Below are 72,089 nucleotides of genomic sequence, written 5' to 3' on the forward strand. Positions count from 1 at the left end.
ACATAACTGAGGAGCAATTTTCTAAAGAAAATGTGTGTTCTTCCCAGGAAAATATTGCCCAGTGGTCTGGGGGATCTGGAGAAAAGCTGAGCAGATCAGGAGTTAGCTCAGTGGGATTAACATTAAGAATCTCCAGAGAAATACGGATGCCAGGCACAAAGCCACTCCACCCAGGGAAGCTTATCTAGTATGAAATCCAAACCTTCTTTAATTGGCAAGTCTGAGGACAGCCTCCTACCCAGACCCCTACCTGGAGATCTGCTGGTCACCAGCCTCCCTCCCACGGAGTGTGCCTCCAGCTATCCCACACGTGCGGAAGCCTGGTGGGGACATGGAGCTGCTGACTCCAGCAGAACTTCGGCTCTCCACTCATGAGTGTGAATGCTTGACCAAGAGCCACTCTGGCACTTAAGGAAGGAGTAGGACCAAAGAGAGGAGCTCAGGAGAAAAGCAGAGAGCAAACTTCTTTGGAGGAAACAGAAATAACTGAGCAGTAAAAACAGAACTTAAAGTTTCCAGCTACTATCCTTAGAAAGAGAAACAAGTGAATATTATTTCTAGTTAAAAAAGACCAAGTAGTCAGTAAAAGAGAAATCCCTGGACTCTAAAAGTATGTTCAGTGTAGATGAAGAAAAATCAAAGGATTGACTAAATATGAAATAGAAAAGCCAGAGTTAAAGACTATTTTAAAATTTATAAAATTTATAAATTTATAAAATTTATATGAGTGAAATCGTACATCTTTTCATCTGGTTATTATTTGTATCCCTTATCTATTTTCTTACTGGGCTATGTTCTTTTACATTTTTATTTGTGGGGCCGGTGCTGTGGTGCAGCGGGTTAACACCCTGGCCTGAAGCACTGGCATCCCATATGGGCGCCGGTTCTAGTCCCGACTGCTCCTTTTCCTATCCAGCTCTCTGCTACGGCCTGGGAACGCAGTGGAGGATGGCCCAAGTCCTTGGGCACCTGCACCCATGTGGGAGACCCAGAAGAAGCTCCTGGCTCCTGGCTTTGGATTGGTACAGCTCCGGCTGTTGCAGCCATCTGGGGAGTGAACTGGCAGATGGAAGACCTCTCTCTCTCTCTCTCTCTCTCTCTCTCTACCTCTCCTCTCTCTGGGTAACTCTGACTTTCAAATAAATAAATAAATCTTTAAAAACATTTTTTATTTGTTAAACTCTATTTAGTGAGCCATCAAGCTTTGATTATAATGTAAAGTAAAAATGTATTATCTTAAAAAAGTAAGAAAGTATGAAGTTCTTGAACAGGAAGGACTAAAGTTGGAAATTAAGCCAACGAAATCTCTGAGTAGTATAAAACAAAATTCAAAGAGATCATCCTATCAATAGTGGAATGGGCACAATTTGGCATATATGCACATGGGCATAGCACACAGGAAAAAGATTGGACACACAACTGCACAGCGCAACGTGCATGAATCTCACAGACAGAAGGAGCCACGTACAATGAGCACATGCTCTGCCGGTCCATTTTACAACACTCAAAAGCAGGCAGTGGCACTCATGGCATTAAAAGTGTAGAAAGGTAGGACAGGGCCGTGGCTTGAGGTGACCGGAACAGCACATGGGGCCTTGTGGGTGTTGGTCACATGTTGTTTCTCTCTCTCAGAGCACACTATACAGGCTGTTCCGTTGGTGGAAATTCCGTAGTTTGTATGGTTGTATACTTTTTCTACATATATTTTACTACTTTTACCAAAAAATAATACCACAAACACAAAATTTCATGGATTCAGATTTCCCAATTTATCCTTTATTGTATCGGATTCAGAAAACCTCTCCTGATACATTTGCAGTTAATAGTTTTTGTTCTTTAAATTGCAAATGCATCTAGATTTTATTTTATAAATTTTAAAAATGATTTCATGTCTTGCCAACTAATGCATAACAATGTATTTACCTAATCCCTTATTGTTAGAAGTCCAGGTTGTATCTGCTTTTAACTATTATCAGAGTGAAAAAGTAAGACAATTGAGAAAGAATAAGTTTAACCTTCATCCACCAAGAGTTCCAGAAAGAGACAGATAATGGAGTGGAATAAAGCAGTGGAGAACAGAGCAGAGTTCTTCAGAGTATAATGATCTAACCCACAGCAAGTGGGAAGCGATATTAAAGCCCTGTGCTTAGGAACAACCAAGTTAAAACAATAAAAAGGAAAACCTCAGGGATAAAGAGAATATCCTAAGGGTGTCTGAAAACCCTGTGATGCAACAGGAATCAGCTTGGTCTCACAGGCCTCACTGGCGTTTTCATAAAATGACAGACCTCACATAATGAATACAAACCCATTCAAACTTTCCATTAAAGACATTTTTGAGGAGTCAAGGACTTAACGTATTTACTGTCCATGTGGCCAATTGGAACATGATTACGTAAAGAGTTTTCGGACCATCAAGAGGAATGTAAGGAAATGACTTGAGGTCCGTGGAGCATCAATGGCAGAGAGGGAGAGGATGCATGGAGTTAGAACATCGCGGAAGGACTCGCCTGAGTCTCTGGGAAACCTCTTTAAGCAGCGGGGGTTTGGTGGCGTTGGTAGAACTTTTGCATGTGTGTCTGCCCACAGTTCTGCTCAAACATGCAAAGGCAGTGCAGCTCTGGTACTTCTCTGTGGCTGACCCGATGTTAACACTGAGTCCCCGTGCCCTTCTCCCACCCTTCTAGAGATGCAATTGTCAGATGTCCCTCTCAGCCTCTGTTGTAAACTGTATTTTTTTTTTTAGGTAACTCAATGTCTTTCTGAAAACAGACCAGTTGCAGTGGATCTTTTCTTATCTTTGTCCTGCTTGTGTGAATATTTCATTTTCCAGGGAGGGGTCATATGTCTTTCGGTGCTGGGGAGAGAGATTCTCAAATGCATTTGTAGAGACTCGTGTGATTTCTCTGGGATCTTTCTGGACCCTGCCATGAGCCAGATGATTTGAGTGGCCTTAAGCTAGGGGAGGTGCCTGATGGGTTAGGGGTGACCTCTCCTAATATTCCAGAACACGTACTATCATCCGAAGCTGACAGAATCTCAATTCCCAATAACCTTCAGGACACACGAATAACGTCAGGACACACAGAGTCTTTTGTGTCCTCTGCTCACCACCCAGCAAACCTAAGGAGTCACGGTTGTCATCTTGGTCATAGGTTCAGATAACCCTGTCCATCCACCTTGAGCCATCGCTCCACAGCCGTTTGAGACTGACCCACTGAGTGGAGGATCCTCCTGAAACACTGCAGCCTCCCTCAGGCTGGGCTGTGTAGGAAGTGGGCTGCCAGCTCTGATGTCTCTAACAGGAAGGTTGCTTCTGTGCACAGTCTGTCTGGGATTTGGGCCTAGAAGGAAAACAGGACACATTTCTGGCCTTTTCCAACTCTTTCATTTCTTATATTTGGTATGGAAGCAGAAGGGTTAGGCTTCCCCATGTGGTAGGAGTTTATTATAACTCAGTTCTCTTTCCTTATGCCTTGTGTTGAAATTCAAATCCCAGCCCTTGGGAACTCAACAAATATAAAAAATTCTTCTCTGGGGCCAGCGCTGTGGCTCAGTGGGTAAAAGCCCTGGCCTGGAGCACCGGCATCCCATATGGGGCGCCGGTTCGAGACCTGGCTGCTCTACTTCTGATTCAGCTCTCTACTATGGCCTGGGAGAGCCGTAGAAGATGGCCCAAGTCCTGGAGCCCCTGCACCCATGTAGGAGACCTGAAAGAAGTTCCTGGCTGCTGGCTTTGGATCAGCGCAGCTCTGGCCATTGCGGCCATCTGAGGAGTGAACCAGCGGATGGAAGACCTCTTTCTCTCTCTCTCTCTCTCTCTCTCTCTCTCTCTCTGCCACTCCTCTCTCTCTCTCTCTCTCTCTCTCTCTCTCTCTCTCTGTAACTCTGACTTTGACTTTCAGATAAATAAATCTTTAAAAAAAATTTCTCCCCTCAACATGTCTATTTCCTTGATAGGGACTTGAAGTACCTGTTTAAATACTCATTTTCATTTTGCTTGAAAGGTAGAGAAGCAAAGAGACTGACATATAGAGCTCTTCCGTCCATTGGTTCACTCCCCAAATGCTTGCAACAGCCGTGACTCAGTTGTGCCAAACCTTGGGCCAAGAACTCAATCCAGGTCTCTACCTTGGGTAGCACAGACCCAACTATTTGGTTCGTCACCACTGCCTCCCAAGGTGAGCATTAGCAGGAAGCTGGAATCGGGCAGAGGGAGCTGAGACTTGAACCCAGGCACGCTGATATGAGATAGGGGCCTCTCGAGTGGTGTCTTAACCCTTAGGCCAAGTGCCAGCCCTTACATTCATTCTATTCAGTTTTCAAAGAGCAGCCAGAGGTGTGGGCCAGTGCTCCTGTATCTATTCTGGCATTGAAACAAGCAAACAAGCAGTGCTAGGATTAGCGTCGTGTTCTTGTGATTCCTGTTCAGATCTCCTTTCATCTTGAGTGTCAAGTCTGATCTATTTACTCGTTTGTAAAAGTGAATAATTTGGCTTTAGCTGAGTTTTCTCTTCCATGCAATGGGGATAATGGCATTTGCTGAACTGACTTTTGTGAGGATTAGTTTAAGGTATGTGGAACGCTCAACACAGGGCAGATTCCTTCTCTCTTCAGAAATAACAGGAGAAATTTCTATAAATCAATTCCTTCTCCTTCACCAATTTGGTAATGAGGAAATCAGCTCTCTTAGCTTAATATTATGATACTTTTGCAACAGCAGCAAATGTGGATCCCAGGTGTCAGTTTTAAGGAACTATTCATCTACTCTATTGGAAGATCAGTCAGCTTAATTCTACTTTCTGGGCAGAGTATGGTCCTTGTCTAGAGGAGAAAATACCGAGTCAGAGCCACTCTGTTGCAGGTGGCAGAAAGCCCAACTTCAACTGGTGATGGAAAGAGAGGAGACTCTGGGAGTTTTTTTTAACATATATTTTTCAACTTTTAGTTTTAGAGTAGTTTTAAATTTACAGAAGAAAAATTGTGAGTTAGTAGAAAGCGTTCCCATTTATTCCCACAAGTGAACAGTCTTCAGAGGCAGCTTGATTCAGGGCTTGGGGAAACTGGTGTCACCAGGACTATTCTGTGTGCTGCTTCTCCTGGGTTGGTTTGGTTCTTAAGTTCCTCTCAGAGGCACACGCATCATTAGGAGACCAGGCCAGTGGAAGAGTGAAGCAGTTTCCCTCAGCTCTACCAGGAAGTCTTGAGAGTCGATTGGATTGAACCAACGTGGTTCATAGGTTACTACTGAAACCATTAGTGTGCCTAGCATGTGGACTTTGGTTACCTGTTCCCTATGGGAGTTAAGGATGGAGCCCCTGGGTCATGTCAATTGAAACTGGTGAAGATGGATAAATACTACCCCCCCTCCAGTCCCTGCCACTGGTACCCACCAATGAGGTTGTACTTGGAAGACAAGGAAATCAACATTGGGAGGTTGTGCAAAATGACCACCACTGGGAGGGAGACCATACAAAATGCATCACAACAGCCTCTAAAAAAATCTCTTTTCAGTTGGGTTGGCTGAGCAATACTTAAGAATTCTAAGTGGAAGCAACATCCCTCTCAAATGCTTCTGATATTTGCTTTTTGCAAAGTCAGTTGTACTTCTTTCATCAGCGTATCATGAAGTCACAATATTCAGGGTCAGAATTTAGTTCACAATTGACTGACATGTATATGGTATCTGAGAAAGTAGTGTGCGTGAGATAAGATGACATTAGCAGCTGTGTCAGACAAAGCCCTCAAATCTCAGACTTCACAAGGTTGGTTTCCCTTCCTGTGAAGCCCAAGTGGATGCTCCTAATTGGTGGGTTACTCTCCTCTAAGTAACAGTATAGGCACCCAGCCTCCCTCCCTCTTGTGGCTCTGTGATCTTCAGCATGTCTTTCAAGATGGCAGTGAAAGTGACAAAGCTGATGAATTTTGGACCCAGCCTGGATGTGTGGGGAATCTTCAACTCATGTTCCTATTGGCTATAACTGCATCATGTCCATGCCAAACTGCATGGGATGTTGCACTACAGTCTAGCTTTGGATGCAGAGGGAGGAGGACATAGTTTGGGGAGCAGTGAGCCACTTCCTGTCATAGAGTTTGATTCCCTTTGCTATCTGCTCATATTCGGTTGTTGTTTTTGGTGGTGGTGCTGGTGGTGTATGTGTGTGTGCAAAGATACTCACACTTAGCATCAGAGTAAGGTTGGCTGTGAAGTTGCCTTTCTTGGCCAGAGGCAGAGGAAGGTAGACACTTTGGGCAAATTCCTCAGAATCTGTGGTCCGATCCCTGGTGGCAAAGGGATAGAACTTTAGGAGGGCAAAGAGAGTCTAAAGAGCTGTAAGGGAAGAAGCATTTCTAAGGCTAAATGTTGGTGCTGAGAGGAGGGCACTGGATAATGAGTCCTTCCTTGACCTTCACCTGATGATCCATTCTTCATTGTCCAAGTGGTCCTAGGAAACTAGACTTGCATGTCCAAGCAGCTGTATGTCCCACACTATGTCTCATCCACAAACTTCGATTATTTACTGACCCAAGGCTTGAAATTCTATCACTGAAGTATTTACAGTAAGGGATTCTGGTTGATTTAAACTAAAATACAAACTTTAGTTGATTAGCAGTGACTGCTTGCAGTACTGTGCCGGAAAAGAAATTGTATTTAGGCCCACTTAGTATGAGAGGGAATTGTAATTAATCAATGATGTCTGTAATGAGAATTGGACATTGGAATAATGGCAACAATGCACTGTGTTTGAAAGCAAGCTAAACTAAATATTACTTGAAATATGCATTAAGGTTTAGTTGTTGCTTAGACTGAATAACTTAGTCACATCATTTTCCAAATTTTAAATTGGGGTAATTAAACAGGTAATTTTGGAGTCTCAGGAAATTGGAAAGACGAGAGAATGTAAACTTGGAGTCCAGTGCAGCAGGAGTCAGAGCTGTCATCCCTTCTTTGCCTTCCCACATTATCCCCCTGCCTCTGCATTGCTCCATGCTCTGGGATGCTGATCTCTGTGGGCTATCTCACCAGGTTTCCTTGACGACTGACATCCAGTTGGGCTTGGAGTGCACAGAGATCTGTCCTAGGGAAGAGGAGGAGAGAAAGGCCAGAACATTTCTTTTTGTCTCCCTCTTGCTCCCATTCCAATGCCACTGACTGCAGCCGTGTCTCCCATGACTGTGTCTCCCATGGCGTGGCCTTTCCACATCCAGCCCTAGGGGTCAGAGGAGGTATTCTGCTTTGCTAGTCTCTGCCTCCAGCTTTTCCACGACTCTCTGAGTGGTTCCTTCAAGCGGTCTCTGTATGTAAACCATCTGTCTCAGACAAATTCTAAACCCTATGGGGATCCTGGCTCCTTCAGGGTGCTTGAAGATTTTGATGGTAAGAACTGTGAGAAGTCAGAGAGAGCAGTCTTCCTTGTCTTCCCCTTTTCCCAAACTGGATAAGGGACATTTCTCTTAAAAACTGGAACTCAACAGTTAACTGGGGCCTGGGATTATCGCTTTCCTGATATTGGTCCCCAGAACTCTGGATGTCAGGACCAGTGGGATAGATTTGGTCAATATTGTCTGGTTCCAGGCAGGAAGTTCCAAATACTGGGGAACTTGAGTAGCCAGGACTCAATACTGCTCTTCCCATCTCTGCCCCAACCTGCAACCCTCCACTTCAGTGTCAGACAGCCTAGAGTGTGTGACCTCCTTCCACCTATGTCCCATAGAGACCACTCTGGAACTTAATTTTTGGCTCACAGTGGTCTTGAAGTCAGTTTCACATGGGTCATAATGTTAGGACATTCAAGTCCACATGATCCAGCTCTCATGCTTTAGGGTTAGCACAAAGTCCACATGAGAAAGATCACACACAATGCATCTGCCAAAGACCACTGGCCGCTGGCACCAATGCAGGACTTCATGGAGCAGCTGTACTGGGACCAGAAAACCTTCCTCCCTCTCCGTTCTTCCTCCTTCCCTCCCTTCTCTTCTTCCTTCCCTCCTTTCTCCTTCTTTTTAAAATTTAGATTTATTTATTTCTTTATTTGAAATGCACAGTGTTGAGGAGAGAGAGAGAGAGAGAGAGAGAGAGAGAGAGAGAGAGAACCTATTGGTTCACTCCCCAAATGGTTGCAATTGGCAGGGCAGAGCCAAGAACTTCATCCAGGTATCCCACATGTGTGCAAGGGTCCAAGCATCTGAGCCATCATTTGTTGCTTTCCCAGATGCATTGATGCATTAGCAGGGAGTTGGAAAGTGTGGCATCTGGGACCTGAATCAGCACTCCCTTATGGCCACAACATCAACCTGCCCATGCCTGCCTGCTTCCCTCCCTCCCTCCCTCCCTCCCTTCCTTCCTTCTTTCAAGGATGCCCGACTGCTATTTGCATGGATGTCTGACCCTTTTCCAGATGACTTCTGATAACTTAGTGTAATCTTTGCCTGCCCTTTAATACTTATTGAATGTTAGTTTCTCATCTGTCTTATAGTTTTTGAGATACGTTTTCAACATTTTGCTTGAAAGGCAGGAAACCTGATCTTAGGCATTGCTGTGTGACTGTGGGGAACTTCATTCCCCTCCCTGATCTTCTGATTTACTCCTGTGAAGGATGACTGAGCAGGACCAGATGACAGCTAGAACTTCCGTTGCTGGTGGCAACAGAACTCTGTTTTGGCAGGCGGCAGTAGAGGTGTCTGCAAGTCACTGGCGGCTGCCAGTATTCTTCCTGGAGAGGTTTCAAGGGGGCCGTGGACTCACACTGCCCAGAAGGAGTACAGAGAAATGTGCGTTCAGGAGTGACCCTCTGTACTGTGCTCCCTGGCGACACAGCCAGCTGTTGATTAATTAAAGGAAGAGAGAGCACAGAAAGCTGAAATCCACATGATTTTCAAGCCTTCTCGGCAGCCTCAATTTCAACTTCCTCTCTGATTCCATTGCACTTCTATTTCTTTTGCCCTTTCTCTAAAGAGTAGAATTGTTAACAAGGAAAAAATGGACTTATTTAAATTTCATTGTCTTTAATTTCCTCAACCCAGGCTGAGGTAGAAGTGCTAATGAGCGCTGGAAAGACAACAAAGATCCATAGGAGGGGTGCGAGGAAGGGCTAGAGAGACAAATCCCCTGCCAGAGTGGTGAAATGGTGAAGGTCTTCCTTGGGGCGTGCTGGGTGCTGTAACACACAGCCCCAGCGCGCCCTGGCTGAGCATGGTGTAGGTGCATCTTCATTAGAGACCGGGTGATGCTCTGCTCTGGGCAGTCAGTCTCTCAGGAACCACGATTTTGCCATCCTTGGTGCAGCAGATGCTTCCATTGACTCCTCTGCCTCTGGCTTGGAGGTGAAAACAGAGCATGTGGAGGGTAGTGAGGACTTTCCTCTGGATCAGGCCTGAATTGATAGCATAGATACAGCAGACCTCGCATGTGCCGAGAGGCAAACACATGGCTCTGCCCAGTTGCAATGGAAGCCAGGATGTGCAGCCTTGCAGCACTTTCAAAAAGAAAAGAAACAAGGTGGGTGAACCCAGCATTGATTCTGCCCATAGCTCCTTTGTCCATGCTGGGTCATCTCTCCTGGAGAGCTCCAGGCTCAGACGTGGGGCAAGAACTGTTCTCAGCACCACCTGTTCTCATCCGTGCCCTTTCTCCTGGTTCTTGCTCCATCCCTTCCTTCACTGGGGCCCAGACCCAATTGTTGAAATTCAGAAAATGCTCTCTGTGGGTACCTGGCTCTCATGGAAAGAGTGAGAAGACAAATAACCACTCTTTCCCTATAATGTAGTCATTAGGGATAAGGCTTGCTGCTCTTCAGAGGTGTTTTGAATCTTTGCTGTTATGGGCCTGAGTTCTCCCAATTATAGAGCAAGGCTGTTGTGGTGTTGATGGGGTAGTGTTTGTTAGGTTATCAAGGTCTGTAGTATATTCATCTAGAACTCAGTGGACTCAGAAAGGGAAGAAATCTTTCAGGCTTTTGCTTCCAACATCAGTGACTCTTTAAGAGTTGTTACCATAGAGAAGAATGATGTCCTTGGATGTCTTCCCTGTCCTGCTAGTTAACGAGTAGACATTGAATGCATCATGGCCTCTTGTTACCAGGAGTGCAGGAGGAATGGTGAAGAACCCATCTTTCCCTGTATGGAACAAAAACGAGCACAAGGAGAGAGGATGTCTCATTCTTAGGACATCGAAGGGACCATACAGGTGACTGAGAGCTGTGCTGGGAAAGCGTAAACACTGCAGGGACATTAGAGTTAATTTTGAAATGTTGGCACTTAGCAGACATTGTGGAAATCTAATCTTCTGTTTCCCAAGGTAATAAAGTAAAACTAATTCTTAATAGTCCTAACCCAGTGTCTGTTTTAGTTTGGATCACGTTAGGACTTCAGATGCCATGATTATAGCCCTGATTACTGTAATAGTAAGAGCAACTGACTTCTGACACCAAGTACGTACCCAGCTGCATGGTTGCCTTATGCCAAGGCAGCTTTTGACTAATGATCTGGAACCAGTATCAGTTGGCTACAGAGTTCAAGTCTTTCTGCAATATGACTTTGGCTCTTAGAGTTGTGTAGAAATTGATGTCATTTGATCAAGTTCATCTGATGACCCTACTGTGATACATCAGCAATGCCTTCATTACTCTGCATAGAAATTGTATAAACCTTGTTGTACTGCTTGGTAACTAATCAGTGGTGGCAAGGGATTGTCTCCAACAGTTTTATTGGGAAGGTGTGCTACTCAGTTCTAGTCCAATGGGTCAAATGGGCTTCTATGGGCCTCACTTCCACAGGGGCCAGGGCCCTGCTCATGGGTCACAGCACAATTAGATGTCCAGAATTACACACCCAGACCCCAGGTTTCTGAGTCCCCGGGGGCTGTGCAAGTGCTAACAGTGGTCTGTGTGTGGGCAGCGATGACATTACAGGGGAGTAAGGAATAGAATGCATCTGGGCTGTAGGGTGGGTGTCAGTGTTTCCTTTTTTGGGAGTTACTTGATGAGCAGGACATGTAGAGGGATCTCAGAAAGACTCTGGGTTCATTACACCCATGGAGAGACCTCCAGCACTCTTGTGTGTAGTGGGCTGGGTAGCTCTGGTGGACAAGGTGTGTTCACAGCCAGGTCATGGAGGGGAGGTTGGCTGAGGCTAGGCCAACTCTTGCTAAATCCCCTTCCCAAGAGCAATGGCTGGTGAGTGTCTGAGGTCCTTCGGAGACCTTATATCTCAAGATACCCAGGGAGTGGATGAAGGACAAAGGCTAACCCTTGTTTGACAATTTTGCTGCTCTTTCTTCTCCCCTACTAGGAAAATCAGAAGTACTAGAAATTACTTTGTTAATCAAATGGAGAATGTAATGAACCCATTACACTCTTTTTTTTTTAAAGACCTGCAATATCTTTATCTGTGTAATTAATTAGCCTATGTCTGTGAAGTGTTCCAAGCATGTGGAGTGCCACAGATATCTTGTGTTATTAATTATTATTGTGCGTGGGAAACGTAACTGGATTTCTTGACCTCTGTGTATTTAACAGCTCCTGTTTAATGGTGCATTAATTGCTGCTTTATTTTTTGATCAACATAGATTCTCTTTGGTTGGTGACATAATCAGACTTTTTTTATGCCTTTCAAAATTTTTCTTTGGAAAATCAAGTTTTGGAAATGTGTGTGCAAATGTCAGTGGCAGTGATGAGTGACTGATGTTGTCTGGGAGGGGAAGGAGTTTGTGACTGTGTGGGAGTGGGTTTCAAGAAGATGCATCTGCTGGCCTCAAGTTAACAGGGGAAGAAACTGGAAGCAGGGAGGAATCCTGCTTAGGCATGAAGTAATGAGTATTCGAGCTAAGAGAGTGATTGGGAATTGGGGAGTGTGTGGTTGAGAGAAAGATTTATTGCTTTAAGAACTGCTGAGGATCATGTCCTAGTGGGCCCTCTGGTGTGCTAGGGCACAGTTGTAGGAAGCTCAACTGCTCTGTGTTAAAAATGAGAAGAAATAATGCCGTAAAAAGCCTCAGTTATGAAGGATGAATATGTCGTAGCGCTCTGTTGTACAACATAGTGCCTATGGGTAACAACAGGGCATTGTGCACTTCAAATATGTTAAGTACAATAGATCTCACAAGAAATGCTGTCTCTGTCACACACACACACACACACAGAAATTTTGGAAGGGGTAGACATACTTTGATTGTGGTGATGGTATCACAGGTACAAACATATGTTCAAACTCATCAGAATGTGTACATTAAATAAGTGTATTTCTTTGCATATATGATCCATGACTTATTATGGACTTAGGTACAAGTAACCCCATAGTGAATTGAAAATATCATAAATTGAAAGTCATTTAATATATTTAATATTATTTAATATTTTCATTTAATATATTCATTTAATATGCCTAACCTGCTAACCCTCATAGCTTAGTGCACAGTGCATTGGAAGAATGTCTTGTGTTCCCCTGTCATGACTTCATGACTTGGCTGGGAGCAGCAACTCATTACCACTCACCAACATTGTGAGATTATATCATACCATGTATTACTAGCCTGAGAAAAGATCAAAATTCAAAATTCAAAGTACAGTTTTCCCTAAATCCAAGTTGCTTTTCTACTATTGGAAATTTTTAAGTGGAGCCATGCTATATTATGTTGTGGACTAGGGGTATATTATATCTCAATAAAACTGAGGTGGGTAGAGAGGGAGAGAGAGGGAGGGAGAGAGAGACAGAAACAGAGAAATAGAAATTTGGGGAGGTGGAAGTAGACTTGTAGATGTACAGATGCAAAAAGAATTTGGGAAGAGAATGAGCAATTGGAGTCCAGCTGGCTTGAGGAGGAAACCTCCAGCAGCAAATAAGTGGTTGGAGTTAGGCGTGCAGCAGTTACTGTCGAAGTATTAAGCAGAGATCTGGCTCACAATCAGGGTGCCTGCTAGTTTGGACTTTAGTGCATTGTAATACTCACCCGCTGTTACTCTCAGGGGTCAGAGGAATTGTGCAGCATACAAGATTGTGGGAATGGTGCTTGTAGAAGTCAGAGAGCTCTACCTTTGGGTCGGAAGCTGGCAGGAGAAGGTGGAAAGAAGACGGGGCTGTTGAGAATGGGTGTAGACCCCCAAGGCAAAGCTGTTGCATGTAGCTGAGAACAAAAGCTGAAAGTGAATTCAGTAAAGCCCTGAACTGGACATGGATTTCTCTGAGTGTATGAGAAGGAATCCAGCTGATTTTATTTCATTTTCAAAACCAAAGTGACTTCACGTAACATCTAGGTTCCCAAAGGAAGGACAAAACCAGAGACCTGGAGATACTTTCCAAACTGAGGGTTGTGTTGCTGAACTTTGTCCTAAGAAAGGAGCCCGATGCTTTCCTCTCTCCACCTTTGACCCTGTTTGCCCACTCATTATTTTCTTCCTTTCGAGATTATGATGAGAAAATGATCTTTTCAAAGCTTTGTGGAACCCCCCCCCCCACCTTTTTTTTTGACAGGCAGAGTGGACAGTGAAAGACAGAGACAGAGAGAAAGGTCCTCTTTTTCCGTTAGTTAACCCCACAGGTGTGCTGCGGCCGGTGCACCGCGCTGATCCGAAGCCAGGAGCCAGGTGCTTCCTCCTGGTCTCCCATGTGGGTGCAGGGCCCAAGCACTTGGACCATCCTCCACTGCACTCCCTGGCCACAACAGAGAGCTGGACTGGAAGAGGAGCAACCAGGACAGAATCTGGCGCCCGGACCAGGACTAGAACCCGGGCTGCCGGCACCGCAGGCGGAGGATTAGCCTATTGAGCCACGGCGCCGGCGAAAACCCTTTTTTTCCTGAACCACTCTGTTCTGAATTTCTCTGGGGTTTTAATGGAATAGTCTAGGTATCATCACTCTGGATCATTTTTGACCTTTAAGAGATAAGACCCCAGAGAAGCCTGTCCTGTATCACTTTTGGCTCTGGATGCTAACAGAGGATGGACTAAACTCATTTTCCCTAAGCTCTTCAGAGAGGTCTGGATCGGAGATCTGAATTACAGACAAGAAATGCAAACATAGGGATGAAACGTTGTTTCTTTCTTGTTGGGTGCTGCGTGTGTGTAGGACTTAGTAGTGAAGAGCTAGAAATTGGAAATTGGGATAAAAGCTATTTGGGAATTCTAGACCCAGACAACTTTTGTGACTATGTAGCTATGTGATCCCATGCTAGGTTTCCCTGTCTCTCCTCCTCCTCCTGTGCCTAGCTCTGGCATTTGGTCTATCCATTGTTTAGCTTCTCATTATATTGCCTCTATTGTCAAAACTCTGCCTAACCAGTCATATTGTCTGCCAGGAAAAAAAAAAGTGTAATAAGCTTGTCTTATAGGAATGAAACTGATTCAAGATATCAGACTATTGCTAAAGTAGTAAGTCTGTGGAGTGAGAATACCTTACCTACTTGCCCCCTGGTGTTCACCTGTGAGATGGCTTGAGTGTTGGAGTCACCTGTTGTCCCCATGGAAGCTGCCAGGCCCACCCAAGTATGTCAGCCATATCAATAGTCACAGCATGTCTAAGACAGAGCCGTTTCTTCTATTTCTTTCCCTTGTCATTCCCAAATGCAAACAGGTTGAAGATGGGAGCTGTCTTTAATGGAACCTGAACAGTGCCTAACCTCTGCGGATATTCACTGAATGTTAAATACCAACAGTGATCATACAATATGATGCCCAGCTCACTGGGGAGAGAATACTAAACAGCTTGGAATTTTCCTGTTGCCGGCAGAATGGCCCAGGAGCATCCTGAGGTGAATTTAGCAACCTCAGTGATTCAAATTGCATCTCCCATAAGAAATCCATCTTCTAGCTTGAAGTAATTGTTCGGCTTATTGCTGGTTTGCTGTGTGATTTGTTAGTCTTCCCCAGAATCTTCCAGGTCTGGAAGAAAGATATTGTTCTTTAATGATAAATAATCTCACAAAGAGAGAAAAAAACCAACATCTCTTCTAACTAGGGTCTTAGTCTTCTTTTTCTTCCTCTGGTATTTTTCCCCCAACTGCTTCAGTGGCTTGAAGTAAATTATTACCATGTGAGCTTAATTTAAGGAGCTGCTATGGAAAACAAGCTGTCACAAGCGATTAAGAAAATATCCCTATTTCTGTGTTGACTGAAAAGGGAGAAAATTAACTTCATTCAAGACACACGGATGTGGTTTTCATTGAGTCGGCGTCTTTCTCCATAGTGTCGGTGAAAAGGAGCGGCCACCTTCTCACCCTCCCTGCTGTTCTCAATCTGGATGCCAGTCTTCTTCCACAATGCCCTGGGGGAAGCTGTCAGAAACCTTGGTTAAAAGCTCTCTGAGGAGGCTGTAATGATTGGTTTGGGAAGAGCCAGGGTTAGTGGGTGTGAACATCATCTTCCCCCCCAGATCTGCAGTGTGACACACAGCACCGACATCCTGCTCTGGTTGACTGGCTAAGCATCACAGTGGCATCACTGGGCGGGGCATCCATGCTCTTATTTGGCTTTAAGTACAAAGCTACTGAAAAAGTTGTTGGAAAAGTGGAATTAAGAGATGAATTTCTCTCGGTGCAAAAGATGTTAAAATTCATGCATACCGTGGGTCTTCAAGAAGTTCATAGAAAACACCTATTATGAGAAGACCATGGATTTCAACAACTTTTTTGCCACCCGAATACAATAATCTTCTAATTTTATTTTCCATGATCATTTTGAAATCCCACTGTATGGCTTACTAAATGTGAGATGCTCATCAAGGGGACAAGGAGATAATAAATAAGACACATCCTTCTCTCAAATGGCCTCACTGTGTAGATGAACAAGTAATTATGGGCTCTCCCTGGTGAGTAGAATGACAGTGACGGGAGAGGAGTCAGAGGGTGGGCTATTAAACCACAGCTCAGGAGCAGCTCCTTGATTTAGTAGGGACACGTGGGCGTTAAGGAGGAAGTGACACCTGAATTGCTTTCAGGACAAGTGGAAATCTGTCAGTTGAAGAAGGGGCTAGGAAAGGCACCTTCGGTGTACCACCTTATATGTTCCCTGCTCCTTGAAATTGAGGTAGAATTATTTTATGCAACACATCCATACCTTGTCAAGTTCCAAAGAAGGGGCCATCTCATGACCATTTCTACTTCTTGGTGCTCATCATTAATTCTAGTGGCTTTCAAACACTACAACAGAGTTGATCCTGGGTTGGGTGCCTTGTAACATTTAATTTGCCTTCTTTTTATTCCCATGTATACAGAGGGGGAAGCTGATGGCACTCAGATAGCCTGGTCTGTTTCCCCGAATCTAAGCTTTTCTCACTATAGCATGCTCCAAAAGGAAATTCTGTTCAGTCTTAGTGGAAAAAGTGTTCCACCTGACCTCTCCACTTTCTATCATAACAAGCCTACTTCAAGTTGATGGTATTTACCTGAAAAGGTGAGTGATTTCTTGTGCTTCCTTTTTACTTTTAAGTATTGTCAGACTTTGAAATGTATATTTGAATGAAACATTTCCATTTTTGTATAAAGATACATTTTGATGCTTCTATATTTTTGTATGTAGACCATAAGAGAAACTTGAACTCCTGGGTCAGATGTTGATAAACTTCAGGAAGCACTGAGCTAGCAAAGCCAATCTGACAGAGGAAGAGAGAAGATGGTGAGCTTCATACAGGACTATAAATGTATAATTAGGTAGGAGGAATACATTCTGGTGTTTTATTTCCCTGTAGGGCGACTATGTAATGAACAGTATGTTTTGAAATATCTAGAAGAGGGAATGTTGAGTGTTCTTTCACCACAAAGAAATGATAAATGTTTGAAGTGACACATATACCAATTAGCCTCTGAAGTGGTCATTACACAGTGTACATACGCACTGGAACATTACATTGTAGCCCATATGTAATTATTATATGTCGAATGAAAATAAAATAAAAATAATGAATGCTGAACTGGCATAAAGATCTGCACCTTCATGGTCCCCCTCACCTGTGAGGATTCTGCAGTTTCCAGTTAAGGCTTGCTTTCTTTTTATGAGTGCATCAAAATGAGGGGAAGAATATTAGGAACTGTAAGGCTGGCTATTGTTCATGGACCAATCTCTGGTAAAGAGCACTGGCCACGAATTATTCTTTATTAGGCACAATGTTAGACTGGGTTTCCCAGGCTTCCCTGCAGCTTCCTCTGCCCACGTGGCTGAGCGAATGGTAGGCACCACTTCCAAGACGGCTCCTTGCACTCTTCACTGTTTCCGGCTGCATGGTATGTAGATGACTTTCAAGGTGATCTTGGAAGCCATGGGCTGAAGAGCCCTTGTCAGCTGGCTCCCTGCACAGCCATAGGAACAACTGGTTCTCCACCAAGAACTGTTACTGAAAAAGGAATAATCTTCTATGCTTCATTTTTTTTTTTTGCCTTATTTGTTACAGCAGCCTGTGTGACCCCATTAACCCAGGCCACCATCTCTGGGACTTTATTGTTACAAGTGTAGCATCTATGCCCCGAGTCCTGTAGATTCCACTGTAGCAAACTCAGCAGAGGTGGAGTCTCAAGCCTTTATGAGTCTTTCAAAGGAGGTGAGGTACACAGGTACCTGCAGAAGGCCAACTCTGCCTGTGCTGGCTCTGCGTGACTTGTCCCTCAAGGACTTCTCAGGCATGAGGGTACATGTTCTGACCGTGTAGAAGCGAGCTTTTCCCTTGAGTACGTCATCAACCTTGTTCCTGCTGTTAGGTCCTGTTGAGATTTCCCACCACTAGGGCTTGCCATCTCTCTGCCCTTAGTTCCACTCTTCTTTTGAGGAATTGTTCATTGCGGTGATTTGCTTACCTCTGATTATTTTCCAAATTTCATGCACATAAGGGGAGTGAGGAGCTTTTCCGAAGTCAGAGCTGCTGGGTGAAAGCTGTGTTTGGGGAGAGAGCAACAGTGTTCTTCCCTCTGTCGTTTTTATCGGTGGAAGGCACTGGCATGGACCTGGTGCCAGTGAATGCCCTTTTTTAAACACCATGTTAGTATTGAAAAATGTGCACACACTCTGTCGAGGTTTCTAGAGGTCTCCCTGCATCAGAGTTGGAGGAGAGTTCTCCTGGGTAGATTTTAGGACCCTGGGCTTTTGTTGATGTTGTTGAGATTTAACAGCAATGTTTATCAGAGACCTTCAACCAGAGTGGCATAGAGGGGGGCTCCCAAGAGAGGAAAAAAGCAGAAGGGGCCAGTGGTAGTGAGGTCTGTAAGCACAATTTGAGGGAAGAAAAAAACTTATCAGTTTGACATTCAGTCACAAGGCTGGGACAAAACCCATCGAAAGACCTGATTTGCAATCTTTTATTCTATCTGGTTTGCTCATGATAAAACAGACATCAGAAGGGTGGGATAGGTGTTTGTTTAGAGTAAACTGTGTGCTATTCTTATGGCAAGATTGGAAGCTTTCAAGGAGTGAGCAACCAGGCACTTTTGACTTTGCTAAAAAACAACCTTGGAGGAAAGCAGGCCCTCTGTACCCCAATCTCCACTGACTGTTAACCCAGCTGACTCCTCCCCTCCCCTCCTGCAGAAGAATGCACCCTAAGTTCTGTTAGTGAACTGGGCAATGTTTGCTCTGGCTGCTTCATGCTGGAAAGGGGTGGCAATGGGAGTGAAGACGGGGTTCCAGCAGGAGGTGGCTTCTCCAGGGGATGCAGTGCCAGCTTGCACTGCTTCTATCTGAGGTTTCATGTGCACGGCCACCTAGAACGTCACTGTTTCAAGTCTGGAGAAAATGAAGCTAACAAGCAGATGAAACTCACAGGGTCTAAAACAAAGGACAGAGTCATTATTAGAGGACCTAAGAAAGGGGCTGTCTAGACCACGAGCACGTTTTCCCATTGAGAGGCACATAGACAGGCCCAGACCTGTCTGTCTCTTCAGATGGGGGACATCATAAAGGAGTTGTGAACCTCCTTAGGGAAGGCACCCTGTGGACTTCCGTTACCTAGCTGGCCGGGGAGGAGAGCTGGCTTGAAGAGAGGGTAGATGGCATCTCTCAAAGGAAAACATTTTTAGTTAATTTACAGTTCTGCCTGCAGCGTTGCTGACCTTACTTGGCCGTCCCCTCAACAGCAGTGGGTACTTTGGAAGCTGGGCTGAGTGAAGGGCTTTTCAGCTTAGAGCCAAAAAGGTCTGTGGCTCTGACCTGGGAGTCCTTCCACCCTGGGCTTCTTCCACTTCTGCTCCCATTGGCCCATTGGCAGACAATAAACCAGGAAACATTTCTTGCTGAGCAAATCCAATTCTCAGTTTATTCAAATGTTCCAGAGGGTGATCCGACAAGAAGTGGGCAGAACAGTCCCTGACCCTGTTGCTAGGGCCCTCAGAATCTTGAGAACAAGTTCAATGTTTGTCTTCCCTGGAACACTGTGTTCCTCTTTCTTTCTGGTCCTATAGCCAGGTGAAGGCTGGAGCAGCAGGATGCTTGTGAGCTACACAGTAGCCAACAAGTGGAATCTTCAAGATATTTCTGGAGATTGGCAATATGGTAGACGTGGGACAGCTTGGCAGTTGGGAGTTTGAAAGTATGTGTTAGATAGTATGGATTACTACTTTTACAGCCATACTTCTTGGTATTTTTAACTTTGCATGTCACCACCCAGATTGAACTGAATTTTATATATTTCTGTAGGCAGAGGCATCTCCTTCTACTTCTGGTGGATTTCCATAGATGTTTATCACAGAACATTCAAAGTCTCCAGATATTTACCAAGGACAAATTGTTGTTATTTTAGGCACCAGACTTTCTATTCACTCACCTTCTTGATTTCTTTGTACATTCCAAACATTATATAACTATTTTAAGCCAAATTAATTTTTTTTTTACCTGGAGCTAGGAGAGGAAGCATCACATTACAAGGTGATAGCAGAGCTATGCCCGACTTTATGCTTTTTTCTGGCCCTTCTAACTCTCTGATGGTCAGTGTTCTTGTCCTTTCCTGGTCAACTCTTATGGGGGTTAGAATAATCCCTGTAAAATAGAGACTAAAAGTTCTATTCTCTTCTATTTATTTATTTATTTATTTTTATTTGACAGAGTTAGACAATGAGAGAGAGACAGAGAGAAAGGTCTTCCTTCCATTGGTTCACCCCCCAAATGGCCACTATGGCTGGTACTGCGCCGATCCGAAGCCAGGAGCCAGGTGCCTCCTCCTGGTCTCCCATGCGGGTGCAGGGCCCAAGGACCTGGGCCATCCTCCACTGCACTCCCGGGCCACAGCAGAGAGCTGGACTGGAAGAGGAGCAGCCGGGACTAGAACCAGCACCTATATGGAATGCCGGTGCTGCAGGCAGAGGATTAACCAAGTGAGCCACGGCGCCGGCCCCAGAGTTCTATTCTCACCCATTGTTCTGAGGTTTATGAAATGGCCCAGTCCCAGGCCAGGCTGTCAGGAACACTCAGACTTCAGTGGTTCTGTCTTGCCATTCAGTATGGTGCTGTCTTCTGCTATGGGCTGAGCAGACAGTGAACCTGTACAGCAAGCACTAGAGGCCAGGTGAAGGCCCACATGGCAAAGTGCATGGACTTTCTGATCACCACTCCTGAGTGCCAGCCTTGGGAAGCTCTGAGCTTAGGACTCTAAGACCTCTGGGCTCACGGTTCCTTGTAGGTGTCCCTCTGTACCTCCATCGTGACCAAGACTTGAGGAGGACTCTCTCAGTTCTCTGGCCCATACTTGCCATAGTATGAGAAATGCAGTGAGTCAATGACTTAGCGACTGGTGCCAGGGAGCCAATGAGAGACATCACTGCTGAGTCATTCGCAAGGTTGGTGCCACTTATCTTGGGAGGAGAGTTGGAACCTGGGCACTGGAAGGTGCTGTGCAGGTTTGCCTCTCAGCAGCCGTTGTGTTCAGACTTAATGGGGCTGTGTGGGATGTGCACAGGTACTGGGATTGCTTTTCACTCAGCGTGGCCAGCTTCATATTCAGTTTGCCCAGGTGGGCTTCAGCCACTGCCGCATCCCAATTCTTGGGCAGGAGTGGAACCACATCATTGTTGGGGTGGGCCACAGCTCAATCTGTGTCAGCAGCTGTTCTTGAAAGAATTGCTCATTGCCCTGCTGGGGTGTCTCCTGGCACACTCCAGATTGATCAGTTGGTCCTTGGCCAACAGGATGATGTGGTACCCATTCCTCAGCCAGTAGCAGTCTACTGGGACTTGACGTTCATCTTTTCCACTGAGTTCTTTTTTTTTTTTTTTATTGACAGGCAGAGTGGATAGTGAGAGAGAGAGACAGAGAGAAAGGTCTTCCTTTGCCGTTGGTTCACCCTCCAATGGCCGCTGTGGCTGGCGCATTGTGCTGATCCGAAGCCAGGAGCCAGGTGCTTCTCCTGGTCTCCCGTGCGGTGCAGGGCCCAAGCACTTGGGCCATCCTCCACTGCACTCCCTGGCCACAGCAGAGAGCTGGCCTGGAAGAGGGGCAACCGGGATAGAATCTGGCGCCCCAACCGGGACTAGAACCCGGTGTGCCAGTGCTGCAAGGTGGAGGATTAGCCTGTTAAGCCACGGTGCCGGCCTCCACTGAGTTCTTTTTGAGGCACATCAATCTTCATGTCAAAGTGCCTAGCGTCATTCACCATGACATCTTCCTTCATCTGCCCAAAGTGCCACTAAAGGATGATGTCCACACAGCCTGTGGCAGTGACAAAGATGTTGCTCTCCTGTGGTGGTCACCTCATAGCACTCCAAGACAGAAGTGCATTGATGGGGTTAACTTGGTGGTGCTAATGTGGACCTCAAATCCCTCAGGATCTGGACACAGCCCTTGCCCACATTCCCATAGCCCATGACCACCATCACTTTGCATGCAATTATCACATCTGTGGCCTTTGATGCCATCTGTGAGAGACTCCTGACAGTCACAGAAATTGTCAAACTTGTTCCTGATAAGGGAATCATTTGCAGTATCCCATTGGCCATCATCCTGTGGAGGTGGTGGACTCCAGGTTGTGGTCCGTTCAGAGATGCCCTGGACTCCAGATAGGAGCTGAGGGTACTTGATGTGGATGAGGTTGGTGAGGCCACTGCCATCCTCTAAGATCTGCTTGATGCGCCACAGGGACTCCTCATCCGTTCACTCTTGCAGTATGTCCTGGAGGGCTGGCCGTGGCAATGGCAGCTGCTGCATGGCCTCCAGCAGAGATGTTGTAGCTGGAACACTGCCCCTCAGCACCCAGGGCAACAAGAGGGTCCACGGGGGGTGGACAGCAGTCCCCACAGTCAAGGGCAGACAGCCAGAGGTGCGGATGCCCCCCAGTGGCTTACAGGCTGAGTACATCTTCATGCTCAGCAGGCCCAGCATCTTGTCCTCCACAATGTCCAGGGATGTGCAGGCCTGCGTGTCTTGTCCGGTGTCCACGACTTTGAATAGCAATTTGTCAGAAATGCTGGTGGCTCTTCGGCACACAGTGTGTGACACAGTGGAGAGGCCAGGCCACAGGGAGGAGATAGGAACTGTGTGGATGGCGAGACCTGATACAAAGAGTTAAAGACAAAGCAAGCCTTACTTCTTACAGACACCATCTGTCTGGGGCCCGTTTGTGGTGGCCCTGGCTTCCTCAGAATGTCTGGCTCCTGCCTCCCTCAACGCATAGCTTTGTCCTCATGCGGGTGGGCTGGAGAGCTCAGCTGTGCCGTGTCACCTGGCTACCACTGTGCAGGATGAGAGGAGGCACTGTCTGCCCCACGCCTTTCTTGTTACGTGGAGAAGAATTCCCCTTGCATCCCCAAGAGGTTAACATGGGCCAGAACCAGGTGACCTGCCTATTCCTGAACCACTCATGGCAAGGGGGGAAATGACCATGACAGGCATGGACTAGTGACTTGGAATGAAGAGAATATTGGGAAATCATTCACCAGGGCACTCACCAGGGTACTGAAGCCTCCACACCCACGGCGGCATCAGACCATTATTGCACCTCCTATTTTCTCTATTATGAATTAGATAGATTAATTATATGTTGATGTTTAAAATATTTAAAAACCAGTATATAATATGAAAATATATTCTCTTCTACTCCTATAACTAAATTATATATACTACATATTAAATTTACTTTTATTATGTATTTTATATTACATTAGTATAGGTAAATATGTTACATTATTATACATGTATGTACTATAGTATATATTTGCTATGCTATGTTTGTTATTATATATAGTATATATCTATTATATATGAGATAAATTCATATTATCTAGAAATTTCGATCAAAGTTCCGTATGTTGAGACAGAAGTCCTTCGTCCTATCAACCTGATTTCCTATGTGTTTTTGAAGTTGCTGGTGTGCTCTTTTGGTTGGTGCAGCATTCAGTCGCTAATGGTGTCGTCTGAGCATCCAGTGGCTTTCCCATGGAATTGACCATTACTGGGGGTTGTGATCCATGTCAGAACGCGAGTGTGGTTTGTGCCCTTGTCCCTGTCTTAGCACTGAGTCCTCGGATGGTCTCCAGGCCTCCATTCTCCTCCCTCACAGTGTGGCAGACTGGTGGCAGGTACTACTGTGGGACCAGGGATCCAAGGGTGTAACCCCAGACAGATTGGAGGATGCGGGGGAGGTGAGTGGGATGGGAGGCTTCTCCTGGCTGTAGGAGCCAGGACCTGGACTTTTGGTTTGTCTTTCTAATGGGAGGAACTCCAACGACTGTGCACTGCCCCAGGCCAATCACAGAAGAGCAGGTGCTGTTGCCAGGGAGGTGACCAATAGGATTTCTCTCTGTTAACTGATGCAAATGCAGAGTCAGAGAGACCAGAAGGAACATAGACAAGGAAGAAAGACTGCTTATGGTCACTGTTGGAATGGGCTTGTCTTCTCTGGGGAGCACAGGGAACAGGTGGGGAGTGTTGGGAAGCCCAAGGCTCCTCTGCCTGGGGGTCGCTGGAGGAAGCAGAGGGCCATGCAGTACCATGCTGGGTTGTCCTGGATGGCCTTCAAGATGCTCCCAATGTCAGGGTCAGTCACACCCCCTTCAGGGTGGATTGTGCTGACATCTGTGTAGGCCCATGGACCTTGACCAGTGCCCAGAAGGGTTAGGGATTTCTTCCCAGTGTGTACCAACAGATCCTCCTCTGCATGTCCAAGTGGCCTCTTTCTGTCACCCAAGGGCTTCTGCAAACTAGGAGACAAAAATTCCTAACTTGTTAAAAATGAACAGTGGACTGTAGCAGACCCAGCATCCAAAATAGAAGAACATCTTGACATTGCGATGTTCCGTGGGCTAGATTTACATTATTAACTCATCCTGCCACTTAGGGAAGTTTTCTTGCTAATTGGCCAGTGAGGATACAGTGTAGAGCTGAATCATGTTGATTTGGGAAGGGGCATCGTGTAGGTTTCTATGGTTGAAGGAGGGGCTAGGCCATCTCACCTCTTGTCAGAGTAGACTCTCAGCTGACTTCAGTGTGGCAGGAGTGTCTCCCTTCCTCTCCTCCATGTATTCTTCATTCTTACGTTGCATTTTTTTAAAAACTAACATATTCTCCTCTTCAAGGGACCTCAAAGTAGACGTTATATAGAAATGTGAACTGTGAAAGTGTGTCCTGTAATTTATGGTCTATGGACTTTGAAGGTGAGAAATGCCCCCTGGCCATCAGCCTTGCTGGAGCTCCATCTGTCCTTTCATCCGCTCCCCTCTGGTTTGCTGGCTGACTTGAGTAACCTGCGGAGGAGATCTGACGAGAGAAGGAGAAATGAAGAAGCACCCTGGAAAAATTCTTCATTTATTATTAACTGAAAACTCCAATTGACTTACTTCCCCCAGGCCTGGAGACTACAATGGAAGCATGGAATTGGGCCAGTTAGGCTCAGAAATTCAGAGAAAGGGGCTGGTGTAGTGGAAAGATCAGTGAACGGGAGACAGGAGAGTTGAATGCTAACCATCGATGTGATTTTCTGAGTACTTTAACTGTTCAGTGACTCAGTCTGGTTTTGGACACCTTATTCTACCTCTTTGCTTGTTGTCACTTTTTGCCATTAAATAACTTCTTTTTTTGCCTATTTATAAGGCTTAGGTGTATAACACATAGAGAATGCATTAGGCTTATGTGTTAGTTTTTGTTCTATAAAATATCATCTCAATGTTTGGCTGGAAGCAAAAGCCATTTTACTTAGTTCACAAATCTGTAGAATGTCAGTTCTTCTGGCCCAGGCTGACCCTCTCACACTTTTGCCATCAGTTGGTAGATTTGCCAGCTGGTGCTTGTGTGGCCTCCCTTGCATGTCCAGCTGTTGGCAGGTTGGTGGATGGGCTTTGGATGCCTGGTGATTGGGATGCTTCTGATCACATCAAATTTGCTAATGTTTGATTGACCAAAGCAAATCACGCAGCCCACTGAGATTCAAAGTATGAAGAAAGAGACATGATTTCCTTTTTCCTTCATTAAAATTTGATTTTAACTAGGTGAAAGGCAGAGTAATGGGAGAGAGAGAGAGAGAGAGTGAGAGAGAGAGAGATATCTTCCATCTGCTCCCTAAAAGGTTACAACAGCTATCACTGGTCCAGGCTGAAGGCAGGAGCCTGGAACTGTATCCGAGTCTCCAACCTGGCTCAGGGACTAGGGCCATCATCTGTTGCTTTCCCAGGCACACATTAGCAGGGAACTGGATCAGAAGCAAAGTAGCTGAAACGTGAACCAGGTGCTCCGATATGGGATACTGGTGTCACAGGTGGCAGCTTAGCCCCCTGTGCTACAATGCTGGCCCCTAGACTTAATTTCTTGCTGAGAGGAAAAAAACATACGAATATTTTTGTAGTCTATCAGGATCCACATTTGGAAATATCTGAAAAAAGTTACAATGACAGATGGTATTTTTGAGTGTTTTCGATGTGCTAATCACCTTTACCCAAGATACTTGACCTAATAGGCCCTATGTCTGTGGAGAAAGAGTGTGGCTGTGCTGGAACTCTGCTCGGCTTTATACAAAAGATGTAGTGCAAAAATGTTTCTTGTAAATAGAGATTGTGTAGCTTGAATTATGTTTTCAGCACAGTAGGGGAGATGGCTATTTCAAGGAACCCTGTTGGGAGTCCTTTTGGAAAATAGAGAATCCTTTTGTAACACCCTAAACATCACCTCCTGGGTTAGCTGCTTAGCAGGTCACAGCAAAGGGACTTCAGAATATGGACAGTGCCTAAAGGTCTCCGGCTTTGGAGTTATACTGCCCTCAGTGCAAATCCTACTGGCTGTGAGATCATGGGCAAGAGATTTAACTTCCCTAAACCTTAGCTGGCTCTCTTCTTTCTTTTCTTTTCTTTTCTTTTCTTTTCTTTTCTTTTCTTTTCTTTTCTTTTCTTTTCTTTTCTTTTCTTTTCTTTTCTTTTCTTTTCTTTTCTCTTTTCTTTTCTTTCTTTCTTTCTTTCTTTCTTTCTTTCTTTCTTTCTCTCTCTCTCTCTCTTTCTTTCTTTCTCTCTCTCTCTCTTTCTCTTTCATCCTTTCATTCATTGATTCATTTTGGTTTTTATTTTTTGTAAAATAGGATTAAAGATACCTACCTCAATGGATTCTTGAGAAGATTACATGCAAAAGTAAAAATTATGTAATGTACAGATATTTTATAGAAGTTCAACAAATGAGTACAATATATTCTTCTACATTAGATTTTGTGTAACCACCTGTCCTGCTGTTTCCCAATGTAGATAAAAATGTTTTTTCTTTAAAAAAGCAAACTATTTATTTTTATCTACTTAAAAGGCAGCGGGTGGGGGGGAGATCTTCCATCAGCTTGTTCATTCTCCAAATGCCTATAATAGCCAGGACTGGGCCAGGCAGAAGCCAATAGCCAAGAACTCAATCTGGGTATCTAGCACAGGTGCCAGGAATGCAAGCACTTGAGCCATCACCTGCTGCCTGCCCCCATCCTCCCCACTCAACAAGAAGCTGGATCAGAAGCAGAGGAGCCAGGACTTGAACCAGCAGACCTCCCAAGTGGTAGCTTTTAAACTGCTATGCTACAACATCCACCTCAGACAAGGACCTTTTGAAATATTTGACTTCCAGTATGGGAATTAGCTTGGCTCTGGTTCTCTTTGTATTTTCAAAATCTCGACTTGATCAAATTCAAGAAAGTACATGAGGAAATGAATTTATAGCTCTGTAGACAACACAGGGTAAAAAATAAAAAGTCTGTCCTAAACCAATTTAAAATAAATTAACTGAGAATAAGGCAGGTGCTGCCTAACACAGTATGCAAAGTTATGTTTTAACTTGATCAGCAGAGAACAGGAAAACAATTAACCAGTCAGATAGCCACCCCAGATGGCTGAGGGGCCACTGAACACAAAATGACCACTGGAAGAATATTCCTGAACTGCGGGTCACTGGGTATGGAGCTGCAGTATCAGCGCATTGGCATGGGGTGGCCGATCTCCCAGCACTGTGAGAGCATAGGAAGGAATTTATAGCTGGTGAATTACAAAAGTAGCTCTAATTAGCCCCAAGAGGCAATTGCATAAGAACTACTGAGAACATGGCAGACTCATATTTGCTTCCTTCTCAGGATTTTATATGAGAGCCTGGTAATGAATGTTCTTTAACAATAGGAGCAGAGAGACCTTACTGCTAATAGCACTCCCGGGGACACAGCCTCCTTTATTTGCAGTCCTGCAAAGATCAGTTGGACACCATTGTTAAACCTTGAGTTTGCCCAGCCCCCTTCCTCCCCTCAATTTCCACTGTGGCTTAAATCAGAAGGGAGCACCAGGGGAAGCGTATTTCTTTAACCACCATTCCATCCCTCAGGCAGGAATGAACAATAAATAATCTAGCTCTGGCTGGTTTTGGATACTTTTTAAGGACCTGTCCATTTGTTTTAAAGATCCATTTGCTTACTTTGTTTATTTGTTTTCACTGTATTTGAAAGCGAGTGAGAGAAGGACAGAGAGAGAGAGAGAGAGAGAGAGAGAGAGAGTGTGTGTCTCATCTACTGGTTCATTCCCCAAATGCCTGCAACAGCTGAGGCTGGCCCAGGCTGGAGGACCAGCAGAGGACCTGAAACTCAGGAGCCTGAAACTCGTCTGGGTTTCCCACATGGGTGGCAGGGGCCCCTGTTCTTGAATCATGCCCTGCTGCCTCCCAGGGGGTGGTTAAGCAGGAAGCGGGGTCAGAAGTGGAGCCAGGACTGGAGCCAGACACTGTGATATGGGTTGTGGGTGCTCCAAGGAGCATCTCAACTGCTCTATTAAACACTTACCTTGGACTAACCCACTTAACAAATGTTTTAGAATTTGTATTAGTAAAGAATGATGGAGCCTGCTGAATAGGTGGAAGAAATATTTTTTTTTAAAGATTTATTTTATTCATTTGAAAGGCAGAGTTATAGAGAGAGAGATAGAGATCTTCCATTTGCCGGTCCACCTCCCCCCCCACCCCCATTTGGTGAGGCCAGGCCAAAGCCAGGAGCTGGAAGTTTTTTCTGGGTCTCCCATTGTGGGTGCAGGGGGCCAAGCACTTTGATCATCCTCTGCTGGTTTCCCAGGCATTTAGCAGGGAGCTGGATCAGAAGTGGAGCAGCCAGGACTGGAACTGGTACCCCATGGGATACCGGTGCCACAGGTGGCACCTTAACCCTCTACGCTGCAGTACTGGCCCTGAAGTCTTACTTCTGACGTCGGGAGGAGCTGCTGTGGCCAGATGTGTGGTTTCCTTGATCTGCTTTTCCTGAGTCCTGTTGGGTCCAACGCAGTCATGACACGGTCACTGTTCATCGGTTCTCAAGGAACTTTCACTCTTTCTCGGTTCTCAAGGAACTTTTACATGTGGAGGCAGAAGGAAAGTGGGGAGAGGAGAAAAGAGAGGAGGGGGCTGTGTCCTCCCCCCCCCGCCCAGATCCCAATGTCCCTTTATGCTGATATCGTCCAATCAGATGAAAGGGCGCGCATAGCCTCAGGTCGAAAGTTCATCTGTTTCACCTGGTTCTTCCTAGTTGTTTATGCAGAGTCCATTCTGTTTCATCTGTTTCACCTGGTTGTTTTCGTAGGCCTTGTGGTCGACCGATTGCTGCACACCATGTAGATGAGGAGGTTCTCACAGGTGGCCAGCCTGCGGTTCCCCACAGTCCTGTGGACAGGTCCTCAGTACACCCATCCTCTTGTTGAATTCTGGAAGGTGGCTCAGAAATACCCTTCCTCTCTTTCTTCAATAAGTGTACAGAGAGCACAATCTGGATCAGCTGCCATCAAAGTTCTGGACATGCAGCAAGGAGTCCAGTAGGTCTGAGTGAACGATCCCTTGCACGCGCACCCTGAAGCCAGGGACCCCCAAGTGTTGCTGGCTGTGGCAGTTGTGGGGATCTTGACAGGTAAAGTAGAGATTCAGTCAGTCCCCCATGCGCTTCATTCCCTAAACCAGGTGCTATTCCAGGATGAGGCAAGAAAAGGGAGGCATTCGGGCCTGTCTTCCTCAAGTCTTGTAACGTGGCTGTAAGAAGTTTACCCATAGACAGTTCAAAAGAGATGGAAGAATCATCTTTTTCAGGACACTCTGATTCCGAAGCGAATGTTACAGCAGTGCCTAGCGTTGGCCAGTGGCAGAGCCCATCAGGGGTGGCTCGCTTCCGTGCACCTCCTATTGAAAGAGCCACTTCACTGCTTAGAGGACTGATTCCTGGGCTGCACCTGGGAACCTGAGTCACGATGTCCTGCAAAGCGGCTGCTCGTCTACGTTTAAATAGGAACTTCTCTAATGCAGTAGCTCCTCATCTTCCCTTTGGGAACTGACAGAGCAGTTCCTGGCTAAGCCTGTCAAGCAGGCCTGAGGGCCAGTAGACCCTGAGGGCATCCACCCTCCCTTCCTCTGGCGGGAGCCTCTCACCTCCTTTAGTAGCGCCACTCTCATCCCACGGGTTAGGGAAGGGTGCCGAGACTGGCCTTGCACCATGAGCTCACCCAGTGCTGTTTTTCCCAGAGTGAAGTAAGAACAGGAAAAATCCAGTGATTCTGCAGTGGCTCTCTGAATAGTGGCCACGAAGACTTCCAGGGCTGCTACAGTTGCAGCTTTGTCTAGATTAGTCCACCAGTCATTTCCTGTATTCTCTGCAACAGTCATGGAGTCTTCAAACAGATTGTTTATTTGGCCTATGCTGATCAGACTTGGGTTCTGCTGGTGTAACCCAAGAAACAGGGCAGGGCATGGTACCTTGGCAAGTCTCAATGTCCTGGATTTGGGAGGATATTAGATCTGGGAAGGAAATGAGCCTTCTACACAGCCCATGAAAGGGGAGGCTACCCTTCCCTCCGTAAGCAGCTCTGAGTGTTTTCTGTATGTTTTTCTATTGAGGCTCTGAGGACAAAGACTGTGTCCCATTCTTGTCTGTGATGTCAGAGGCCAGTGGGTGGATATGATTCTACTCTGAACCTGAGTAGTGGGGCTGACACTGGGACCCCATTCTCCTGTGAGTCCCACGTGGGCACTTGGGGCTTCCTATGAAAACATAGCTAGGTTTGAGGTACCTGCAATTGGACCGTTATTCTGAGTTTGGTGCCCTGAGACCTCTCATTTACTTAGGAAGCTGTGTATTTCTTGGACTGATTGCTCATATTTGGGACTGCATTTTGTGTTCTGTCCCTCCTGAGACTCTTCTGTGCTAATGACACAAAAGACAAAAGAGAAACATCCATTTCTAAACTCTCTGGGACCTCCAGAAATAAAAAGTTTCCAATTAGCATTCTTTCCTTGGCAGCCCAACTTTGTGATTAAAGAGCTTCATTGGCTTTGCAAAGTTTCAGAATTAAAACTGAGTGCTCACAGAGGCCCAGGGGCAAGACCTTATGAATAGAGGCCAGAGAGGAAGGCAGGAAAAGCAGATGGAGCCAATGAAAGGGGTAAGGGGGATGCTACTGTTTGTGCAGCAGCTAGAGAAGACAAAAATAGCTTACAGAGATAATTTGCTCTCCTGCAAATGGTGTTGGTGATGAGTTCCTCAGCTGAGTGTGGTCTGAGAATCAGAAAATTCCAGGGGTCACGTTTCTGTCCCTGGTTTGTGAAAATGGCCCTGAATAAATCAAGGAATGTACTCAGGACGCCTTCCTCCATGGCCTAGCTGTTCCCTGCAATAGCAAATCCAAGGCAGCTGTGTAGATGAGCAGAGGCCACCCGGGAGAGGTTGAGTATAACTGCGTTGGAGGTTTGGAGAGAGAATTGTATCCCCTGTGTCCCTACCAAGTTGATGTCATGGCATGCTAGGGCTAAGCCTAAGCCTACCCCTAACACAAAGCTGCTCAGAACCAGCTACTATTCAGTACTGCATGATGCTCTCACTCACACCTTGGTTCACACCCTTCTGTGTCTGGAACATCCTTTGCCATTGACCTGGTTAGGTTCAGTAGAAGCAGAGATTCATGACTTATTAAGGGAGTAGTTGCAGAAGGGGAGGGAAGGAGTAGGTAAAGTGTGGTACAGGAGATAAGGAAGAATATGATCTCCACCCATTGCTCGGGGGGCTCTGGAGTGTGAGCGGCATCACTGAGCTCATCCTACCTTGAGGCAGAAGCCCCTGTGCCCCAACAGCAGGCAGCTGCTAGAGATGGGATATTCCTGGAAGGGGTGGGTGTAACCCCCCAAGGGAGGTGCCTCTCACTGTCCAGGAGAAGAACTACAGCAGCTATCACTCATAGCTGTCAGTGGGTACAGGTAAAGGAGATCTGGTGAAGGGACAACAGCCACCCAGCACTCCCATCCTTCCTGGTGAAAGTCTCCGTGACCACACCCACAAGTCCGCCTGAGGCAGCCTGGGTGTGAGTCAGCCTCTTGCTGGCCCAGTCCCACTCTTGGCACCTTGGACAGTTCCTGCAGTGCCTTCTCGTATTGGGCTGAAATCTGTCTATCAGACATTTCTCCTCCTGAGGCTTATTTTGCCTCCTGGAGTCTGCTCCGCATTTCACATGACAGTTCTTACGGAGTGATTATTTAGGGAGTGTTGCTGTCTTGTCTGCTGTTCTCACCTCTCACTGACAGTTGCAGCCAAGCCTTTGAAGTTCGAGTCTTGCATGCCTCCTTCCTTCCTCAGTTGTCATCAGCTCCCTGTTACCCAGACGACATGGACAGAGTTGGGAGCCCAGTTTTTTTTAAGCTCCCTGGAGAATGGCCCGCAAGGAGGCATTCTGAGGACACGCAGAACTTGCTGTGTTTTTCTGATCCTGCCAACTCACAGGCAGATGCTTACAAGGACCTCACATGCCTCTGTTTTTCCTCCACAGCATCTTGAAGATGAATGATATGCCTATAATTAACAGTTCACTTTTCTGGATAGAGTTTGATCACATCAGGGTGATGAAGAAAGACAACAGTGCCAGGAGCTAGAATACCCATGTTCTACTTCTGGCCACCATTAATGGGTGTGATAGATTGTGTGATTTTAGGTAAATGTCTCTTTGCTCCGGAGGAGGCAAGTGCAGCTCTCGAGGGCAAAAAGAAAGGAGTCAGGAAGAGAAGAGAAGCAACAAACACTAACAGACTCCAATAAGGCAAAGTGGGGATGTTTGGATGGGGGGAAGGTGCAGTGAAGGAGAGAAAGCAGTCAAGGTTGATTTCTGGAAGCCGTAGGAAATCTGCCATGGTGGATACGGAGGAGGAACTTGCCAAGGGAGCAGAGAAGCAGCCCAGAAGTATGAGGGAACCAGAATATTGCGGGCTCCTGGAAGCCTACGGGATCTCCAATGGAGGGAGTGGTCCTCGTTCTCATCACTGTTGCACTTTCAAGTAAGGCAAGGACTGGTTGTGTGCTGGGACTTCAGCAACACAAGGACCAGAGTGGCTAATTTTAAAAGCCCATGATGGGGTGGAAGGTGGTGTGGAGTGAGTGGGAGGGGAGCATATGGAGACTGAGGATGGATAACTTTCTGGAAAATTCTGGGCATGAGGGGGAAGAGAGAGGCTGTGGCTGCAGGAAATGTGCGGTGGAGGAAGTTATTTTTAAGGTGGAGGAGGCTTGAGCCTGTTTAAATATTTGTGGAAAGACAGAGTTGAGAGGAAAGAGCTGACCAGAGAAGAATGAGATGGAGCTGTTGATGCCTTAAGAAGATGCCAGGGAGCAGATCTAGAATGTTGGAGGGGGACTGACCCTGGCAGAGAAGGGACACTGCTTCCAATGTCACATCAGCGATGTGCACTGTTGTGGAGGCCACACTATTGTGTCCTGAGCCTTTTCCTCACCCCTGACACCATACTTGCTAGGTAAATTTTCTCTAGACCAACATTCTGGACACTCTGAACCTCATGCATTTGTAAGATGGGAAGAGAGAGTGTCTAACAGCCTCCAGTGATTTCCTATTTGACTGGGACTAAATCTTGTCTCTTCTGCTCACACACTGTCTGGTGGGGCACAGGTACTTGTTGTATTCAAGGTCTCCTGCACCCCCACATCTTCCGGGTGTCCATTGTTACCTGGCTTCCTAAGTTCACGTGCTATGGATCCACAGTTGACTCTGTGCCTCTCCTCTGATCAGCTGAGCAGGCTGAAATTGCAGGGTGTGAGATGTTTCATTGTCTCTGGTCTGCCTGAGCTGCTCTGTGTTTGAATCTAGGGAAGGTCAGCATTCATTGTTCACGACCACATCTGTCTCTGTTATAAGTGAAGTCACCGTCCCTACTTGTCCATGTCAGAGGCCATCTGCCTTTGCTGGTCCTTAGCAGATTGTGTGCTGTTAATCTAACCTCCAGGTGATAGTGCAGATTCTATGTGTGTTAATAAAATGCCAACTATAGTGTCACATGATAAAAAGTCCAAGAAGAAATGGCTAGAAATGCCAGTTAACTAAGAGCTTTAATAATCTCATTTATTTGGTACATCACTAGCTTCTAGAGACCTTACTACAGAAAATACATTGTTTGTTTTTTAAAGATTTATTTATTTATTTGAAAGAGTTGCATGGAGAGAGAGGAGAGGCAGAGAGAGAGAGGTCTTCCATCTGCTGGTTTACTCCCCAGTTGGCCACAGCAATTGGAACTGTGCCGATCTGAAGCCAGGAGCCAGGAGCTTCTTCTGGGTCTCCCATGTGGGTGCAGGGGCCCAAAGACTTGGGCCATGTTCTTGTGCTTTCCCAGGCCATAGCAGAGAGCTGGATAGGAAGTGGAGCAGCCAGCACTTGGAACCGGTGCCCATATGGGATGCTGGCACTGCAGGCAATGGCTTTACCTGCTATGCCACAGTGCTGGCCCCATTACTTTTTTTTAATGCACCAAAAAGCTGCAAGTCAATAAGTATTCTATTCCCATGGCAGCCTATATTCACCCAACCCAATGATGATGAAATACACACTGACTGACAAGAGCAACAAGGAAAAATAATAACATTATCACAGGATCAATGTCTATTTCTGGCTTCATAGATAAAGGACTTGGCTTTGCATTAATGTTTAATTTTTGTAAATGCCTCTGGAAATTTAAGTTGTAGTAAGAAAATATTATCCTGAGATAATGTTCAATTTCTGCTAACATAAGCTCTTAAACCCATGGATGTGTGCATGGGACAAATTCGAGAGAACCAATTACTTTGGAAAAGACTGTGGCAGATTCCCACAAAACAGGCTGGCTTTAGCACTTCAGGCCTAGGGACAGGTGAATTGAAGGTGATTGGAATAACAGGGGCAGGGAAATTCTGAAGCTTGCTTCTCTCTGTGCCTTGTTTTGGCGTGTCCACTGGCAAAACAGGGCGACTCTCCATCATCCACATCCCATGGCTAATGCTGCAGCTTGTGCCAAATCCCTAAGTACATGAGGACTTATGTGGAGGCCCCTGACAGCTCCCCTGTCTCTGGTGGACACCATGATGTCCTAGTATTCTTGTTACTTCTTTGTGATCTGCCCCAACTGCTCCAGCATTGAGTCATATCCCATGAGCTGTATGATTTGCACCTGTATTGAATTATAAATGAGCTCCTGCTAACTCTGCCCCAGGAAGAGCATTGGAGGACTTTGAAGCCACACAATCATAGATATTAAAGGGAAAAGGGAGCTTACTCAAGAGATCTGCTAATCCAGTTTGATTCCTGAGCCTTTTGGGCAGAGGAGGCATAACTGCTTCAACTCCTCAGGAAAAATTGGAAGATCCAGGTAACTAGAGCAAGCGACAGTTAAGTGATGTCTTTGTTTTCTTAGACTTCGTGCAGCATCTCTGGAGCGTGAGCTTGGGCAGAATCAGCTGGCACGGTTAAAACATACATGGTTGGATCCACACCCAGAGATTCTGATTCTGTAGGACTGCCATGGGGTACAGGAACATGCATTTTTTTTTAAAGATTTATTTATTTTCTTGGGAGTCAGAGTTACAGAGAGAGAGAGGGAGAGACAGAGAGAGAAGTCTTCCATCCACTGGTTCACTCCCCAAATAGCCACAACAGCCAGAGCTGAGCCAATCCAGAGCCAGGAGCCAGGAGCTTCTTCTGGGTCTCTCACACGGGTGCAGGAGCCCAAGCACTTGGGCCGTCTTCTACTGCTTTTCCAGGCCATTAATAGGGAGCTGGATCAGAAGTGGAGCAACCAGGGCTCGAACTGGTGCCCATATGGGATGCCTACACTGCAGGCAGATGCTTAACCTACTATGCTACAGCACAGCACCGGCCCCAGGAATTTGCACTCCTAATGAGTTCCCACGTGTGGTAAATATTGGTTGTTCTTAGAAGTCACCTTTCTTGAGTCAGATGCTGGACTTTTGCTCAGCCACCAAGTGGTTCTTTCTGGAACCTAAGGGCTCAAGTAGGGGTAGGAAATACCCACACTGGGGAAGAAATCTTATTTCTTTATAAGGGCCTCTAAAGAGTGGAGCCATACTTTGACCAGAGTAAGGTGTGTTCCTCAACACAACTTCAGAATCTGGGTAAAGCTCCTCCAAAGTCGTGTGGGTTATGGAAGACAAAGGCTTTGTTCCCATTTTCTGGCCTCTGATCTCAAACGTTTTAGCCTGAGAGAACTGTCACATTTTGGGAGTCTGAGAGGGAAAGGCAAATCCAGGAAGGCTTCTGTGACAGTCGCACAGCTGGACGTGGCTTGCTGTGGTGCTCAGTGGCCAGCAGAGCTGACAGTGGTGGATGTGGCCGGTGGCTGGGTTCCGCTGAGTTCCATCACAGCCTGCAGGGTGGAGGTCCTAGTCACTGAGCCAAAGCCCTTGAGTCCTCTGGCCCTCCCTGTCCTGGTGGCTGAATGACAGGGAGACATGCGAGGTGGATGGACTGAGGCACCAGTGTGGACATGGCAGCTTCAGTAGTTAGCAGAGAGAGGCAGCCACAAGGGTGAGGGGGTCGGAGGGCGTGCAGGGAAGGCCCGAGAGCGGTGGGAGGGTTTCCTGCTGCGGGACCTTTCCTGAGCTCCTTTCTTCCCTGACACAAACATCTCAGGAGAAACTCCGCTTGCCTTCAGAGCACAGCCCCCACTCCTCCCAAGTCATGAACGTCCTTGTTTGTTTGCTGTTTTGTCTAAACGTTGGGGCACACAAGTGTTTGCATTTCCAGGCCGTTGCCCTGCTTCTCTCAGTTTCTAGTCTGCAGCTTTCGAAAGCCTTTGTCTCCTTCCTTGCACTCTATCTTGTTCTGTTCTGTTCTCTTCTGTTTTCTTTTTCTTTTCTTTTCTTTTTGAGGTGTGCTCCTCCAAGCTCCTTGCTTTCCAGGATTTCTTTTCTAAATTTTATTTTTATTCTTTTATTTTACTTATTTTGAAAAGAAGACACACACACACACAAACAGACAGACAGAGGGAGAGAGACAGAGAGGTCACTCAAGTACTAAGGTACTTGAACCATCACCTGCTGCCTCTCAGTAGGAAACTGGAATTGGGAGCAGAGCCAGGCAGGACGCCAGCCTAGGCACTCTGATACAAGGTGCAGGTGTCCCAGGTGTTGTCTAAGCATTGCACCAAGTGCCTAGCCCAAGTCTGGCTTCTCAGAGCAGGCTGCAGGCAGCCGTGAAACACTCAATCCGTTTCCTTCTATTCTGCTCAGTGACAATGTTCCCGAAGTGTCATACACATACAGAAAAGTGCTCAAATCATGTACTTGCAGCTCAAGCAGATTTCTCAGAGTGACTGGGGGAGTAACCAGCACCCAGGGCAAGAAGCAGAAGAGGATCATCATGCTCCCCGTGGCTGACCCCTTAGGGACTGACAACCCCAGGGTTCTCAACATCCTGATTGCTAATAACCTAGATTATTTTTGACTGTTTTTAAAATTTATATAAATAGAATCATTCAGTACATATTATTTCATGCCTGAGCACTTTTCTCAATATTATGTTTGCAAAAATTAACTCAAGTTCCAACATGTAGTTTGTTCATTTTTATTCTCTTTTTCTCTGACAAACATATCCCATTTTATTCTTGGACATTTGATATCTTCCAATTTGAGGCTGTTGTGAGTTTTGCAGTTGTTAACATTCTTTTATATGTGTTTTGGTGAACACACATCCTCTTTCTGTGCGTTTATCCCTGGGGATGGAGTTGATGATTCATAGGTTGGCACACATACCACTTTAGTAGATTCTGCTGAGCTGTTTCTAAAGTTGCTTTACCTGTTTGGGCATCTTTTAAAAATGTTGACAGTTCATTTGAATAACTTTTTGGTGAAGTAGTTATTAAGTATTTCGTCGATTTAAAATATTAAGTTACTTGCCTTTTCTTATGGCTTTGTAAGAGCTCTTATGAGTACTTTGGTGAATGATGGAGGCTTGGTTTTCCACTCTGTTTATTGAACTCTTTACCATGGTCAAACTCAAGTTTTATTTTCTTTTTTAAAGTTTCATTTATTTATTTGAAAGACAGAGTCACACACACACACACACACACACGAGAGAGAGAGAGAGAGAGAGAGAGAGAGATGTTGAGAGAGAGAGAGAGAGAGAGAGAGATGTTGAGAGAGAGAGAGAGAGAGAGAGAGTCTCTTCCATCCACTGGTTTTCTCCCCAGATGACAACAATGGCCAGCACTGGCACAGGTCAAAGCCAGGAACCAGGAACTCCACAGCTCTCCCAAATAGGTGGCAGGGGCCCAAACACTTGAGCCATCTTCCACTGTTTTTCCCAGGCTTTTAACAGGGAGCTGTGTTGGAAGTGGAGCACCTGGGACATGAACCTGAGCTCATGTGGGATGCCAGTGCTGGAGGCAGGAGCTCTAGCTGCTACGCCACAAATGCCAGAATTTGGATTTGTTTTTTCTATCCTGGTTCTGTGTTCCCAAGACTTCCTTGGTCCCATAGAGTTCTCCACCAGGAATACATTGGTGTCTTCTTGCTCCCACTCTAGTTTTCCTTGCCTTTTTCTGCTCTTCCTGGAGGATAGGTCATGGTGAGGACTACGGGAATGGTCATGGCTCAGGTGCTGAAGAGTTGTTTCTCTCCACGTTATGAGACCAGCCACTAGGAGTCCAGGGGAAGATTAGAAATGCGCCCTGTGTTCTGAGATTGGAGCCAGGACAAGCAGTCCATGCATCTCTGCAACCTATCCTGGGGTTCTGAGCTGTGGCATCACAGTCTTTATTTATGGACTTCTCTCTGCTTTCTGTTTGAGAATGTGGAAGCAAAGAGTGAGGCAGAGTCTTGTCTCCAAATAAGTTGTGCGTGCCACCCTGACTCTCCACCTTGCCTTCTGGTAAGGTGAGGGTAATGATAACAATTAGTAATGATCAATTTTAATATGAAATTATGGCTAATAATTTCTGACATCATCATCTGACATCATCTAAACTTTTTTTTTTATTTTTTTTTTTGACAGGCAGAGTGGACAGTGAGAGAGAGAGACAGAGAGAAAGGTCTTCCTTTTGTCGTTGGTTCACCTCCAATGGCCGCCACGGCTAGCGCACTGCGGCCCGCGCACCGCGCTGATCCGATGGCAGGAGCCAGGTGCTTCTCCTGGTCTCCCATGGGGTGCAGGGCCCAAGCACTTGGGCCATCCTCCACTGCACTCCCTGGCCACAGCAGAGAGCTGGCCTGGAAGAGGGGCAACCGGGACAGAATCCGGTGCCCCGACCGGGACTAGAACCCGGTGTGCCGGTGCCGCAAGGCGGAGGATTAGCCTAGTGAGCCGCGGCGCCAGCACATCTAAACATTTTAATAACTGTACATGATGCTCTCCTATTCCTATTTTAAGGGTGACGAAGCTGATGGTGAGGAAGGTTGATTTCACAGCATCACAGGACATGAGTGACCTCTCAGACTTCTGAGTAGCAGCCCAGCTGCCCCTCAAAGGGTGTTCCATGGTTGTATAAACCCAGCCTCCGTTTGATAAAATCCCGAGACATCTCCTCCAACAGTAACCACCCGCGTCCCACCAAGGCCGTGGAAATATCTGCCCCACCAAGGTCAAGGTTGTGGGGCACTGGGATGATCATGTCCTGAGTCCACCCTCTGAAGGTCAGGATGTGGACGTGACTCCTTTTAATGTCTCGCAAACGGCAAGGAAAATCTACAGTCCCCACCTTCCTGCTTCACGGAACACGCAGAACTCAATTGAAGGGCTGTACCACATTTAAGTGCCTGAAATTAAATCTGGAGCTGAAGCAGCAGAATCTTATTACTTTTAATCAGTGCAGTGCATGAGAGCCCCTTTGGAGAAGTCATTATTTTACCTCTACACATGGAAGTCAAAACTGCCTCCTTACTTCCTCCGACCTTTGGGAAACAACTGGACACCCTTCACCCTGCTGTCCATCAGACTTGAAACTGCCTTCCGCTGTGCCATGGCCAGGGTGGGAGTCACATCTAGTTCTTAGGACTGCTTCTTCAGGATTCTACTTCACATGGCTCTCAGCTATCCTTTTCCTAACAAAGGGACACAGAGCTTAGGGATTAGTAACTATAGTTACCATTCATTAGGCACTTTCTGTATCAGTTGAGGTTTTTAGTAGCACACCATCAAAACCGGTTTGAACAGAAGGGCAAATTATTAAGGGGCATTAGATTGTACACACGATATCCAACAAAGCAAAAGAACAGGGGTTGGAGGCCGTGCATCCAGAAACAAGTCCCCGAATCTTACTGCAGAATTGGAGTTAATGAGGACAGCATGGCTGGCACCCCCTTGCACCCCAGCACAGCTTGAGCTGTGAATGTGGAACATTGGATCACATGTCTGATTTCCTCTGCAATAAAGGCACAAGGCAAAGGTTATTACCCTTAGTTTACAGTTTAGAGGACCGAAAGTGGGTGGTTAGATAACTCATCCTCAGTTATACAGAAACGTTGACATGTAAGTTCTGAGAGGCTGGGGAGTGTGTTGGCTTTTGGTCACGTAGTTCAGTGCCTAGTATAGTGTCTGGTCCCCACTAAGTGTTATCTATAACTGCAGAATGAATAGTTGGAGAACATCGTGCACAAGTAGTAGTTAATGCACTCACTTGAACTAACGCTGTGCATTTCTCCGACTCCCCATTCACCTTCTTTTGATGTCATATCCAGCATCTTTGCCCAAAGTGGCTCAGGCTGAGACAGTCACGTTGTAACCTTTCGACTGTGGTGATTGGTCCCCAAGTTCAAAGAATGTGGGTTTGGCCAGGTGTCCCAGTACGCGATGAAAATCTGACTGTAATATGAAAGAAAAAAGCCAGGCTGCACAGAGAAGCAAGATTAGGATTTATGATCCAATTTTCCCACACATTATTAATATTGACCCTTTTCATAAGGAAATGATATTGCTTTAGCTGTGAAAAGCAAGTTGAGAGTAGTGAGTCCTCTTAGGAAGGGGATTTTATTTTAGATGTCACCTCCAATGCTCCATTAAACGTGTGCACTTCAAAAACACATTCCAGAACTGACCAAAGAGTATACTTACTTAATCCTTCTTCCTTTGTCCTTGGCAAGTTCCCAGTACATCTTACCTTATTCATACTTGGATGAAGTCTTTTTCTACCTGTGGTTTCAGTATCCAAAGCCTGGGTCAATGCGTGTCTCTGGAATACTGATTGTTGAGATAATTGTTGACCCAAGGATAGAAGAGAGCAGCTTTCAAGGTGTGCAGTGCAAGTTCTAGTGGTCATGGAAGGCTTCAGCCTGGGCCTTGGGGAGAGCTCTTTCATTCCCAGTGAGGAGCTTGTGCTTACAGGATTAGAGCCCTCATCCAGGCTAGCTTCTGTAGGAGAACTATTATGAAGTTGCCAGTCAGGAACTTGGACCACTTGCAGGAGAAGACAGTATAGAGCTCTGTGGAAGGTAATTTGGGAATAATCTATGAGCTCTGCCCAGGTAGCTCTTGGCTCAGGCTATCTTGGCACACCCTTATAGTACCAATGCTCTTTCATTGTCTGGACTCTGGTTCCTGCCATTTGGCTCTACTGCAGCTCCCAATTGGACAGAATGACCCTCTCCTTCCTTGCTTCCATGGACCAGTGGCTGGCTCATAGATTAGTTTCCCAGACATTTATACCATTCCTCATTCAATCGGCTCCTGGAAGAAAACCAGTGTCACATGGGATGAACCTGATATCTAATTTTCAGGTGATCTTTAGGGTTGTTTAATTCCGCAGTGGCTGAGCATAAACTGAGGGAGAGAAAGCCATTCTGAAACTTCAGAGATGACCTGCAAGTTTTTGTTTAAAATTCTAGTTCAGAAAAGGAGCATGAGTTACTGTGAAGAGGGCATCGGCTCATGAGTGCAGTGAGTGCTCATCGAGCACCGATCCACTTTCTTGCAAACCCCTTGATTCTTATGTTTCTGAAATCCACATTAAGCTTGCATCTCTATGTTTCTATGCATCGTTGCTTCAGGAATTTCTCCGAACTGAAGGAAACTAAAGCGAAGCAGAGTGGAGGAGTTAACAGACTGTACCTCCAGAGCAGTGCTCAGCCACCTGTGGAAGAGAATCCATGGAGTGCCCTGGCCTCCTTCTCCTTGGAAATGTGACCTTCATGGTTCCCTAAATCACCTCCAGGAGCACAAAAGACATAGCCAGCAATCGATGCCACAGACATAACCAGTGATCAATGCACCAATGCTACTGCTTTTTCTTCTTCCTCTGTCTCATTTTCCTGTTCTCTGGCCTTTTGTCACTTTCTTTTAACAGCACCTACATTCTTGAATCAGGTGTTTTGTGCTCTGATACCAACTCTACACTAACTACATGGCTTACAATGAAATTCAGTTCTGACACTACCTGGTGTTAGAGCTGATTCCACAAGCTAAGGACAGATTTCTTCACAAGACAGCCTCCACTTTGAATGTCAGTTGCAAGTCTTGGAGGCCCCCTGCACTTCTCACCCACTGACGTTAAATTTGGAAGTTTCCATGACTCCTTCATGTTTGATAATTTTCTAGGATATTTCACAGAATCTACTGCCAGTGCCTACTGATGATAACAATTTTATTATAAAGGATGCCAGTCAGGAAGACCAATGGAAATATACATAGGGCATGGTTTAAGAGAGGGCGGTGCTGACCGTCCATACCTGTTTTTATGGAATTTGGGTGAATATCTTCCTTGAACATCCATAGGCTCACAAACCAGGAATCTGCACCAAGCCTCATTATCTAGAGTTTCTATCAAGGCTTCGTTTCAGAGGCAGGACAGATAAACTCATTTACTACATGATTGAATTCAAGGCTTAGTTTCTCCTCCTTTCAAGGGAGAATGGATTGGCTCAAAGTTGGGATTCTCTAATTGCATGATTAGCCCCTCTAGTGACCAGTCCCTCTCCTGGAGCTGTACAGGAGCTCCTGCCGCATGGTCTGCTCATGGCATAACTCTCCTATCATTCAGGAAGTTCCAAGGATTATTGGAGTCCTGTGTCAGGAGCTTGGGACAAAGATCAGATATAATCATCATACCATAGTTTAACTTGGGGGGATTCAAATAAAACAAATAGGTTTTTGAGAAATGATTAAAACAATCTTTTACTTTACATATAATAAGTGTGAATACTTAAAAGGTATAGTGTGTTCCATACATGTATGCAATATGTAATGGTCAGATCAGAGTAACTAATATATTTGTCCTCTCAAACATTTGTGATTTCTTTGATTTGGAAAGATTCAAAATCTTCACTACTAGCTGTCTTGAAGTTTATAATTAATTGTTGCCAACCATAGTTACCCTACTGTGCTGTAGAATATTAGAAATTATTATTCTTTTTTATCTTTTTAAATTTAAGTTATACAAGTTTCAGATATATGTACAAATTTAGAAATAGTGGCAGTTTTTCCCCTATCCTCCTTCCCCCCCATGCTACAACCTTTCCTACCCCTCTCTCTCAATTTTTACAGTGAACTTATTTTCAGTATACTTAATGATTGTATAGTAGTAGTTAACCTTACTCTAAGTAAAAGAGTTCAACAAACAGTAAGGAGAGAAAGAAAGCAAAACAAAACATGTCTCAATGAAAGAGACAAAGCTATAAACAACCATTGGTTCTCAAAATGTCTATTTCACTCCAATGTATTACACTTAAGGGACTCTATTAGCTACCTCGGATCAGGGAAAACAAATAATATCTGCCTTTTTGGACTGGCTTATTTCATTAAGTACAATGGTTTCCATATATATTTGGTATATATATATGGTATATATATATATATATATATACCATAATTTCTTTATCCAGTCAACAGTTGATGGACATCTTGGTTGATTCATATCTTAGCTATTGTGACTTGCACTGCAATGAACATGGGGGTACAGATAATTCTTTCATATGCTGATTTCTTTTGGTTTGGGTAAATTCCCAGGAGTGGGATGGCTGAGTCATATATTCAGATTTCTGAGGTATCTCCATACTGTCTTCCACAGTGGTTGCACCAATTTACATTCCCACCCACCAATAGTGGACCAGGGTACCTTTTCCCCTACAGCCTCACTAGCATTTGTTGTTTGTTGATTTCTGTATGAGAGCCATTCTAACTGGGGTGAGGTGAAACCTCATTGTGGTTTTGATTTGCATTTCCCTGATGGCTAGAGATCCTGAGCATTTTCTCAAGTGCCTGTTGGCTATTTGCGTTTCCTCTCTTGTAAAATGCCTGTTCAAGCTGGCTCTGGGGCTCACTAGGCTAATCCTCCGCCTGCAGCGCCGGCACTCTGTATGCTAGTCCCCGTTGTGGCACCAGTTCTGTCCCGTTGCTCCTCTTCCAGTCCAGCTCTCTGCTGTGGCCCAGGAAGGCAGTGGAGGATGGCCCAAGTGCTTGGGCCCTGCACCCGCGTGGGAGACCAGGAGAAGCACCTGGCTCCTGGCTTTGGATTGGCTCAGTGCCAGGCCATAGCGGCCATTTGGGGGGTGAACTAACAGAAGGAAGACCTTTCTCTCTGTCTCTCTCTCACTGTCTAACTCTGCCTGTCCCCCCCCCCCCCCAAAAAAAATGCCTATTCAAGGCCTTTGCCCATTTCTTAATGTTTGTGTTGTTATTCTTGAGTTACTTGAGCTCTCTATAGATTCTGGATGTTGGTGTTAACCCTTTATCAGTTGTGTAGTTTGCAAGAAATTATTATTCTTATTCAATTGTACCCCTGTCCCTGTTAACCACCCTCTCTCACCTCCTCCCTTGACCCCCCAGACCACACCTTTCTTCCATTTCTGGCAATCTCTGTTCTATGAGACCCATATTTTTAGCTTCTACATATAAATGAGAACATGTGTGTGTCTTTCTGTGCATGGCTTATTTCATTTAACATAATGTCCCCCAGTAGTAGCTGAATAATATGCCATTATGTGTATGTGTGTGTACCACAGGATCTTTATCCATTCATCCACTGATAGACATGTTGCTTGCTCCCATACCATATATTAGCAATTGTGAAAAGTGCTTCAATAAATGTGGGTGTGCAGATACCTCTTTTACATACCTATTTCATTTCCTTTGAATATATACTCAATTGTGAGATTGCTGGATCACATGGCAGTTGTATTTATAGTTTTGGAGAAAACTTCATTCTGTTTTCCATACTGGCTGTACTGGTTTAAATTCCCACAACAGTGTATGACAGTTTCCCTTTCTCTGCCTCCTAGTCAGCATTTGTTATTTTGTGTCTTTTTTTTTTTTTTTTTGACAGGCAGAGTGTACAGTGAGTGAGAGAGAGAGAGAGACAGAGAGAAAGGTTTTCCTTTGTCATTGGTTCACCCTCCAATGGCCACCAAGGCCAGCGCACTGCGGCCGGTGCACCGTGCTGATCCGAAGGCAGGAGCCAGGTACTTCTCCTGGTCTCCCATGGGGTGGGTGCAGGGCCCAAGCACTTGGGCCATCCTCCACTGCACTCCCGGGCCACAGCAGAGAGCTGGCCTAGAAGAGGGGCAACTGGGACGGAATCCGGCACCCCGACCAGGACTAGAACCCGGTGTGCCGGCGTCGCTAGGCGGAGGATTAGCCTGTTGAGCCCCAGCGCCGGCCTGTGTCTTTTTGATTTTAGCCATTCTAACTGGGGTGAGATAATCTCATTGTGATTTTGGGTTCTACTTCTCTGATGATTAGTGACATTGAGTATTTTTTAAAAAAAATTAAATTATGTACTTTCATTTATTTGAAAGACATTGGAGAGGGAGAAGGAGAGGAAGAGGAGGAGGTGGAGTGGGAGGGGGAGGGGAGGGAGAAGGAGAGGGATTTATTCACTCTCCAAATGTTTGCAATAACTTGGGATGAGCCAGGCTAAAGCCAGGAGCATAGAGGTCCACCTGAGTGGATTTCTACATGGTCTACATCTATATGGGTGACAGGGGCCCAAGCATTTGAGCCATCTCCTACTCCATCTCAAGGTGTAAATTAGCTGAAAGTTGGACTGGAAGTGGAATCAGAACTGAACCCCGGCACTCCAATATGGGATGCAGAGGTCTGAACTGGTGGCCTATCTGTTGTGCCACAGCACCTGCCTCAATGTACTTTTTCATAATCATGTTGGGAATTAGAGCAAAATGTTTTCATTTCTATGCCAAATACCTACACAAAAACACTTTGTTGGCAATTTCCAAGCTTTCCTCAAAAATAGGGCTAGGGAGGCACAGAAACTGATAGGACCACATCATGGAAGACTGTGTATGCCACGGGTATAGTGAAAACAGTGTCAGTAACTTTGATTTCATAGGCACAAATACGTGAATGAATGTTTTGTCTTTGGATGCTAATTGGAATTATGTGGCTAAGACTTGCAGGAGTATCTGTAGGCACGTATAGTTAAAAACAGCAGCCAGGAATGAGGTCTTGGACATGGGAGGCTTTGAGAGATCTGTTGATGTGAGCTAGAAAAGGATCCAACCTTACTCCCCATTTATAGGTAAACTCCCGATACCCTTGCTCCATGCTTCTGTATACATCATTGGGGATCTGACCCTTGCTTATCTTTGTATTTGCGGAGCTGATGAGCTCACTGGGCTTTACCATCCAATTCTGGACTCAGCTCCAAACCCAGCCCTGTCATCTGCAAAGGTTTGATACATCAGTTTGCACTTTCCAGGCTCAGATGTGCCCCCAGTCTGGTTGGAGACTTCTCTGAGCATCTCTTCTGTCTTCCCAGAATGTCCAACCTCTGCGCTGTTGTCTCCGTGTCCCTTGGTGCTGGCTTTTCTTTTCCTCTGCATTAGAAGGAAAGCAGTCTGCTCCACCATCTCTGCTTGCAGTAATAACTTTGCTTTTCATAATGAGGCATAATTGTAAGTTTTATTGACAGACTTATGTTATGCCACAGGAACCCATCTTGAATCCATTAAAATCCATTCATCACACTGTGATTAGCTTTAATTGTGGGGTGTTTCCTACACCCAGCAAATAACCACTCACAAATGTTTCAATTAATATTTTTGCCCCCCTTTGTTGACAAATAATCTATTATACTTAAAATTAATTAAATGTTAGCATGGTCCCAATTAACATTGCATTAACAAGAGAAGATGCCTTGATTGTCAATATTGAACAAAATCTGTGACAATATACCGTTTCCCATGTGTAGCATATGTTACTTTAACATGAGGGGACTCAAATCTCTTTACAAATATTGTGGATAACCCAGTTATAATGTGAAGCTATATTTAAAACTACTGAAATCTTAGAATTTTTGACTCTGATTTGAGGTAAACAGGGAAAATAAAACCTTGTTCATCTAAAAATAATTGCCTATATCCATTTTTGATAAGCCAATATTTAGTGTCACTAGATTATTATTATTTTATACATCGTCACTATTTATTTTATTCAATACTTTATAATATTTTGGCTTTCTTCAACCTTCATCATTTTTATTCCCTTCTATCTTGAGTGTGTCTTCCCCTGAATGCTATTGTATGTTAAATTCCAAACCCCATCTTTCATTTTTCCCTCAACTCCTTTTTTTGGAGGTGGAGCCATCTGACTGGGATATGTGTGTCCGTTTCATGTACAAATATGATTTACCCATGCTCTTATTGAGAAGCATCCATGTCATTTCCAGCTCTTTGCTTTTGCAAATATCGTGGGGGTGAAAACTTTTGTGCAGCCAGATTTGGGGACCTGTCTGAGCTGCATTGCTAGGAGGGCAGTCACTGGGTCACAAGACAAGTGCAAACTGCGTTTCTGAGCTGATCATATTTAACAGGAGGAAATGGGGGTCTGCAGGTGTTATATAATCTTTCAAGGTCAAGTTTCTGGCGAGGCTTGATCTTAGATCTTCTGAAGCTTACTGAAATATTTATTTCATAATACGTTACCACTTCTATATCCCTGAGTTCCCTGGAATTTTCTAGGTGAAATGTCTCTGGCATGATAGTTTCATTGTGTCCTATCTTGGAATCATTCTTGCTTCGGTCACTTTAAAGAGTTGACCTTCAATATGTAACTTGCAGCTGACACAGGGATATCGGTAGCTATTATCAGGCAGTGGCATCTGGAATGAAAACCCACACTCCTCTTAATTTTTAAAGATTTATTGTATTTATTTTAAAGGTAAAATGTCAGAGGAAAAGAGAAAGAGACAGAGGAAGAGAGGAAGGGGGGAGGGGGAGAGGGAATGGAGGAAGGGGAGGGAGAGAGGGAATGGGAGAGAGAAATAGAGAGAAATGAGAATGAGAGATTATCTTTAATCCACTGATTTAACTTCCCAAATGGCTACATTGGCTGGCCTGGGCCAGTCCAAAGCCAGGAGCCTGGAGCTCCATTTGGGTCTCCCACATAATTGGCAAGGGCGCAAATACTTGGACCATCATCTTCTGCCCCCAGGGGCATGAGCAGGGAGCTGGAGTAGAAGTGGAGCAGCTAGGACTTGAACTCATGTTCCCATATGGGATGCTGGGCACTGCAAGTGGTGGCTTAACCAATTGTGCCACAAAAATCTGGCCCCCAGACTCTTCTCTTGAAAAACATCTTCCTGATACCTCATAAATAAGAACGTTTCTGTGTATCAATTAAAAATTTAAAAAGATTCTGCCTTTGTTATTGGGCAAAGGCCTGTAAGAACAGTCAAATGCTTTGGAATAGGTGATAGAATCCTAACAATTGCCAACCTGGGATATCAAAGTTTCCCTCACAGAAGGGGGCAAAACTCTGCTCCAGTGATCAAAAAGCATAGCTTCCACATTTATCTTTAGAAGTAAGCTTGCCCTGAAGGGTGTGTAGGTGTGTGTCTTTGAGAGATATACAGTGATACACATCTTGTAAGCTTTTAGTTGTCTTTGTAACTTTGCAGTTCTTTGGGTGTGTGGAGGAGGTTTGGCTGCTACAATTCCATCCCTACCTAAGGGTTAGTCTTCCTTCCCATATCCTCTGCCTCAGCTGACCTGAATTCCTCAAGGTTAATGGGGCCACTACTGAGTCAATCCAAGCCTTGTGCTGCAGGAACAACAGACACTCCTGCCATTGTAATACAAGACAGAGGAAAACAAGTGAAAGATCTGAGTGCTGAGCCCAGGGCTGAGGGACCAGAGGTGACAGTCACTGAACCAGTGAAGAGAGCATGGGAAGCAGTGAGCTGGACTTCAACACATGTGTAGGAGTTGGTCAGGCAGAGAAAGGCATGAGGGCGTCATAGGGACTTAAGACAGCAGCAGCCTCCTTCCTCCTCCACGGAGCACCCCCGCCTCCTGTTCCTCCCACTCCTACAGTAGCCACATTCAGAAATAATCCAGCCTCCCTGAGGGAAGAGGAACAAATGTTCTACATTGCAGGGCGCTGAGCATACCCCTCTAGTCCTGTGCCTGTGAAATGCATTTCACGCCTCATCTGTTGCCTAAATGAGATGTGAAAGCAGTTTACACCTCGTTTACATTTGTGCTGTGTTACTGAACAGCATAGCTCCATCCGAAGTAATGAAATGAGGTCGGCCACCCCTTTCTCTCCTTGGACTGAATCCACACAGCTCTTCAGGTCCAAGTACTGGGAGAGAAGGCGTGGGGGCTGGAGGGTGGGTGTAGGGAGCCACTGGAGTTCAGTTCCTTTTATTGAAGGAAATAGCCTTTCTCTCAAGTCGACAGTGCTTTCCTGAGATATAATTTCCATAGATGTTAAACCAGAAGAGCTTTAAGGCTCACATATACATGTGTAACCAACACTGAGATCAAGACACAGAACTTTACTCCCACCCCTGGAGCGTCTCTCATTCCCGTTTCTAGTCAATAACCCTCAAAGGCAACCGCTGTTCTGACATTTGTCGCTACTGAGAAATTGTGACGATTGTAGAGCTGTGTATGCATGAAATCAAATAATGGGCACTATTTTGTGGCTGGCTTAGTTTGCTTACTTACTGTCTGCATGTTGCTGTGACAGCGCGTGCAGTCGCTTGTCTCAGGGCTCATTCCCTACTTAAGTGGTATTCTGCTGTGTGGATTAACACAGTTTAGGCGTTCTCTTGTAAGTGGACATTTGAATTTTGCTCTTTTTATGTCTGCTATAAATAAAGTTGTTAAGGATGTTCTTATGCAAGGTTTTTGTTAGTTAAGTTTAGATTATTTGAAAGGCAAAGAGAGAAAAGAGAGAGAGAGAGAGAGAGAGAGAGAGAGAGAGAGAATATCTTCCATCTACTGATTCACTCCCCAGATGGTCTCAACAGCCAGGCCAGGCTGAAGTCAGGAGGCAGGAATGTCTTCCTGGTCTCCCACGTGGGTGGAAGGACCCAAGCCCTTGGGCCACCTTTTGCTGCTTTCCCAGGCAAGTTAGTAGAGAGCTGGATTGGAACTGGAGCAGCTGGTATTCTAACCGGTGTCCATATGGGATTCTGGCATCACAGGCAGCAACTCAGCCCACTATGCCACAATGCTGGGATCTTATGTAAGGTTTCATGGACTCATTTCTCTTGGATGCATAGTTAGGAATGTCTGGGTTGTAGTACAGGTGCATCTTGATTTGATTAGAAATGGTCAAACAGTTCTCTGATCTGGTTATACTGTTTTACACTCCCATTGCTAGTGTCTGAACATTTTAGTAACTTGTCTTGATTCACTGTGATCATTGTCAAGTATCACAAATGCATTCAGGGAACAAAGATGAAAGACAAGATGGAATAATTTCAACGAGACCTAGAACACAAAGAGAGTTCCAGTGTGTGGATCTTTCTTGCCACAAACGATAACGCTTGAAGTCCTGATTTTGCCTAAAACTCATTAAATTATTTAAAAGTGCACAACATGCTGTGTCCTCCAAATTACAAAATTATAGCGTGTAAAAACAGTGCCCTAGGAGTCACACACCAATCATGTACAAGTGGGCCATTTGCCCAACTTTACCAAGAGGAAACTGATAATGTTGCAGTTTCTTAACAAATGGACAGTTATATCTTCTGTTTTTAATATTCTGTTTTGATAATTAATAGAGAGGAACATTTTCCTCATTTGTTTATGATATTTGTTTTTTGTTAGTGAATTGATTCTTCCTGTGTCCTTTCCCATATTCCCCAATGTTTTTCTTTTATCTGTTGCGATTTAGATTGCTTTATATTAACTATTGCTTGTCTATATGTTGGAAACATTTCTCCCACTTTACCTTTCTTTATAAAATAACTTCTATCATTTAAAAAATGCTACTCCCTTATCATAAAGCATTTAAGCAGTAGAAAAAAGACCTCATAAAGATAGCAATTCTTCTAAATACCACTTCCCAGAGATAAGACATAAGCAAACACCTGAAATAACCAATAAAGTTCTGATGAAAATCACGTCAGACATATCTCCAGGAATATATACAGATAACTAAATAAGTATGCAGGTAGAAGTTTAGAACTGCTCAAAAAAACCCAACATAACTTGCAATTGAAGTAACTGTAAGTAAGGTAAAGTTTTTTTATTATAAAGCAATTTGTCTTAGCATTATTTATCATGAAAAATTCTTTAAATTTAGAATAGTACTTGCACCACATGGTTTGACTTTGGACTGTAACTTTGGAAATCTTTGTTATAAAATGTATAAAAATTTGCGAATATTTTCTCTTTCCTCAGACCTTTTTTGTTATTTCAGCATTGTTTTTAACAATCTTTATTTAACATGGTTTTTATAAGTTTTTAACTAACACAGAAAAGTTGTGCATATTTGTGGAGTACCATACTATGTTTCAATACTTGCATACATTGTGAGCTATCCAAATCAGGGTAAGCATATCTCTATCTCCCAACATTCATCAACAGTTATCATTTCCTTATGGTGAAAGCATTCAACATCTTTTATTATATCTTTGTAAATAAAGTATAGAACCGCTTCATTATCTGTTGTCACATTACTAAGCAATAAAACAGGAGAGCTGCTTACAACTGTTTGCCTATAGCTTAGTTCTCATTAATCAACATTTCCTAGTCACCCGCTTCCCTGCTGTCTGGTAAATTCCGGTAATCACCTTGCTGCTCTCAACTTCTACTATCTATTATCTCAGTATTTTAATGTTTCTAACTTAAATCCCTGAAATTAGTAACATTTCCTCTGCTTGTTTCCCAGATGCATTAGCAGGGAGCTGGATCGAAAGTGGAGCAGCTGGGAATCGAACTGGTGCCCATGTGGGATGTCGGCACTGCAGGTGGCAGATTTACCTGCTATGTCACAGCACGGGCCCCTCCTCCTTCCCTCTAAAGTGTATTTTAGTGGTTTCTCTGGAGATTACAACACATATTTTTGACTTATCAAAGTCTAATGTTACGTGGAATTTTATCCTCTTCCTGAACAATGTTAAAATTTTGAATTTATTTAAACTGTAGTCAGCTTACAAGAATTATTATATGTTTTAATTGTCTATAAATTTTAAACCACATAAGCACATTTAGAATGATGCATATACTTAGCTTTTTGTCAGTTTGCACTTACTGCTCCATCACGAAGCTTCCACATGGAATCCTTTTATTTCTGCCTGAAGAACATTTTTGGCTGTTTCTAGATTTGCTGCTTATGAATCCCTTTAATTTTTCTTCCCTTTTTTTAGTCTTTTACTCATCATTATTCTTCAGGTACGTTTTTTTCTGAGTGTAGCATTCTTTTTTATTTATTTTTATTTTTTATTTTTATTTTTTATTATTTTTGACAGGCAGAGTGGACAGTGAGAGAGAGAGACAGAGAGAAAGGTCTTCCTTTTTGCCGTTGGTTCACCCTCCAATGGCCGCTGCGACCGGCACACCGCGCTGATCCGATGGCAGGAGCCAGGTGCTTCTCCTTGTCTCCCATGGGGTGCAGAGCCCAAGCACTTGGGCCACCCATTCTAGACAGACATTATTGCCTTGTAGCACGGTGAAGCTATGCATCTGTCTACACATTCCACTGTTTCTAATGAGAAGCAAGTTACCTCTCAGTCTCACTGTTACTCTTTCCAGTAGATAGTCTGACTCCACCTTAAAATTTGTTACTTAAGGGCCGGTGCGCCGCGGCTCACTAGGCTAATCCTCCACCTTGCGGCGCCGGCACACCGGGTTCTAGTCCCGGTCGGGGCACCGATCCTGTCCCGGTTGCCCCTCTTCCAGGCCAGCTCTCTGCTGTGGCCAGGGAGTGCAGTGGAGGATGGCCCAAGTGCTTGGGCCCTGCACCCCATGGGAGACCAGGATAAGCACCTGGCTCCTGCCATCGGATCAGCGCGGTGCGCCGGCTGCAGCGCGCTACCGTGGCGGCCATTGGAGGGTGAACCAACGGCAAAAGGAAGACCTTTCTCTCTGTCTCTCTCTCACTATCCACTCTGCCTGTCAAAAAAAAAAAAATTTTGTTACTTAAGGGGCCAGCATTGTGGAGTAACAGGTTAAACCGCTGCCTGTAATGCTCGCATCCCATATGGGTGCTGATTTGAGTCCCTGCTGCTCCACTTCTGATCCAGCTCCCTGCTAATGTGCCTGGGAAAAGCAGTGGAAAATGGCCCTTGTACTTGTCTCCCTGCACCCACATGGGAGACCTGGATGAAGGCTCCTGGCTTCAGCCTAGCTCAGCCCCTGCTATTGTGGCCATTTGGTGAGTAAATCAGCAGATGGAAGATCTCTCTCTCTCTCTCTCTCTTTCTCTCTCTGTAACTCTGCCTTTTAAATAAATACAATAAAAATGTGTTACTTTTTGAGAGAGTTGCAATGACAGTTGAGTGGGGCAGTATGAAAGAGAGTGGAGAGAGAGATTCCTGTTCACTGATTCACTTTGCAAATGCCTGCAATGGTTCTGGCTGAGTCAGTGCTGAAGCCTGGAGCTGGGAACACAATCCAGGTCTCCCATAAGACTGGCAGGGATCTGATTGCTTGAGCCATCACTGCTTTCTCCCAGTGTTTCATTAGCACAAGCCTGGAGTCAGCAACTGGGCTGTCAACTCCACGCCCACTGAAATGTGACACTGGAGTCTTAACTGCTGATCTGAATACTGACCCCCCCAGACTCTATTTTTGGATGTTTGTAGGCAGTCAGCTTTTACTCCTCGCTCCACCCTCTTCCCTTTCTGCTCCACATTTGGGTAAGTTGACAAGGAAGCCTGGGCGTGTCTGCCTTTGTTGTCCACAGCAGATTTGAACCACGTGAGTCCCTGGCCAAATGAGAGAATTCATACCCTGGCTCCACCCCATGATGGCAACAGAGACCCAGGCCAATCTCGCTTTCTTCTCCCTGAAGTCATTTCTGACCTGCACAAGATGTGTGGCCTCAATCAGTCAACTGGTAAACCTTGTCCTGCTTGCTTCTTGGGTGCAGAGCATTTCAGTCTTGACATGGAACAGAACTTTGGATGGGGGTTACATTTGCCTCTGCAAGGGACCATAACACTGGGACTTTCTCTCTTCGCTGTCATCAAGTTTCATTAAGAGGTGCTTAGCTCTTATTTTGATTACTCCACTCAGGCCTTCTTGGACCTGTCGTTGCTCATTTTTCATTAGTTTCAAAAATTCTAAGCCATAATCTCTTCAGGTACAACTTCTGCCCGATTCTTTGTCATCTTTTTTTACTGGAATCCTGTTAGATCAGTCTCACTTTATCTCTTTCTGTATTTTTCATCCTTTCTTCTCTTCATGTTTCATTTATTATATTTTCTTCTGAATTTGCTTCTAACTCACTAATTCTTTGTGACTAGTGGCTAAATCTTCATATGATGTTTTTGATTCAGCTAGTTGTGTTTTTTTAACAAAATCAAGAATTTTGATTTAGGCATGTTTTATAATCCATGGTTCTCTTCTAAAATCTTGAATCTTGCATTTTGTCTTCCTGAATATATTAAGATGGTTATTTTAAAGTTTATGTTGGGGGACTTCATTATCTTGAATTCCTAAAGTTGTATCAATTGCTTCCTGTTTCTCTTGCCTTTTGTTTATATTTTCTTACCTCCTAATTTATGTTTGGTTTTAATTCTTGAGTTGTCAGTGGAAGAATTGGCCTCAGTTACCTCGTTTGTTATCTGAAGTGGAAGCCTAAGTTTCCAGTGTGTCTTATTTTTACCCCTGATGTTCATCAGTGTAGAGCTTGCTAATGGATATTCTTCAGTCACTTCTCCCTACACCATGACTTCTTGGAATGTAGTCTTTTTCTTTCTTTACTCCAGGCAAGTTTAATTCTACTATTGTTGACTTGTATTTTCCCTCTTTCTCAAGATACCAATTCTACTTGTATATGGAAGGATATTTCAGAAAGTTCGTGGGAAATGTATATTATGTAAATTCCTTCTTTCTTTCTTTCTTTCTTTCTTTCTTTCTTTCTTTCTTTCTTTCTTTCTTTCTTTCTTTCTTTCTTTCTTTTTTTTGACAGGCAGAGTTAATGACAGAGAGAGAGAGACAGAGAGAAAGGTATTGGCCTCTGTAGCCAATGCGCTGCAATGATCTGAAGCCAGGAGCCAGGTGCTTCTCCTGGTCTCCCATGGGGTGCAGGGCCCAAGCACTAGGGCCATCCTCCACTGCCTTCCCGGGGCACAGCAGAGAGCTGGACTGGAAGAGGAGCAACTGGGACAGAATCCAGTGCCCCAACTGGGACTAGAACCCGGGGTACTGGTGCCGCAGGCGGAGGATTAGCTAAGTGAGCCGCAGCACCAGCCTAAATGAATTTTCTTAAAAAATTCATTTGTTTATTTGAAAGGCAGAGTTACAGAGAGAGGGAGATAGAGAGAAAGATATCTTCTGTTTGCTGGTTCAATCACCAAATGGCCACAATGGCCAGGACTGGGCCAGGCTAAAACCAGGAGCCTGGAAGTCCATTTTCATCTACCATGGAGGTGGTAGGGACCCAAGCACTGGGCCATCTTCTGCTGCTTTCCCAGGAGTATTAGCAGGGGAAATTTCCTGGGAAATTATGACACATATACATGAATAAAAACTAAAAATACAAGTTCATGAGTTATTCTAAAACAAAAATCAGTGTTACTTCCACCCAACTAATGCACTAGAACACTACCAGGACCTAGCATCCCTAGCCATGACCCTGCCCTAGGAACAACCACTGTCCTTGACCAGGTGTGGTCCCTCTTAGCATTGCATACAGTTGACCACAGGCCTTCTCTGGTTTCAGTGTAGGTCTTGGTTTTGGGAGAGGGTCATTGGCAGATAGGACTTTCAATGGACTAGGTCCTCATTGACAGAGAGACCCTAACTGTTTTCCTCTGGCTGGTTGTGTCATGATAGGAAAATGCTCATTAGGTCAGAACGTCGTCACAGGAGACTTGCTCATGTGACCTCACAATAGAAGAACCATAATAGGGTATAGCTTTCTCTGGAAAAATACATGATGTTGTACAGTTCTATGGTTCCTGTTCTCAAAGAAGTAACAATCCAGAGGAAATGGATTAGTAAAATATTAAATATAAATAGAGTAAAATGGACAGCTGTTGAATTCAACTGTTGTTTTATTCATTCACACTAACTTTGATTAATTGACATGAAAAGGATAGCAATCCAGATAGAGGTATGGCATGTGTACTGGCCTGGGGCATTCAAAGCCAACACCCACAAAAGAAGCTGACACTGTGGCTTTTTTACCTGGAAAACTATGCTAGGCCTCTGTACCAGAACTATAGAGTTGATAAAAAGAAATCATGGAAGATGAGGCCAGGGAGTCCTCTTGGGTTCAGATCTTGGAAGGCTGTGCTAAGAATTTTTTAACTTTTCTCCTTTTTAAAATTAATTTATTTGAGGATGGAAGGAGGTTTGTGTGTGAGAGAGAGAGAGAGAGAGAGAGAGAGAGAGAGAGAGGGAGAGAGATCCCATCAGCTGATTAACTCCCCAAATGCCCACAATGACTGGGATTGGGTTGGGCTGAAGCCAAATACCAGGGACACAACACAGACCTCCCACATGAGTTTAAGGAACCCAGTTGTTGAAGTCATCTGATATGGGACATGACTGTCTTAACCTGTTAAGTAGCCATTAGACTAAACACCTACCCTGGTGCTAAGGATTTCTGGAGACATTTTACAAGCAAAGAGAATCTAGAACAGGTTGATGAGGAATGGTACGATATGAATCACTTAGGAGGAAGATAGAACCTGTTGGTAGTACAGACATTTCTTGACTTGTGATGGGTGACATTCTGATAAACTTACTGTAGGTTGAAAAATCTTAATTTAAAAAAATGCATTTAATTAATGTTATCTACTGAACATGGTAGTTAAGCTACATAGCAACTGTTGCGTGCTGGTTGCCTAATCTCATGCTCACAAACTGTCCCTGTCTGGTGTCCTGAGAGAGTATCACACTAGATGCTACTAGCCCAGGAAAGAATCCAAGTTCAAAACTTAAAGTGTTGTTGCTCCTGGGTGTTCAGTGTTTTCACAGCATCCTAGGTCCAACCATCATACACTGGGGACTATCTGCATATAGAACTAGAAAAGTGAGACTAAGAAAAGGAATGCCTTTAGATGCCATTGTGAGATTCCAGCCCAAAGACTGAAGATATGAAGTAAAACAGCATGTGTGGGGCAGGGGAGGAGGAGGTGGCATGGAACTTGAGGAATCCTTCCTTGGTGATTACAGGAGAGGGTAAGTCAGATGTGGCTGAGTTTCCTCAGGTGATTTGCAAATTGAGCATTGGTCTTAGTGAATGAAGTCTTACTCGCTAGCCAAGACCACTGAGGAAAAATACCTTTGACCACAGAGGAATGTGGCGAAGTACGTATTGTCTGGAGACCACTGGGCTAGGAATCAGAAGACTTGCCTCTTCTAACCCTTCCGCTAACAAGTTATCAAGCTGGGGAGAAAGTTGTCAACTTTTTACTCCTTAATATCTTCACTACTCATCTGTATAACTCATTTTAGGGGGACAGATTGCTCTGAAGGTCTACACAATGACGCTTCCTACTGGAAGCAATTATTTTTTCTTCTATTGTTTGAATATTCAAAATAAAGCAATGTCACGTGGATGATATATTTTGACAGACTTTGCAATCCCCTGAAGAGCACCCCAGAGACCTGAAGCTTCTTTTAGGCTCCTTTGAGGTCTTTCAGCCCTGGGACTGTCACCGCACATCCTCCATTTTTTCCACAATTTTAGCAGGTGTGTGTAGGTGGAGCTCAGTTTTAAAAATAACTCCAGTAAACTCACACGTCTTTTTGCTGCAAATTGCTATTTAGTTAGAGCTCTTAAATTGTCAGCATTTTACTTAGAGGCTAAACAGAATTAGAAACAAAAGCAGTGACCAGTAATAATTATTCTGTGTCTCCACTCCTCATTCTTTTTTAAAAAAAGATTTATTTATTTATTTGAAAGTCAGAGTTACACAGAGAGAGGAGAGGCAGAGAGAGAGTGGTCTTGCTTCTACTGGTTCACTCCCCAATTGGCCTCAATGGCTGGAGCTATGCCAATCCGAAGCCAGAAGCAGGAGCTTCTTCCGGGTATCTCACACAGGTGCAGGGGCCCAAGGACTTGGGCCATCTTCTACTGCTTTCCCGGGCCACAGCAGAAAGTTGGATTGGAAAAGGAGTAGCCGGGACTAGAACCAGCGCCCATATGGGATGCTGGCGCTTCAGGCCAGGGTGTTAACCTGCTGCGCCACAGCACTGGCCCAACCACTCCTTACTCTTAAACCAGCTTCTCTAAACTTCATCGCAGCAATGTGTAAAGAATTGTCTACATACATATAGCACTGAGAGTATAGTGTTCATAACAGAATCCTTACTGAACCCAAAGTGGGATCTCATTCTGAGAAAGGGGGATATAACACTAATTAGTGTCTTCAGCACAAATTCCAACCAACAGTCGGTGTGCCTTCAATATCTCAAATAGAAGAGCAGTTTGGCTGCAGAACAGGGCAAGAGAGCAGTACCCACTATCAGCACCTTGGGAAAGTAATTCAATTATTGCTGTTCCCTATCAGCTGACATCAGAGTGGTACAGGAGTTGGTGACCTTGGCGATCCCAAGGAAAAAAACTGTGGACAGAAGGAATGTTGTTCAAAGGCCCCGACTGGGGACCATCCTGAGTGATTGAGGAGATTTCCATTGGATTACTTTGGAATCTACCAAAATCTCAACATAATAGGATGTATGGGTCATGATTTAAAGCATGCTGGAACAGAATAATGAACTCCTTCCAACTTATGCTCTGGGCAGCCATCTAAGTCCATAGGACCAATCCTTTCTCTCACATATCCATCGATCTGATTTAAAAACACCATTGTGGCCGGTGCCGCGGCTCACTAGACTAATCCTCTGCCTTGCGGTGCCGGCACACAGGGTTCTAGTCCCGGTAGGGGTGCCAGATTCTGTCCTGGTTGCCCCTCTTCCAGGCCAGCTCTCTGCTGTGGCCCGGGAGTGCAGTGGAGGATGGCCCAAGTGCTTGGGCCCTGCACCCCATGGGAGACCAGGAGGAAGCACCTGGCTCCTGGCTTCGGATCGGCGCAGTGCGCCGCCCACAGCACGCTGGCCATGGCGGCCATTGGAGGGTGAATCAATGGCAAAGGAAGACCTTTCTCTCTGTCTCTCTCTCTGTCTCACTGTCCACACTGCCTGTCAAAAAATAATAATAATAATAAAACCCATTGTAATCCATAAGCTGTACTTTGGAAATGTATATTCATTAAATAAAAGTTAAAAATAAATCCAGATACATTGTTATGTCATGGCTGTGAATTAGCAAATGGTATCATCCTAAAACTTCGCAATTTTTTGGAAGAAACAGTAGAGGTGCGAATCAAGAAAGAAAAGCTGATTATTTCTCCAATTTCCCTCCTGAGAGGAGTAACCTATCCAAGAAGTTAAAAAGACTCTGTCAAACAAAACAAGACTCAGTGAATTTCTCTTGACTGAGGCATCAGGGCCCAGACATGCATGCTGGTTATTGGTAATCAATATGCGTTTGGGGCAAATTATGGTCATGTAAGAGTTTCCAATAACTCTGTACAGTGTGCATTGAGTGTCCAGAACAGGAAGAGTTCCAGAGAGGTACCTGAGATGGTCTGGAAGTGAGTGGTGAACTGAAGGTGATGGGGAACTAGGTTGGGTTTGGGGGGGTGGGGTTCTTGCACGAGAGGTTTCCTCCTGTTTGGATGGGTGGAATCTGGGGGCAGAGGACAGAGGGTACGACAGTTGGAACAAATGTTTAATCAAAATCATCTTTTGGCTCAATCCTGGATCCTTCTGCCTGTGTTGACCAAAATACTTTCATACTATCCCTCAGATGACTACTTTTGACTGCTTTCTCAACAAATTTCATTCTTCTCATACCCCTGTACCCCCAACTTTTCCTAAAGATTTATATACTCTTGAGCCTTAAAACCTTAAGTCACAAACAGACCCTAAAATTAAACAGACAGATATCCTACACATATATAAAAATGAGTAAATATTTAAAAATTTTACAAAATTTTTGTATTTAGAATATCTTCTCTTTCTCCTTTTCTTTATTTATCTGTCAATCATATATGTGTCATCTATCACCTCTTTATCAAAACAGTAATAGAAATTAAGTATTGAGATATGGATAAGCAGTCCATTTTAAGCAAACTTACTGCTATTGGTAGAGTAAATAATAGTAATAATAATAACTCAATGAGCTCACAGATGACACTGAGTCAATAAGACAAAAATGGAAAATCATGAAAAAATTCTTTTTTTTTGGAAACAGGAAAGAGTTCTTAGAGATAAAAACATTTAGGCTGGTGCCATGGCTCAATAGGCTAATCCTCCGCCTTGCGGTGCCGGCACACCGGGTTCTAGTCCCAGTAGGGGCACCGGATTCTGTCCCAGTTGCCCCTCTTCTAGGCCAGCTCTCTGCTGTAGCCCGGGAGTGCAGTAGAGGATGGCCCAAGTGCTTGGGCCCTGCACCCCATGGGAGACCAGGAGAAGCACCTGGCTCCTGCCTTCGGATCAGTGTGGTGCTCCGGCCACGGCGGCCATTGGAGGGTGAACCAACGACAAAAGGAAGACCTTTCTCTCTGTCTCTCTCTCTCACTGTCCACTCTGTCTGTCAAACAAACGAACAAAAAAACATTTGATGGGGGTTTAAAAATATTCTTAAAGAAGGCTATTGCACTATGACTCCTGGGCTCACTTGACTACCTTTCTCTCTCCATATTTTGTTTTCCATAAGTCCTCCCAAATGTTTATCCAGATAGAACTCAGGAAAAAACACATAAGTTGAGCAAAAGAAAAAGGATCCCAGTTGTTGGACATTGTGAGCACAGAAGGAAGACATGCCCTGGTCCATGGCCCTGCGAACATCACAACAAGCAAATTTCTTTCTCTAATAATGGATAAGCCTTGAGCATGGATCTGCTCCATGGAAAATGTGCTTTATGTAACCTGCAGAGACCAGGGACGTGTGGATGCATTGATCAAGTGCGGGCATCCCATCCTTTCTCTACAGACCAGCACTTTTATAAGGTTTCCTTTCAAAACAGGTTCAGATGTGCACTGGTTCATTTTCCTTAAAAAATGTAGCATCAGAATTGAGAAATTGGTTTTCAGTGGCTCAAATCCTCCTAAGAATATTCAGAGGAGTGGGTTCTAATTATTCTTAACTTTTTTTTTATAAAGAGAGAAATCTTGACTGGTTAGGGTGACCATATAATTTATTTTCCAACCCAGGACTTTTTTGAGAGTGAAAATAAGAGAAATTAATAATTGTGCTAGGACAATGGGCACAGTGGAATTAATGAGACCTCATTTATAATAAAAATAAAAACATACATCTAGCTAGGTTTCACTGATTTATTGCACATTTCAAACTGAAACACACTTAATGTCTAACATAAACATGGTTATATAATTTTTATTTTAATTCCTCCTTGAGGGAAAAAACATAATAATCTATTGAAAAATGCGGCATACAGTCTGACACATACTTTCTTTCTTTCTGACCCTCCTAGGGTAAGATAATCATAACTAGAACTTAAACAAATCTGTTATATACAACAATGAGCCATGATGCCCTTATAGAAAATAGATTTAAGAGCCTGGTAGCTGCTGGAGAAATATTCCTGGATCTCAGAGAAAAATGGAGATATTAAAACTCTGAAAGAAAACAAAGGATATGTGAGGAATAGATACATAATATGGCTCCTATGTATAGTAAAGTTTAAAGAAAAACCGGACACAACAGGGCAGACAGAAAGGCAAAACCGAGAAGGAAGAAGTTGTAAACACATTTTCTTGAGATTAAGAACAAAACAAAATGAAATCTCATCAAAATTTTAATCTAGAGGTAAGAAGTGATTCACTAAAGGCAAAATGAGATGAATGGACATTGTTCCAAGATATAATCTAGGCCGGCGCCGCTGCTCAATAGGCTAATCCTCCACCTTCCGGCGCCAGCACACCGGGTTCTAGTCCCGGCCAGGGTGCCGAATTCTGTCCTGGTTGCCCCTTTTCCAGGCCAGCTCTCTGCTGTGGCCTGGGAAGGCAGTGGAGGATGGCCCAAGTGCTTGGGCCCTGCACCCCATGGGAGACCAGGAGAAGCACCTGGCTTCTGGCTTCAGATCAGCGTGATGCGCCGGCCGCAGCGGCCATTGGAGGGTGAATCAATGGCAAAAGGAAGACCTTTCTCTCTGTCTCTCTCACTGTCCACTCTGCCTGTCAAAAAAAAAAAAAAAAGATATAATCTAATGTTATTTTGAGTTTTTAGGAATAAAGAAAAACAATCCGTGTCCATGTAGAAAAAGAACTAAAAAGTGAGCCATCCTTTATTCAATCAGCACTTGGTGAGTACTGTGGTGGGTTGTTTTCTTGTTCCCAATTTGCCACCCTACATGTGAGAGGATTAGCACACCATTGCTGGTTCCTACGTGGCTTGTGGTGCTTCCTGGTGGGAGAAATATGCCTCCCTTTTGTTACCAAGTCTAGCCTGTGACTTCTTTCAAGAGCCAGAGATTAGGACCAGGCGTGCTATGGACTAAATCTGACAGATGACCCCAGAATGAGTTTGGTTAAGTGGTTCTGCCTGTGGAAAAAGTGTCTTGGTTAGGATCTGCTCTCCCAACAAGGATTCTGGGACTAGGAACATGGAAGGAGAGCTACAGTGGTGGGATAGAGCCCCAGCCTCCCTGTACCAACACACAATGTGATTGAGAAATAAACTGTTGATTCAAGCAACCAAGATAACAGGATTGTTTGCTACAGCAGTACAACCCAGCAAAAACTGATAGCGTAAATACCTATGTGCTTCTAGTTACTCTGTTTGATGCTGGAAAATTAACCACCATAGATTGTTGCTTTCAATGACTTGCAGTCTGATATGTATTCTGTGAAATTTTAGATACAACAAGATAATGGATTTATTGGTTTTAAGACAAAGGCAAGAGAACTATAATCTCAAATATCTAATATTTTGGCCATATAATACTTACATATCCTTATGAAAAATTACTTAGAGATGTCAATAAGACAACTAAATATGAGTGAAAACATACTTTTAAGAATAGAGAAATCTGATTTAAAATAAAATTGGTAACGAGTATTGAAAATATATGGCTGTCTCAATTTATTCATTCATTTTTTGGCAGATAGTTTGTAAATTTAAGTGATATTTTTCTAAAGAATTCAACAAAATCAACTTCAGAATTATTAGTGTCTGCTATATGAACAGTTTTAAAAGTATACATATAAAATACCATTAGCTTTCTAGCATATTTGTGGATATAATTAGGAAAAAGATCTCTATCATCATATCAACAAAATTAGATAATACCCAGGGAGGCAGTTAAGAAGAAATGTGGCACAAGGAAAATTTTACTGAGGGGTATAAAGTAAGTGATGGTATTTAGTACTTATACACTTAATGTAAGGAACAAATAGGTTTATAGATCTTCAGTGACTTTCCCAAGGCTGTAGACGTTAGCAAGAAGGGAAGCTAGTCTCTCAGACTGTGTTTTTTCTTTTTCTTGATTTCATATAGCACCAGTCAAACCACTAAGAAAAAAGCGGATGTGTTTTGGATTACCGTAACTGAAATTTGAGCTCTGAAAGTCTATGAGGAAAGGTGGTGTAAACATATCCTAGCTATGTGGGAAAACAATTAATTCAATTTCAGACCCCCTGAGGTTTCTTCTCTATTGTCTACTTTGCACACAGATGACCAAAGGTACCCTGTCCATGCCTTCTGGGTATCGGCAACATTGCTACCTTAAAGGGAAAAGGTCCTTATTCAACATGTCAACCAGAGTTCTGGCTGGATCTTCAGACTCCAAAGCCCTTTTCTTTTTTTTTTTTTCTTCTGTTTTCTTTTTTCTTTTTTTTTTAATTAAACTTTTATTTAATGAATATAAATTTCCAAAGTACAGCTTATGGGTTACAATGGCTTCCCCCTCCCAAAACTTCCCTCCCACCCGCAACCCTCCCCTTTCCCGCTCCCTCTCCCCTTCCAATCACATCATGATTCATTTTCAATTCTCTTTATATACAGAAGATCAGTTTAGTATATATTAGGTAATGATTTCAACAGTTTGCCGCCATATAGCAACACATAGTGAAAAAAAAATACTGTTGGAGTACTAGTTATAGCATTAAATTACAATGTACAGCACATTAAAGACAGAGATCCTACATAATATTTTTTTTAAAAAAATTAATTAATTTTCTATGCCATTTCCAATTTAACACCAGGGTTTTTTTTTTTTTTTCATTTCCAATTATCTTTATATACAGAAGATCGATTCAGTATATAATTAGTAAAGATCACATCAGTTTGTACCCACGCAGAAACACAAAGTGTAAAAATACTGTTTCAGTACTAGTTATAGCATCACTGCACATTAGATAACACATTAAGGACAGATCCCACATGGGATGTAAGTACACAGTGACTCCTGTTGCTGACTTAACAATTTGACACTCCTGTTCATGGCGTCAGTAATCTCCCTAGGCTCTAGTCATGAGTTGCCAGGGCTATGGAAGCCTTTAGAGTTCTCTGACTTTGATCTTATTCTGATAGGGTCATAGTCAAAGTGGAAGTTCTCTCCTCCCTTCAGAGAAAGGTACTTCCTTCTTTGATGGCCCCATTCTTTCCACTGGGATCTCACTCACAGATCTTTCATTTAGGTCTTCTTCTTTTTTTTTCTTTTCCATGGTGTCTTGGCTTTCCATGCCTACATACTCTCATGGGCTCTTCAGCCAGATCAGAATGCCTTAATGGCTGATTCTGAGGCCAGAGTGTTGTTTAGGATGCCTGCCATTCTATGAGTCTGTTGTGTATCCCATTTCCCATGTTGGATCTTTCTCTCTCTTTTTGATTCTATCAGTTAGTATTAGCAGACACTGGTCTTGTTTGTGTGATCCCTTTGACTGTTAGACCTATCAGAGCCATCGGTTGTGAACTGAAATTAATCACTTGGACTAGTGAGATGGCATTGGTACATGCCACCTTGATGGGATTGTATTGGAATCCCCTGGTACATTTCTAACTCCATCATTTGCGGCAAGTCAGATTGTGCATGTCCCAAATTGTACATCTCCTCCCTCTCTTATTCCCACTCTTCTATTTAACAGGGATCACTTTTCAGTTAAAATTTAAACACCTAAGAATAATAGTGTGTTAATTACAGAGTTCAACCACTAGTACTAGAACAACAACAACAGCAACAACAACAAATACTAAAAAGGATAAAGTATTACATTGTACATCTAGAGCCAGGACAAGAGCTGATCAGGTCATAGTTTCTTATAGTGTCCATTTCACTTCCACAGGTTTCCCCTTTGGTGCTCAGTTGTCGCCAATCAGGGAAAACAAATGAAATTTGTCTCTTTGGGACTGGCTTAATTCACTCAGCATGATGTTTTCCAGATTCCTCCATCTTGTTGCAAATGACTGGGTTTCATTGTTTCTTACTGCTGTATAGTATTCTATGGAGTACATGTCCCATAATTTCTTTATCCAGTCTACTGTTGATGGGCATTTGGGTTGGTTCCAGGTCTTAGCTATTGTGAATTGAGCTGCAATAAACATTAATGTGCAGATGGCTTTTTTATTAGCCAAATTAATTTCCTTTGGGTAAATTCCAAGAAGTGGGATGGCTGGTTTGTATGGTAGGGTTATGTTCAGGTTTCTGAGGAATCTCCAGACTGACTTCCATAGTGGCTTAACCAGTTTGCATTCCCACCAACAGTGGGTTAGTGTCCCTTTTTCCCCACATCCTCTCCAGCATCTATTGTTGGTAGATTTCTGAATGTGAGCCATTCTCACCGGGGTGAGGTGAAACCTCATTGTGGTTTTGATTTGCATTTCTCTGATGGCTAGTGATCTTGAACATTTTTTCATGTGTCTGTTGGCCATTTGGATTTCCTCTTTGGAAAAATGTCTATTGAAGTCCTTGGCCCATCTCTTAAGTGGGTTGTTTGTTCTGTTGTGGATTTTCTTGATTTCTTTGTAGATTCTGGTTATCAACCCTTTATCTGTAGTATAGTTTGCAAATATTTTTTCCCATTCTGTCGGTTGCCTCTTCACTTTCCTGACTGTTTCTTTTGAAGTACAGAAACTTCTCAATTTGATACAATCCCAAATGTTAATTTTTGCTTTGACTGCCTGTGCTTCTGGGGTCTTTTCCAAGAAGTCTTTGCCTGTGCCTATATCTTGCAGGGTTTCTCCAATGCTCTCTAATAATTTGATGGTTTTGGGTCATAGATTTAAGTCTTTAATCCATGTTGAGTGAATTTTTGTGTAAGGTGAAAGGTATGGGTCTTGCTTCAAGCTTCTGCACGTGGAAATCCAATTTTCCCAGCACCATTTATTGAATAGGCTGTCCATATTCCAGGGATTAGTTTTGAATCTTTGATCAAATAAAAGTTGGCTGTAGATGTTTGGATTGATTTCTGGTGTTTCTATTTTGTTCCATTGGTCTATCTATCTGGTCTGTACCGGTACCATGCTGTTTTGATAACAACTGCCCTGTAGTATGTCCTGAAATCTGGTATTGTTTTTGTTGTACAAGATTGCTTTGGCTATTCGAGGTCTTCTGTGTCTCCATATGAATTTCAGCATCATTTTTTCCAGATCTGAGAAGAAGGTCTTTGGTATCTTGATTGGTATTGCATTGAATGTATAAATTGCTTTTGGGAGAATAGACATTTTGATGATATTGATGATTCCAATCCATGAGCATGGAAGATTTCTCCATTTTTTGGTATCCTCTTCTATTTCTTTCTTTAAGGTTTTGTAGTTTTCATCGTAGAGATCTTTAACATCCTTGGTTAAGTTTATTCCAAGGTATTTGATTGTTTTTGTAGCTATTGTGAATGGTATTGATCTTAGAAGTTCTTCCTCAGCCGTGGCATTGCCTGTGTATACAAAGGCTGTTGATTTTTGTGCATTGATTTTATATCCTGCTACTTTGCCAAACTCTTCGATGAGTTCCAGTAGTCTCTTAGTAGAGTTCTTTGGGTCCCCTAAATAAAGAATCATATCATCTGCAAAGAGGGATAGTTTGAGTTCTTCCTTCCCAATTTGTATCCCTTTAATTTCTTTTTCTTGCCTAATAGCTCTGGCTAGAACTTCCAGAACTATATTGAAGAGCAGTGGTGAGAGTGGGCATCCCTGTTTGGTACCAGATCTCAGCGGAAATGCTTCCAACTTTTCCCCATTCAATAGGATGTTGGCCGTGGGTTTTTCATATATTGCTTTGATTGTATTGAGGAATGTTCCTTCCATACCCAGTTTGCTTAGAGTTTTCATCATGAAAAGGTGTTGTATTTTATCAAATGCTTTCTCTGCATCTATTGAGAGAATCATATGGTTTTTCTTCTGCAGTCTGTTAATGTAGTGTATTACATTGATTGTTTTGTGAACGTTGAACCATCCCTGCATACCAGGGATAAATCCCACTTGGTCTGGGTGGATGATCTTTCTGATGTGTTGTTGTATTCTATTGGCCAGAATTTTATTGAGGATTTTTGCATCTATGCTCATCAGGGATATTGGTCTGTAATTCTCTTTCAATGCTGCATCTTTTTCCGGCTTAGGAATTAAGGTGATGCTGGCTTCATAGAAAGAATTTGGGAGGATTCCCTCTTTTTCGATTGTTTTGAATAGTTTGAGAAGAATTGGAGTTAGTTCTTCTCTAAATGTCTGGTAGAACTCAGCAGTGAATCCATCTGGTCCTGGGCTTTTCTTTGTTGGGAGGGCCTTTATTACTGTTTCAATTTCTGTGTCAGTTATGGGTCTGTTTAGGTTTCTATGTCTTCCTGGCTCAATTTAGGTAGGTTGTATGTGTCCAAGAATCTGTCCATTTCTGATAGATTTCCCTAAGCCCTTTTCTTAAAGGATCCCATCATTGACCACTGCTCTTGTTCCTGTTCTTGCTGATCTGTCACATAGCTTCAGCAGTCACTGAAGCTCTGGGTCCCATGCCTTGCTGTTTCTCCTCTGTGGCTGTGATACCGACCCAAGGTTCTCTGACTCCTTGTAGTGGAAATTGCCAAGAGCCAATGTGCACCCCAGAAAAGGTTAACTGGGGGCTTATATTTGAACACAAGAGAGACAGCATGGTGGGATGGTGGGAAAACATTCCACAGATTGGCTCCCTGGAGGAAGTTGAACAGGGGCTTTTATTGGGTTGAGAGGCTCATTCCCCTTGGCACATGGTACTTAGAGTTGCATCTGCTGGGTGTCCTGCACAGACATGGTTGCTCTTTTTGCCCAGCACAGACTCAAAATGGTGATCACTGTTGCAACCCAAGGAAGGTCATATATCAGTTACATTGGGATGAGGAAGTCCCTAATAAGGCAGTAGGAGGTCCTCTGTAGGTAGGGTCTGGACACTCCTTCGTCCTAATTGATTTGGAGCTGGGGATGGATACATGTCAAGTCAGGAGATGGAAGCATGTCAGGTTGAGCATGGCTTGATTTAGAGAGTCCTGTTTCTATAGTCTCAGTTACTCTTGATATAGGATAGTCGTGTCCTAATCCATGTGTTTATTTAGTATCATACTACGTTATCTCAAATGTCATCTTGGTAACTTTCATTGTTTTTTTTTTTAAGATTTTATTTTATTTATTTGAGAGGTAGAGTTACAGAGAGAGAGAGAGAGAGAGAGAGAGAGAGAGGTCTTCAGTAGCTGTTCACTCCCCAAATGGCCACAACAGCTAGAGCAGAGCTGATCTGAAACCAGGAAGTTAGAGCTCCCTCTGGGTCTCCTGTGCTGGTGCAGGGGCCCAAGTACTTGGGCCATCTTCTTCTGCTTTCCCAGGCCATAGCAGAGTTGGGTCAGAAGTGGAGCAGCTGGAACCTGAACTGGGAACCACAAGGAATGCTGGCACAGCAGGCGGAGGCTTAACCCACTATGCCACAGCTGGCCACACTTTCACTGCTTTTTGATACTCAAGTCTATAAGACCAGTTCTCTTGATATCTGGTGCTATAAATATTTTTGTAGTTCTCAGATACAGTAGGGTAGAGAGCTTAATTTTTTAATTGACAAGTAAAATTGTGTATATTTATGGTGTACCACATGATGTTTTGCTGTATACGTATTGAAATCAAGCCATGTAATATATAAATTATCTCACTTACTTACCATTCTTTTTTTTAAAATTCATTTTTATTCAAAGTCAAAGAAAGAGAGAGACCTTCCATCCACTTATTTACTCACCAAATGCTTGCAACAGTTGGCTAAAGCCAGAAGCCAGGAACTCAACCTGGGTATTCCACAGGGTGGCAGGGACCCAAGTCTGTGAACTATTACCTGCTGCCCCCCCGGGATGTGTTAGCAGAGAGCTGGAAGCAGAAGCAGAACTGGGACTCAAACTCAGGTCCTCTTATAGGGGCTGCATCTCTGGCATCTTAACTGCCGCACCAAATGCCTCCCCTTCATTTTCATTTATTTTTAACTGACGTAATAATTGTACACATTTATGGGACATAGTGTGATAATTCAATATATGTGTACAATGTTCAGTTAGCATTTCCTTCTCAAACATTTATCATTCCTTTTGTTTGAAACCTACAAATTCTTCTTTTTTAGTTCTTTATAGAATATGAAGTTGTTATAAGCTGCAGTCACTTCTCTGTGCTGTCAAACACTGGGGCTTAGTTCTGCCATCTTACTGTATTTGGGATCCGTCACCCAAGAACCTCCCTCTCTCTCCCCTCCCCCATCCTTCTAAATCTCTAGTCATCATTATTCTACTCTCTTTTTCTATGAAATCGACTACTTTCAGTTCCCACATGTGAGTGAGACTGTCATTTCCCCATTTTGTGTTCTTGCTGTCTTTGTCAAAAATAAATTTCATACATGTGCATTTATTTCTGGGATTTCTACTCTGTTCTTTTGGTCTGGGTATCTGTTTTTATGGCAGTACCTTGCTGTTTTCATTATTATAGCTTTGAAATCAGATAGTGAGAAACCTCTGCTTTTGTTCTTTTTCCTCAAGGTTGCTTAGGCTTTTGAGGTCCTCTTATTGTTTTCTACAAATTTTACGATTATTTTCCTATTTATGTCATAAATGTTATGGAAACTTTGATGGAAAATGCATTGAATCTATAGATTGCTTTGGGTAGTATGGACAATTTAATATTCTTTGAATCTGTGAGCATGGGATTTCTATTTGTGTCCTCTTAAATTTCTTTCATTGATATTTTATAGTTTACAGTGAATAGATCTTTCACCTTTGTGGTTAAATTTATTCCTAAGTATTTTATGGGGTTTTTGGTAGCTATTGTAAAGAGTTTTTTTTTTTAAAGATTTATCTTTTTATTGTAAGGCAGTTAAAGAGATAGAAAGAGGGAGGGGGGAAGGGAGTAAGGGGGGAAGAGAGAGAGAGAGGGAGGGAGGGAGGGAGAAAGAGAGAATGAGAATCTTCCATCTGCAGGTTCACTCCCCAAATGGGTGCAAAGGCTGGAACTGGGCCTGGCCAAAGCAGGAGGTTGGAGCATCTTTTGAGCCCCCCACGTGGGTGCAGAGGCCTAAGGAATTGGGCCATCTTCCACTGCTTTCCCAGGCACATTAGCAGGGAGCTGGATCAGAAGCGGAGCAGCCGGGTCTTGAACTGGTCCCCCTATGGGAGGCCATTGTGGCAGGTGGAAGCTTAACTGGCTATGCCACAACACGGGCCCCTTTTTATTTCTTTTTCAGATAGTTCATGGCTACTGTATAGAAACATGATTGATTTTTGTATATAAAGTTAACATTCTCCAACTTCACTAAATTTGTTTACTTGTTCTATAAGATTTTTTGTTAAGATCTTTAGGGTTTTCTGTATATGAAACATGTCATCTACAAATAGAGACAGTTTAACTTCTTCCTGTTCTATTTGGATGCTCATTCTTTGTTTCTCTTGCCTGATTTATCTGCTTAACACTTCTCATACTGTGTTGTAATACAAGTGACCACAGTGGTCATTGCTTGTTTAGAAGAAAGCTTTCATCTCTTCACCATAGAGTGTGCTGCAGGTGGGTCACCCGTGGCTTTGATTGTGTTGAGGTATGAATCTTCTACACCTAATTTACTGAGAACTTTTTTTTTTGTTAAATCATGAAATGTTGTTCAAATTTGTTAGACAACTTTTTCATGTCTATTGAGCTTGTCACATATTTTTTTGTCTTCATTGTGTTGCTGTGGTGTATCCTACTTATAGATTTGCTTATATTGAGCCATCCTCGAATCCCAGAGATAAACCCCATTTGATGTCATCCATTGTGTTTCAAAAAGGTATTTTATATAATTTTGATATTCTTAAATCTTAAGGCTTCTTTTGTGGCCCACTTGTTTTATGATCTATCATGGAGGATGTTCCCTACATACCTTAGAATAATGCATGTTCTGCAGCTGTTGAATGGTATGTTTCACCTAGGTTTTAGGACTAAAGTGCATCTCAGGCTTAGTGTTTCCTTATTGATTTCCTGGCTGCATAATATGTTCATTGTTTAAAATGTGGAATATTATTAACAACCATTAATAATCAATTAATTATTAACAATTAATATCCATTAATAATTTCTTTATATATTTCAGTTCTCTGATGTTGAGTGTATATACATTTACAACTCATATCTTTTGATAACTTTATTCCTTGATAATTATATCATGACTTTGTCCCATTTTATAGCTTTTTAATTATTAAAGTCTGCTTTCATTGCTGTATGTAAATATGATAGAACCGAGCTGGTACAGCCATCCCTGCTCTTTTTTATTTTGTTTTCCTTTGCTTGGAACATATTTTTTGTTTTGTTCAGTTTATTTTTTTAAAGATTTATTTATTCAAAAGTCAGAGTTACACAGAGAGAGGAGAGGCAGAGAGTGAGAGAGTGAGAGAGCGAGAGAGCGAGAGAGTGAGAGAGGATAGAGTGGTCTTCTATCTGATGGTTCACTCCCCAGATGGCTGCAATGGCCAGAACTGCGCTAACCCGAAGCCAGGAGCCAGAAGCTTCTTCCAGGTCTCCCACGTGGGTGCAGGGGCCCAAGTCCTTGGGCCATCTTCCACTGCTATTCCAGGCCACA

At 43.9% G+C, this 72,089-nt stretch overlaps 1 pseudogene; it reads right to left on the reverse strand.

Moving 5' to 3' along the window:
* Positions 1–20,754: 20,754 nt before the first annotated feature.
* On the reverse strand, positions 20,755–22,280 carry LOC133752224 (adenosylhomocysteinase-like; annotated as a pseudogene).
* Between the last annotated feature and the right edge of the window lie 49,809 nt (positions 22,281–72,089).

Source organism: Lepus europaeus, chromosome 2 (genome assembly GCF_033115175.1).
Source record: "Lepus europaeus isolate LE1 chromosome 2, mLepTim1.pri, whole genome shotgun sequence".
NCBI lineage: Eukaryota > Metazoa > Chordata > Mammalia > Lagomorpha > Leporidae > Lepus > Lepus europaeus.